The 72,089-nt window shown below is 38.5% G+C and overlaps 2 protein-coding genes across 7 annotated transcripts; one reads left to right on the top strand and one right to left on the bottom strand.

The window, feature by feature from the left end:
• The first annotated feature begins 11,376 nt into the window (after positions 1 to 11,376).
• Positions 11,377 to 24,910, top strand: LOC104217493 (small RNA degrading nuclease 5). 2 transcript variants are annotated; one of them, XM_009767765.2, is made up of 14 exons: positions 11,378 to 11,544; positions 12,497 to 12,553; positions 12,644 to 12,709; positions 14,053 to 14,186; positions 14,313 to 14,425; positions 15,682 to 15,810; positions 15,899 to 15,969; positions 16,893 to 16,952; positions 18,195 to 18,250; positions 20,362 to 20,422; positions 20,585 to 20,849; positions 22,363 to 22,550; positions 22,644 to 22,939; positions 24,587 to 24,910. In XM_009767765.2, exons 1-14 carry the CDS (start codon positions 11,443 to 11,445, stop codon positions 24,708 to 24,710), a joined length of 1,722 nt encoding a protein of 573 aa, XP_009766067.1. In that variant the 5' UTR covers positions 11,378 to 11,442; the 3' UTR covers positions 24,711 to 24,910. The 2 variants fall into 2 exon arrangements, with proteins under 2 accessions (XP_009766068.1, XP_009766067.1); XM_009767766.2 differs by lacking the exons at positions 12,497 to 12,553; positions 12,644 to 12,709 and having other exon boundaries at positions 11,377 to 11,544.
• Positions 24,911 to 26,315: 1,405 nt separating this feature from the next.
• On the bottom strand, positions 26,316 to 30,133 carry LOC104217492 (scarecrow-like protein 1). 5 transcript variants are annotated; one of them, XM_009767760.2, is made up of 4 exons: positions 29,967 to 30,133; positions 29,699 to 29,758; positions 29,496 to 29,573; positions 26,316 to 28,255 (listed from the first exon to the last, which is right to left on the bottom strand). In XM_009767760.2, the coding sequence occupies exon 4, from the start codon at positions 28,131 to 28,133 to the stop codon at positions 26,409 to 26,411; it is 1,725 nt and encodes a 574-aa protein (XP_009766062.1). In that variant the 5' UTR covers positions 28,134 to 28,255; positions 29,496 to 29,573; positions 29,699 to 29,758; positions 29,967 to 30,133; the 3' UTR covers positions 26,316 to 26,408. The 5 variants fall into 5 exon arrangements, with proteins under 5 accessions (XP_009766062.1, XP_070028211.1, XP_009766064.1 ...); XM_070172110.1 differs by lacking the exon at positions 29,967 to 30,133 and adding an exon at positions 29,883 to 29,900; XM_009767762.2 differs by lacking the exon at positions 29,699 to 29,758.
• Positions 30,134 to 72,089: the final 41,956 nt, after the last annotated feature.

The following is a 72,089-nucleotide window of genomic DNA, read 5'->3' on the forward strand; positions in this document are numbered from 1 at the left end:
CTTAAGGGCTATACTATTACAGAAAGATAGAAAGGGACTCCTCGGTCTGTGGACGCGGCAGATATACCTCAAAGTCTCTATAGAAGCGCCTCACCTCAAGGATAATAGACTGAGTGGAAGTACCTGGATCTACACAACAAAAATGTACAGAAGAGTAGCATGAGCACACCATAGCGGTGCCCAGTAAGTATCAAGACTAACCTCAGTGGAGTAGTGACGAGGAACAGTCAAGACACCTACCGATCCAATAAACTGTACAAATATAGGAACAATGGAACATGATGTATATATAAAGACTACACGAAATGGCTAACAATACTACAATCATAATAAGGGAAGAAAACAGCAAGTAACAACGAAAATACTAAGAATAATGACATAGAAGAGCGAGCGAAAACACAAACCCAAATCCTAAAGTCACAATACAATAAAGGTAAGCAATAACTCAGATCCTACGATAGTGTTCACATCAGGTCTTATCCAACAATTTCCACGAAGTACCGAATCTCGGACAAATTACAGCTCACGAGTCCCAGTACCTGAAATCTAAGACTTGGCATCCTGTGCCCCATCAACCTCATGGTCAAGCTGACAACTCACTTGCTAACTAGAGCCACACTCACATATATAACAAGTAACGAAGGTGTACATCTATACTCAGCAAAATCAGGAGGACTTCACATCCAATAGGAGTGTTTAACTATTTGTATGCTTGTGCAAGTGCTTTCACATAGTTCCTACCAACTAATAAGCGCAAGGAAAAGAACGGACAATACGTAAGATGTTTCCTCACAACTTCCACGAGATAAAGCTCATACAAGTAAGCGTACCACAACACAATATTAAACAACAAGAATGCCCCCAGGCCATCACAAATCCTCACAATCAATCCCTGACATAGCCCATCATGCCTCGCCACGTGTGCAAATAATAACATAATAAGTGTCGGCCTTGTTTCGCCACACGTGCATCATAATGTTCCCGCCTTGTCTCGCCATATGCGCAACCCACATATAAGCATATATACATATCCCGCCTTGTCACGTTGCATGTGCAATATATCAATAGTAACAATAGCACGGCAAAAACCTCGTGCAACCCCTGAACAACAATCCGCACGGCAGAGACCTCGCGCACAACACAACACAACCGTACGGCGGAGACCTCATGCACCAACACAACCAGCACAACAACAATAGTGACAGTAATACAAAATATAGCGAATGAATCCACTCCAAAACTTCAAATCACAAGGAATCGGTATAACAAGTTCACAATAAGAGCCACAGTAAGAAAAATAAAAGTCATAAAGGGAACAATTCAATGAAAAGGAAAACTAACATGTAGTGACGATCCCAAAATAAACAAATCAATACAAGGAAGACAACACGAGTCTAGTAGTCCCAAATAAAAGCAAGTCGACAAGGATATAGGTCATCTAAACTCCGTTTAAGGTTGGGAAGTTACGAGAATATTCGATAATTTCAATTAAGGGAAGGTGATCTTAGCTGCACTTAAGACTAGGCAATTATAGGGGGGATAACAATAACCCTCAATAACACAGGCAGTTATGAAAAGGTAGCATGATGATAAGAGAGACGAAGTTCTTCAGTTAAATCAAATAGGGTGACAATTAGGCAATAAGAGTAAATCATGAAGCAAAAAATTCCAACTAAGCATGTAGAGACGAAACTAATAAGCGGGAACTCTGTCATATCAAGAATAACTCCATACGTAGTGAATATAAGAATCTAAGAACCCTATAAGGCCAACTATCCATAATTAAGTCCGAGTACGCACTCGTCACCTCGCGTATACGGATTACAATTAACATAGAAGACTCAATCCTAAGGGGAAGTCCCCCACACAAGGTTAGGCAAGATACTTACCTCAAAAACGATAATTCGGTACTCTAAAATGGACTTCTCGGGCGAAAAGACCTCCGGACAGCTCAAATCCAACTATAACAACTCCAAAACATACATAAATCGAATAAGGAACTATTCCGAATAATAAAGTTTCAATCTTTACAAAAATATAAAAATCGACCCAAAAGTCGACCCCGGGCCCGCTCCTCGTAACCCATCAAATTTTACCAAATCCGATCACCCATTCCAAAATGAGTTCAACCATACAAAATTTATCCAATTCTGATACCATTTGGTCCCTCAAATCATGATTTTTCGTTTTGAAATTTTTCTTCAAAAACCAACTCTTTCCCCAACCCAAAACACAATTTAAATGATAAAAATAAAGGCAAATTCACGAAATATATTTAATTCTAGTTGAAGAATACTTACCCCATCGAATTTCGTAAAAAACCCAACAAAAATCGCCAAGAACCGAGCTCTGGAAGTCAAAATATGATGAAAATGGTGTAACCCTCGATTTTGGAATATATTCTATCTGCCCTGGTGTTTGTTCATTGCGATCGCGAGAGAAGTGATGCGATCGCATAGAAGAAAATATCTACTGGCCCAAAATGTCCTATGCGATCGCGAGCAAATCAATGCAATTGTATAGAAGAAAAATGATGCTGTCCAAATTTGTGTTATGCTATTGAGAACAAATCAATGCAATTGCATAGAAGGAAAATGTTGTTGTCCAAATTTGTGCTATGCTATTGCGGACAAATCAATGCAATCACATAGAAGAAAAATGTTGTTGTCCAAATTTGTGTTATGCTATCATGGACAAATCAATGCAATCGCATAGAAGGAAAATATGGCAGGCTAACATTGTACTACGCGATCGCATAGAAGGAAATACCAGATAGCAGAACAGCAGTTCAAACATAGGGAAAAATGACCCGTAGCCCATCCGAAACACACCCGAGGCTCCCGAGACCCCGTCTAATCACACAAACAAGTTATATAACCTAACACGTACTCGCTCGAGGTTCCAAATCACATAGAACAACACCCAAACAACGAATCAAACCAAAAATCAAACTTATGAATTTCCAAATCTTCAAATATCAAATCTCATGCTGAAACCTATCAATTCAACACGGAATAACGCCAAATTTTGCAGAAAAGTTCAAAATGACATAACGAGCTGCTCCAACTCTCGGAATCGCATTCCGACCCCGATATCACAAAAGTCAACTATGGGTCAAACTTCTCCATTTTTCCAAACTTCAACTTTTCCAACTTTCGCCGAAATGCCTCAATTTACCCTACGGACCTCCAAATCTGAATCCGGACGCGCGTCTAAATCTAAAATCACCATACGAAGCTGTTGGAATTATCAAAAATTCATTCCGGGGCTATTTACTCAAAAGTCCAATTTCGGTCAAATTCTCACCGTTCAAACTTCCAAAACTAGATTCATTCTTCCAATTTGACTCTGAATCATCCATTAACTAAATTCAACCATGCACGCAAGTCGATACTCATATTATGAAACTGTTCAAGACCGTGCACCGCCAAACGGAGCTTAAATTCTCGTTACGACCGGCCGGGTCGTTACAGGCAGTTACTCATTTACCATCGAGCTATGGGCAGTCATGCATTTACCATCGTGCTAGGGCCGATCGGGCAGTTACCACTGATCAGTTGGGCAGTCATACATCGTAAAATATGGTTAGTAGGTTCAAAGATATATATATATATATATATATATATATATAATAAGTATGCATATACGGTGGCACTTTAGAGATTCAGGTTGACTCTTATATGTCTTTAATTAATGTTGACTTATTATTATGTTTCAGTTCCGCCTTAAATACTCGGTACATTATTCGTACTAACGTCCTTTTGTTGGGGACGCTGCATTCATGCTTGCAGGTATAGATAATCAGTTTGACGAGTCCTTATAGTAGACGAGATTAGCATTCATCGAAAGATCGGTAAGACTCTACCTCATTGGAGTGCAACCAGGTCTATAAGTCATTGTGTCAGAGTTTTGTTACAAACTTGTGGGTAGGCCGGTACCCTGTCCCATTTGTTGTCAAATAATCTTAGAGGTTTTGTATACTGAGGTTTATTTTGTACAATATGACAAAGGCCTTGACGTCCCATATGTATTCATGTTTTAAGAACAATGGTTCATTAATATAGCATTTTCCCACTTATAATTATACATTATAAGTTGTGGCCATGTTAGTCCATGATAGTTATGTTATACAAGAAAAATAAATGAGTTATAGAGTGTTTCGCTCGGACAAATACGGTACCGGGTGCCAGCCACGCCTCCCCAGATTGGGGCGTGACATACCTTCTATGGCCAATGGGGTTATGAACTCTAATTCAGTAGATAAAGCAAGTTGTGCATCTTCTCCCACATTACCGTGGGAAAAACTCCACACGACCACACTTGTTTAAATTTACTGCTTGACCCTAAGCTTTCTCATAAATAGATAAAATATTTTTAGTATTAGCACATTCGATGTTTGTAGCATAGGATCATAAAAGAATTATATGCAAACAGAAGATGAGATATACTAGGAGCTCTTCTACATATTCGACTATCATGGATATCATTTGAACTTTATGCATAACAAAATAAAGCAGACAACCCTTTCGTATACAAAATAAATAGGTAAGAAGATAACGGATTACTTTACCTAAGGCTTCTCCGTGGAACAATCAGCCTTATCTCTTCCCTATTAGTTTTTTTTATAACTCATAAATTCACACATACATTATAATAAGGTCAACAAAATTCGGATCAAAATTCAACTTCAGCTTAATAGCTTTAAGAAATCTCAAGTTTATTATATCATAAACCTTGTTGATATCAATTTTCAGAGCCATCTCACCCTTGCCGCCTCGCCTTTTACATCTCATGTAATAAATTACTTCAAAAACTATTAACACATTGTCAGTAATCAACCATCCAGGCACAAAAGCTGACTGAGCTGGCGAGATAATTATTTGCAACAGAGACTTCAGCCTATTAGCAAGTACTTTAACAATAATTTTATATAAAATATTGCATAAAGAAATAGGGCACAAGTCTTCAAGATTAGAAGAATCTTATACATACGGAGACACTTAAAGTTGACACGATTTTTCATTTAGACACCTGAACTTAGGGGTATTTCTAATGAGCACGTGCATTACACGAACTTTGTTCCAATTAGACACTTTTTGCTGAGTTGGCACATAGAGTGAGTTTCACCCCATATAGGCGCAAGAGCCCAAAAACAAATTTTTTCTTCTTTTTTTGTCTTTTTTATTTCCTTCTTCTTCTTCTTGTTTATGTCCACCACCATTTCCACCATTGCCTCCTCCACTTTCCTTCTTCTTGTGATCATAATCCTTTCCTTAGCATCTGCTTCACACAACAAGAATGGCGCCCCATTTATTTGGCTGTTGCAACCTTAGAGTATTTCAACAAAAAAGGATAGGATATGGATTGGAGTATTTCAACACAATCCATTTGGCTGAAAATTTCATCGCCACCAACTGTTCCGTCACCCTCCTCTCTAACCCCATCGTCGAACCCTTCTTCTTCACCCCATTTATCTCCAGACGTCACTCATCTTCAGGAGCACCCCCTATTGATTAAAACTAAAATGATTCCGAGTTCTTCATTTCAAATTGAAACACCATTAATGGGTTCTTAAAAAGCTTGAAGGTTTAAATGAGTTACTTGATTTGATGAAAGATTATGAAATTAATGTCGGGGTTGCCTTCGGGTCGTCTTGGAGAATCTTTAGATCAAGTTATAACAAATTTGGAGGAGTTTCTCTTAAAAGTTTGGATTAAAATCTTGGTTGGAACAAGAACACACATGAAGATAGTGAAGAACACCAAGAACACACATTAAATAGATTTAACATAATTTTTCCTTCTTTTTTTTTTAACTCAAAAAGATATATGTCCTCATTTTATTCGTCATTCGACACATCAGCAACGAGTGTATTGCACACACTTTGTAAGTTTCACTGATAGTCAAAAGAGTGTCTAATTGGAACAAAGTTCGTGTAATGCACGTGCTCATTAGGAATACCCCTAAATTCAGGTGTCTAAATAAAAAATCGTGCCAACTTTAAGTGTTTCTGTATGTATTCGGCCTTTTTTGTATAAGAACGACAATTAGGAAAAGATATATTTTGTAACCAGTACATGCAAGACACCGCAATCTCATGTCCAATCAGATACCAAATTTTCCTAAAAAAGCAAGAGTCATACCATCAGACCCCGGTGACTTATCTGGATGCATCTAAAATACAGCTTTGCGAAACTCCTCACCAAAAAATATAGCCAATAACAAATTGTTATCATCACCTGAAACCCTTCTATTCACTCTGCTAACTACCGGTGCATAATCCCCAGAGCTTGGCTTACATAGATTAGAGTAATAATTGGCAATCAAAACATGAATATAATATTTCTAAGTTATTAGTGTCCACCTTCATCTTTTAATGCCTATATTTAAAATCTTCTCACATGCTCTGATGCTTGGGTATGAGAAAATTTGGTGTTCTCATCACCAAATTGTAGCAAGTAATTTTTTAGCTTTCTACTTTAAAAGAAAATTTTTCTTGTAGCAAGACATCATTAAACACATTCTTCAGTTTACTAATCACTTCAGCACTATTCGTTACACTTTCTGCGAATAATCTTAAATTGTTCATAAAATTCATTCAATTTTCTTTTTCAAATCATCATTCATCCCTTTGCTCCAATTCGAGAGGACCTGGTCATAATTGAAGACTTTATCAATAACTAAAGAAGAAAGGTCAAACTGTTTGTCATTATCTGCGTAATATTAGAATATATAATTCATGAGTTCTCAAATCGAAATTTGAATTTATCTCTTAGAAAATTATTTTGGTTCATATAGAGCATGATTGGAGAATGATCAAAATGAGTGAAAACTAAATTAAATAATTTGCAAGAAGAAAAATGGTTCAATCAACTACTATTCGCAACACACACATCAAGTCGCTCTTGAACCCATAGCATACCCACGACTTCTCTCTCAAGTAAATCGATGACTAATAATAGATAAATCATGAAGATCACAAGTCTCAAAATATCTCAAAAATTATTAATTAAATTTTGAGGATGAACCATACCCTCTTTATAACTAACAATAAAAATATCACTAAAGTCTACTACACAACATCATGGTTGCGGAGAAATAGAAGACAAATGAGCCAAAATATTCCTAGAGTCTCTTCTTCTATGTCGTTTAGGAAGACAATAGAAATCCGTTAATCTCTACTATTCTCGATCATAGGAGAAATAATAAATTTTATAAAATTATTAGAATAATTTTTATACTCACCACCTTACTAATTTTATTTACAGCAAAAGAATAAGTAATACCAATTTTATTGTGAACATCCTCAGTTTTTGTAACATCCATAAGAGTTTCAATCAATGAAACTACAACTGGCTTATTCCTTCTAACTAGCACCGTAAGAGCGCAAACTGCTCGTGGATTGCCCATACCACAATAGTTCCAACTAAAAATTATCATGGTTTGTCAGCAGGCCTGTTCTACAGGCTCCACCGTTGAACTATATATTGTTGAAGAAGTAGATGGCACTTCTACACCTGAACTTCAGAGTCTCTTGTTACTTTCTTTTAACTTCCGGCATAGACAACAACCGAGTAAAATCTCACAAGTGGGGTCTGGGAGGGTATAGTGTACGCAGACCTTACTCCTACCCCAAGGGGTAGAGAGGTTGTTTCCGATAGATCCTCGGCTCAAGCAGACGAAAAAGACAATATATCAGTACCAACAGTAGAAAGCACAGTAATAACAACAGAATCAAAAGTACCAGCAAATAGATGAAAATAGAGTCTTCAATATTTTTTCCATAAGCATTAAGCTCAACTAAAACATCATCATTAGATCTCATACCCTTTACTAACTTACCTTCATATTTTTCACGCAGGTCTTCCTTCTTGGAAAGATCTTTGCAAATTTAAAGTTATTATTTGCATCATATTCATGTAACAAACGCCTGCATCCTCTTCTTTGGAGCTGCCCTCAACTTAGACCCCTAATTTATAACGATGTTGTCCAGTGATAACACGAAATTAGTTTCCTAAGTATTGTAACCATGTTCCAAACAATCACAGATAAATCAAAACAACGACAGTCTTTCATAACAAAAACTAAAAAGTAGCAATATTTTCTCTACGCTTGGCAATATGCTTAGAACAATTCAATGGCTCTCTAATATCAATCTGGTACCCTATAAGCATAAAAATATTAGGTTTTTCAGTAACTTTTCAAGCATCATAACTAACAAAGACCCACTGAAAAGGCCAATTTGTTTAGTCACTGTCTCAGATATATAACTCACATGAAGATCATGCACTTGAATCGAGAACTCAGAATCCCTTTGTAGCATGTGTAATAACGAAAGATAATTATTGAAGGACCAGGGCGCTCCCTCAATAACATGCTGAATATCATGCTCATGGTTGAAGCAAAATAGGAAATACTAGCCTCCCAACTCCTTTATTTTCACATATCGCCCAAGTTGCCAGAGTATTTTTTATTGCTCGAACATTGATAGATTATATGTTTACAATCTGCCTACCAGGCAAAGATTATTATAATTAGTTTCCTTCGCGGCCTCTGGTTAATCCAATCCATCTAGCTCTTCAATTATACAAGAAATATCATCTATTTTAATATCCATCGCAAAGCCAAAGCAGTTACGAATAGGAAAAAAATAAAAATAACTATAGAACAAAGAAACTCATCAACTCACCCATAAGGACAAACACATCCACATCCACAAAGAGCAGACAATATCAAAGACATGCAACTTAATTCGTTTAAAAATGAAGAATCGCGGTGGCATAATGGTGAAACGAGGATGTTAATAGCAGAGAAAGTGTTGGCATCTAGGATTCTAGGTGGCGGCTCTAGGTATTAGGCAGAAGCTAGAGAGAAGTGAATCTTTAATTTAAAATGTAAATTGTTTGTGAAGGCTTACATCATGCCTTCGGAAGTGGTATGTTTGGCTTGTTTACCACTTATTTGACTTGTTATGCATACAATAACAACATACTCAGTGTGAACCCACAACTGAGGTCTGGATAGTATATAATGTATGCATATCTTACCCTTACCTCAATAGAGACAGAGAGACTATTTCCAAATTAACATGTTATATATAATAGAGGAATTAACTGTCATATTTCTTCATTGTGCATTTAGTTCAATCTGGATGGACTTCGTCCATGCCAAACGATAGAACAAATGGTCTAAAGAACAATAGCAAATATACGAATCAACCTACTAGAGCCTAGAGTGATATAAAGATTATCGTACCAACATGGATCAGTGAGCTTTTTGCACTATTCTTTATCTTAATTTTATATGAGAAATCAAATATTATTATGAGAGGTTACATCTCAACAATATCTGGTACCTGTTCCTCAGCCGAAGCAATTGGTGGCTTCGCAGGTGCTGCTCTGGCTGTAGTAGAAGCCGCACCTCGGCCTGTACCGCGGCCCCGACCTCTCGTGGCCCTAACTGGTGGTACTGATGGCCGTTCGCCTGATCCGGTCGAACGTGTCCTCACAATCTGTGAGAAAATAGAGGAGTCAAGTTTCAAGCTTCGAAAATAATGAATATGCACAACAAGAATGCAAAGAAAGTAAAGTTTCCTAACAGTTTGGTAGCCTATCGAAGACAAGTACAGACATCTCCGTACCGATCCGCAACACTCTACTAAACTTGCTCATGACTTGTGAGACTTAAGCAACCTAGTACTCAAATACCAATTTGTCACAATCCAACTCTCATGACCGAAGTCGCGACGACACCTAACACTACTTGCCAGGCAAGCCAACAATTTACATAATAACTATGCATTTGAATAAACATGGTTTAATAAGCTTAACAGCGTAAATATCATAACTATCTAATGAAAATAATAACAATAGTGCTGCAAACCATCCCAACAATCTGGTGTCGACGAGTACATGAACACTAAGTATCATAATACAAATCAAATCCTCAATACAATTGTCTGGACAATAAACAGTAATAAAGGAAATAAAAGAAAGAGAATCAAGGTCTGCGGACGATAAAGTAGGTACCTTGAAGTCTTCAAATACCGGTACCAACACGGCTCTAGCAACCACCACGTCCAAATGTACCTGGATCTGCACATGAAGTGCAGAATGTAGTATGAGTACAACCGGCTCGCGGTAATATTTCGTCCTAGTCCTGCTCAGCTTGAAACCCTTAGACTTAAGGCATGTCTTCAAATCTCCAGCCTCTCTTAATACCGTCTTGCGGAGTACAACCGACCACATGTACTCAATTAGTAACAAAACTAGCCTTGGGCTGAAAGCAGTGACGAGCTCAAAAGAAGACAGTCAGAAATCAATACTAGTGACAACACAGATATAAATAATGACATTAATGATAAATAACTTAAAGGAATTATCATAATCAGCTCGTTCACACTATATGAATTTAAACATGCTTTCAAAATATGACAATTTAAGCCCAACACTGATAAGAACATTTCATTTACCATCTAACATGAGGAATGATACATCTTTACGCCTACATATTAAATATGCATGTCAAATGAATGATTTCATACTAGTATCCCCAAGTGCTCTCACTTCATCATACTCAAGATATCTGTCTCAAATGCCCACTTTATCACACACACACAGTCACTTAGCATTGTACAGTTGTCTGGCATCAATGTCCCTTACCAAAGCACGTATATATATATATCACTGCGCATGCGCTCATGGTATGTCAGACTCCGGAGGGACGGATCCTGCCCAAGCGCTAATCAAAAGCCAATATGGCTTGCTGCGGCGTGCAGTCCGATCCAAATAATAATAAAGCCAATATGGTCTGCTGCGGCGTGCAGCCCGATCCAAATAGCACTCTCAACACAACCCTAAGACCAACCTTAGTCATCAACCTCTCAAGTCTCAAGGGTTCTCAATCTCATCTCAAGCCCTAAAAGTTTTGAAATAAGGAAGAATTTTTATAAAGAATAATGTAATCGATTTTAAAATCCTAAATATTAGGAATTGCTAGAGAGTTCAAATAGGAAAATATTTAATGACCAAATTTTAGTTGATTTTAAACTCCTAATTTATAGAAAAAATAATTGAATGACAATTTTGTCCAGTGTAAAATATGTTTATGAAGGATAAAAAAGACGAACGACATTTCGCCAAGGACCTTCGTGCTTTTAATATAGTATAAATAGATATTAAATATAGAATAGACATAGATTAGGAACGCCCTAAAACGCATTAGACATGTGTTATCATAAGTTTTTTTCTGTTATTTAATTCAGATAAAAATTTTAAGAAAAAGAAAATCATAGAAATTTTGCTCTATATAGGATCACCTTTGTAAAAAACATTTAAAAGAAAAACAAAACATTTCAAAACCTTTTTCATGAAAAATGAAAAATATGTATAAGAAGGCTCCGACCCTAACGAGGTACTCCGTCCTCCTCTCTTCACAACTAAAATGAGTTGCCAGAACAGTAAAACAGAAGAAACGGCCGACGAGCAACACAATACCAGCAAAGACCCTAAACACAAACCCTTCTTTGACGTTTACGGCCCTCAGGTTTGGAACCTTTCATGTTATATGTATATATGTGTTGTGTATTTACAAAGGTTCGACTATTATATATCATGAATGTCAATTTATTTGGCTTATATTATGAGTTAAATCCACTTGGGTCTCTTTAAAAGGTTCCAAAATTGTCAACACACATTTTTTTTGGGTTTGTTGACTAACCCACTGGTTATTAATACACTAGTTTACTGGTTTATGTATAAAACCAGAAGGGAGAAAAGAGTGAAGGAGGAAAAACTTAGACAAGGGAAGAAAACCTTTTTAGAGCTTGTGGGCTGAGTTTATCTAATTGGTTTGTATTGGCTGGAGTTTCAATTGTTTAAAAGAGGAATCGCTTTTTAAGAAATCCTTTTTTAATTTTAAAAGAGGAATCTTGGTGAGAGAAATGGAGGTCCTTGCTAATGAAAAATTAGTGCTATCAGGAGATATGTTTTTGATTGTGGATTAGATTGAAATTCGTTATAAAGGCATTAACTTTGGAAAATAACTAGTTCTGATAGAAACTCAAAATGGAGAAAAGAGACGAGACTACAAAAGTGGAAAAGAAAGTATCTTTTTTAAAACCGATAAAAGAACTATCTTTTGCGATTTGCAGACTGAGTTCATTTAAGTGGGTTGTATTATCTAGACCTTTTAAGTTGCTCACCTGAAGAAGAGGAATGTTGTTTGGAAAAATTAATATATGTGTTATTGAAAATTTGGACCACCATTACATGCTATTCCTGTTGTGAGCATCATTCTCCATTTGGTGGTTGGTAGTTAGTTTTGCTGTGTTTGTTTTGGAGACAGTGGTTATTTTGTTAAATTTTCCAAAGTAGTTGTGCCTGATCCGTTAATATATGTCATTGTGCAAGAGAAACTATAACTCGATACATGCATGTTGGTTGAACTGTGTATAAATGTCTGTGTCATTGGTATTCAAGTTTTGAGTGTGGTGCAGGGGAGGGCAGATATTGTTTTCAATCAACCGGAATCCAATTCAACTTTGAATCTTCAAGTATGTTCTATAACATACTGATCGAGGTTATTTGTTCTTATTTTACAAGAGGTTAGAAGTTGATTTATCATGCTTAATGTGATAATACAGGACGTGCAAGGTCTTGTCACATGGGTGCTTGCTGATGGGTTCATGCCGTCATGGGCTTTTATCAAAGTAATGCATTTCATTCATTTCGTGGCGTGGTTTTTCGTGCATCTCTTTATATGTATATCAGATGCACAAACATCTCACTCTTTTGTAATCCTTCAATGAAAATCTGGTGAGGACAGGTTGAGATGTCCTTACCTTGAGATTTATCATTCAACCGGAGTCCTTATCAAGGATTCATTGCTTACTGGATTATTTGAATAACCTAGCCAACAATGAATCTTTGTTAGGTGGTCTAGATTATACTGAAGAACGATAACCTTAACTGTTCATTTACATCTCCAGTCTAGATAGATGATCTAGGTTTTGCTAGTGACCTACATTATGGTATTAGACACAGATAGATTATACTGAAGAACGATAACCTTAACATAATTCTAAAGAAGTATGTTGATGATTATATAAATCAATATGGAGTATCTGATATTGTGCAATTATGTGCTGTTAGATTCACTTACTGACCCACCCGTTTGAAAAGAAATAAGTCATGTCTCCTTTACGTCTCTTCTTGACACATAGAATGAAAGAAATCGAAGATTTGTCCAAAATAGCAGGGACAATGTGAAATGAAAGATCATTTTTTATTTGTTTGTCTGGTGTAAGGAAAGAATACCATTCTGACTCAGTTGAGTCACATTGACAACTTGTAAATATCTGCTGATACGGATTTGGTGTTTATATTATAGAATTTATGGACTATCAAAAAAAGGGAAGAAAAAAAGAAAGAAATCAATTTTGGACTTATTTCCCATCTTAGGTGTTCACATTGACATATTTTGCTGTATGTAGCAAATACCTGTATGAATTCACAAAAAGACATTTGTACGCTTTCCTTCAATTAGTAATTTGCAGTCTTCGAAATTACCCTTCATTTAGTAATATGCAGTCTTAGACTCAGCTTTATTCTTTATTCTTCGATAATTCAAATATTAGTTCCTGTTTTTGACTTTTATGTTACTGTGATGAATATACAGAATCCACCATCAACACACATAGTTGCAGTATCTTAGATGTCATTGTGAGTCATTAGGAGAATGAGTTAGTTGCAAAGATTTTCTTACTTGAGTTTGAGCTCTATTTGAAACAGAATCAATGAAATTTTGATAATACTAAAAAAATGGTTATGGTTTTACTTGCTGTTGGGTCTTTTGTCATATGAGATTCGGGGTGTTGTACATCCTGAACTTTTAATATTTTGCACATTTGTCATTTGATGTGTAAGGAGATAGAATTTAGTTAATGAAGGTGCTTGTTTGGCTTTTGGATGTCTGAATCAGTTTTCTGATGAATAATATCCTCATTAGAGGCTGAATGTAGTTTCTTCTTTCCCTCTTTCTTTTTGCATGCAGAACAAGCCTTTGATCCCTAAAGTGGTTATGCTGTATGTTCCTGGCCTTGATGCCGCTCTATATTTGTCACAGTCTAAAGTGCTCAAAGGTTTCAAAGAATGCTGTGGTATTCCGAGGCCAGTTTTAGCTCTGAGGTTGCTTATACATTAATGTTCGAATAATCAATGTCTTATAACTCGTGTTACTTGTCTTTAAACTTTTTGGTACTCTGTCAATGGAAATTATGGTTTTCTTATTATTATTGGCTATTGTCATGGTAGCTGTGTATCAGATGGAAATCAGACAATAGATGCACTCCTTACGTACAAATCAAAGAGGAAAAGGAAAGAAGCTGAGCACATTTCACCAATAAACACCGAGCCTTCTGAACAAGGTCCGAGTCTGATCCAAGAAAAATTCTAGAAGTCTTTGTTGCAATTTCTTTGCTATTGTGGTTCCACTTCTGGTTAGTTTTAAGATGGTAGAGGTTCATTTGCTTGTGGGAAGGAGGCCTAGAAACGACATGCCTGGTAAAGCAGGCACAGTCTCTTCCAACTTTATATTAACAGGACTGCTCTGTTCTATGTTGTAATTTATAACCTTGTCTGCACCTTTCTAAGATCTGTTTATGTTACACTTTTTGCCCCCTATAAGTTTTAGAGAAGCTTCATGGATGGTTCCTGCTAGAATGGTTAGATTTTCTGCTGGCTGTTAAATTAGAGAACTGGGTGAATATTCTACCAAGACTTTTCAGAAATAGACAAGTTGCTTGATTTTATTTAATTTGGATTCGCTCAACTGCTCTCTGCTTTTTTTGCCTGTTTTAATTCAGACATCGAGCGCTGCTGACAACCCTAAAAACTGAATTTAACAGTTAAAGATTCTTCTGAACAGTTCTCAATTGAGCTCTTTGTGCTCTGGTTAGTCAATATGGTCTGATACTTGCCTATAGTTTCTCGTCTCCTGTGACATAGCAGGTTTGTCGAGTGATGGCATAAATCATATTGTCTAATACGCCATGCTTGTTACCACATATTCTTATTTGCAACCCTAGTGATTGAAAAAAATGCTCATAGTGACTGATTTGAGCAAACATCCTGTTTGGAGCCGCAGCAAACTTTTTCCAGATATGCAACTCAAGAGCAGGAGTTGAAAATAATGACTTTTTCTTTCCCCATCTTCAACGATGTTTAAAGGTCAAAGCATGAAGGATAGAATTACTTTAGTAGCAGTTGTAAATATCAGTAAACTGTTGAATCCTTGTCTCTTCCATGAAAAAACAAAAATGCAACCCTTTTTGCAATATATGAACTTAATAATGGTGTGCCTGGTTTTTATATACTGAAGATAGGCTATCTCCAAAGATCTGACAAGTAACAAGAAGATAACATTTGGAACTATTATATTTCATTGAGTTCTATTGCAGATATTTAGAATTATAAATCATGGAGATTTTCAAAAATAGGTCTTTGTTTGAAATGTGGATCTTTTTAAGGGGAGGGTGAGTGGTGGCACTGCCACAAATGATATGCACGCAGGAGCAGTCATAAATCAAAAAGGAACTTCTTTTCCCCCTAACACCCTCTTATGTTGTGTTTCGATAATAGCCAAGTTTCCAAGCACACCTTAATCATCCCCTTATTCATGCAGGTGCTGAGACTCCCACTATGGAGCCTCTATCTTTTGTTGACCTCAAAAAGGATATACCATTTCCCATCAGTTATTACACACTTACGGATAAGGAACTAGAAGAAAATGGATACTGTTATGACCAACCAGGTGACATGCATTCCAAGAACTTGAAATTTATTGAATTATTTCATTAAGATTATTGACAGTTTACCATGGTTTTTCATTACCCATGTAGAATTTCTTTCGACGCTCCCTGCTCCTTCAGGAACATCTCCACATGAAATTTTGGCCCTTGACTGCGAGATGGTAACTTAACAGCAATTTAACTTTATCTGTTCATCATAATCTTATGGTTTAGTATTTCTAAAGTACTTATATTGCATAAGGATGCTGTCTGCTTCTCTTCATTTCCTTACTCCGTGAAGATAAATATTTGAGAAGAGGGTGGGGATTTTATGCTTTTTGGAGCCGAGAGTCTCCTGGAAACAGCCTCTCTACCCTTCGGGGTATGGGTAAGGTCTGCGTACATATTACCCTCCCCAGACCCCACTTGTGGGATTTATACTGGGTCGTTGTTGTTGTTGTTGTAGGGTGGGGATTTTAATTATGACTAGTAGTCATGTTTTTAGATGAGATATGTTTTACACTAGTTGCTTAACTGTTACTGCATCTAGATATCTTTGACAAGTTTGGTGATGCGAGGAGACTTCGATTTATCAGTTTATGTGATTCAAAAGTGATGTATATAATATAAAATATCAGTTCTGAGGTAATGGGGATAAAAGTTGTCTTCAGATTAGTTGGACTTGAGAATCCTGAAGATGGTACAAGAAGTTAGAGTCCTCAAGATTGTACAAGAAGTATAGCCGACTTCTCTAGCAGTGTGTTCCGCTGCAAATAGCCTTTGCTTTGTACCTCGTATGGTTTGTCTCATCAATGTTATTCAATGATAGAAAGGCTCTTCCATTGCTTGCGACTGCATATACATTTTATCAAGAAGCTTCTCTGTGTTGCACGTGAAGCCAAAACAATAACTTTTGATGTATCTTCTGTAGGCAGGCTGACCGATATGTTATGCTTGCCGTTCTTAATTTTTTCTTTTCTTAACTTGTTAACTTTTCAGACTGGAGCAGGGGAAATGCTTGTTTATTATTGACTCATTGTTCTTTAAATTGGAGGCCTTGCAAACAAAGCTCATTTCATTTTACTAAGAATACCCGTCTTTGTAGTGTATTACAAGGGAAGGCTTTGAGCTTACCAGAGTGACACTAGTGGATGTTAAAGGACAGGTACTTCATCTTATTTCTTTTCTTGCTCAACTTTTTGTCCCTCGCTTGCATGACAATTAGGTGATCCATTTATTACGTTAATAGTTCCATTCTGTTTAAAGTTGTTTCCTCATCATGTAGTTTGGTCCATAGTGAGCTGTTTTCTATGTAGAAATGCCATTCATCCTGATCTTTTGACGTTTTATTGGTCTTTTTGCCTTTGTGAGAGGTGGTCCGTAATTAGTTTATGTGAACCAGCCTTGTTAGGATACTTTATTTTAATATGAACTAGCTGGCATATATGTTAGGATTACTTGTTTTTGTAGTTGACCACTATTGTGATTAGGAGTGGCAAACATGCGGGTCGGGTATGGTTCCGGTCGAACACAGGTAATGAAAAAACGGTTAAATTATCCGACCCGACCCATATTTAATACGGATAAAAAGCGGGTTAACCGGCGGATAATATGGGTAACCATATTATCCATGACTTCTTAAATATGATGACTTTTGGGAGAATTCCTAGTCTCCCAAAGCTTGAGGAACCCCCCAATTTGAGGCTTTACAAATGTAAAAGTTAAACCCATTTAGTTATCCATTAGTTATCCGTTTTCTAAATGGATAATATGGTTCTTATCCATATTTGACCTGTTTTTAAAAAATTCATTATCCAACCCATTTTATAGGGTATAATATGGGTAGTTAAAAGTTTTCTTTTAACCATTTTGCCTCCGCTAGTTGTGATCCAGGCACCTTTTTTCATTAAAAATATAACAAGTCAGCAGGTATATATTTCCCTTTATCAATCAATCAACAATCAAATACACCAAAAAAAAAAAAATACACCTCAATACCATCTAGTTGGGATCGCCTATGAATCGTCTATATCCTTCCCGCACTATTTGGGCTATCTCCAATGCTTTAATATGAATCAGAATGCATTATATGTTGGGATTGTTGATTTGTATAGCTGAAACCTGTTGTGATTTGTTAGCACATTTATATTGCCCATTGGTCCATGCATCATGTGTTAATGGATATTATTCCGTTGTATGTGTTTTACGCGAATTCGATGGTCTACCAAGTTCTTTTTGCTTCTTTTATCCCCCTGTATGGTCATCAGAAGTCTCAACTTGATGTCAAGTATACCCCCCTGGCCTGTTTCGAGAGATTTTGATCTGTGATCAGTTGTCTGATGGTCTTTCAGATGATATCAATAGGACTACTGCTTTTTCTGTTGCTAATATCATTAACCATTTGCAGGTTCTGCTGGATAAATTGGTCAAACCATCAAACAACATTGTTGACTACAATACTAGGTGCTTATGTCTGCTAACTTCTAAATTTTCAGTTGATCACACATGCTAAAATATATACTTAGTAGATTCGAGAATTAGCCACCATATTATTGTTGAAGTCTGTGTTTTGTATCAACTTCCAAATGATTTTTATTGTGTTTCTTTTTTATGGAATTTGCTTTTCAGTGGTATTCAAATGGTGTATCCATGTTAATAGGCATTCATGTATTACTGTCAGAGCTTGATTTTGTTTTTCTTTGACTCTTATTTTATCTTAATCAATCAAAAGAATGTCTCGCATGTCAAGTTTTCATGCCTGATTTAGTAAGAGTTGATTACTGTTACCATTTTGATCTTGGGGCTGCCATATAAGTTTGATTAAATCAATGAACTTTATTGTGTATTTAGTATTTTCTTGATCTCAAAAATTTGGAGTTTCATGTAATAATAAAAACTACCTCGTATAGTTCATGGAAAAGAGAACTGAAACGTTATATCTTTTTTTAATAAAGGAACCAAGCCAAGATAAATCTGAGAATAGATTAATTTTTTGCTTCTTCCTTGTCTCTTTTTTAAAATCATAACGGTGGTGTCCAGCCAACTTGTTGTGTTCACCTCGACTATTCCACCGAGTAGCTGCTACATCCCACTAGCACAGGTACCTTGGTACCTCTGCCTACCAAGGTTTACCCAAATACCAAGTATCATTTGTCTCCGTTGGGATTTGTACCTTGGCTACGGTTTGCACCCACTTCATTGACCACTCCACCATGCCCTTGTCTCTTATTTCTCTGTCTATTATCTTTTAAATTTTCCAGTCTCTCATTGCCATTAGTAAAAGAAAAGTGCTCTCTAAGACGAAAGTTAACAAGGAGGGGGAAAAGACACAGAAGGAAGAAGAATAAGAAAATGGAACCAAGAAAAAGATATTACTAAAGACTCGAGCTTCACAGCCAGGACCTAATCTCCCTCCGCAGCTTCCCCTTTTCAGTTTCGCTTGTTCTTTTAATTTTAGGGATAAAACCTTTTCCTGTTAACCATAAGCAAAAAGTTTCTTGGTATTTCCTATAAAATCATTCTATTTCTCTCTCTCTCTCTCTCTCTCTCTCTCTCTCTCTCTCTCTCTTTCTATAGTCTCTCACCTTTTTACCTTTATATTTTTGTACCAACCTTATCTCCTATGGTAAATATTCTTGAAATTCTAGACCTCCATTAATACCAACGCAACTTGCCTCAAACCACACTTTCCCAGCAAGGTATCGCAAAAATGACAGAAGGGTTATGTGGGTGGTAATTCGGGATGCATTTTTTTTGTTTTTTTGAGAAGGTAGCAAAATTGGTGTGCAGTTTGTAGGGCTATAATTTTTATCTTTCTTTTTTTGTTCTCTGTGTTTTTCCATTTTATATTGTTATGGGGTAGAGCGAGTGTAATTCCATTCTCGGCTTAGTGAGGGATAATGTGGAAACAGAACTGGATGGATGATTCAAAAGAAAGCTGTTGTTTAAGAAAAAAAGGTCAACTTTAGGAGTTTTATGGAAAAGATAGCTGTTTATTCTCACTTTCTGATTGTGTCTTGGTGTTGCTATCAGTTTCTCATAGAAAAAATAGCTTTTGATTTTATTTTCTTAAGTTCATTTTTAAAGATTGTTGCATTTTCACCCATTTCTGACGTCTAAGAGAAAGATGGGGGTGGGGAAGGGGGGAGTGCTCAGTGGGGAGGCTAACACAGCTGAAATTCAACTTGCAGTTGCTGAACTGTGCCAATTTTCTTCTGATGTAGGCGAAATAAAATTTCTTGTTTATTAGCTAAAATAGTTGCTTTATTGGTACGGTAACCTAAAATAGTTGTTAAGCACAAAATTACTTAACGATGCAGGAAAAAGAATATTTTCCCCCCAAAAAAAGAGGAAGACAAAACTAATAAACAAACCTAGGAGGTACATTCTCTTTCTTGAAGATTTTAGTCTTATCTCTAGTTTTTTTTCTGGGTGGGACGGAAGCTCATTAACTCTGAATGCAAGTCTTTAACTTGAAAGAACACCTTTAGCTTGTTTGCAGTTTAAAAATATATGCTTTCTCTTTTCATTAAGTGATATCCTTGCTTTATGTTTAGCAATCTGAACTTTTGCAGGTATAGTGGAATTACTTGTCAGATGTTGGAGGATGTGACTACCACTCTTAAAGATATCCAGGTTCATTAGTAGAGCCTTTCGTCTGCTAGCCTCTTTCTTCCATTTTAATAATTGGAAATGAAGCAATTATCATTAATACTTTCTTGCAGATTTTTTGGACTTGCATGGTGGATGATTTGCTATACATGTCCTACTTGTGTTAACTATTTTTTCTTTCTTCAGGAGGAGTTCTTGAAACTGGTTTACAAGGAGACCATTCTGGTTGGGCATTCCTTGGAAAATGATTTGTTAGCCCTGAAGATCATTCATAATTTGGTAATAGATACTGCTGTGTTGTACAAACATCCAAGAGGATCCTACAAAGCTGCTCTTCGCGTTCTGAGCAGAAAATTTCTCGGCAGGGAGATACAGGACTCGGGCAATGGGCATGACAGCATTGAAGATGCAAAAGCTACACTGGAACTAGCACTACTAAAAATAAAAAATGGTAGGCTATTTCCTTTCTAGTTTTGATAATGAAAAATGGTAGGCTATTTCCTTTTTACGCATTCTAATGCGCCACTAAATTAGTGTTATCAAAGGCGAAAAACACAAAAAAGCTCTAAGGTCCGGTGGAGCTTTAAGCGCAAATAAAGCGTGGGATTTAATGAAGAAACGTGCAAATGAAGAATAACTACAAATATATATATATGTGTAGTCCAAGACTTAATATCTATAAGCGTGAATACCAAATATATGGACAAAGAAATTGAAGAAATTTACGATAAAGTAAAATATCAATTGTTTAGTGTAGCCTCTTTAGGATTACGTTCATTGGTAAGCAAAAGTATGTCTTAGAGTCTTGATGACAACACTAAAGCACCCAACATGTTTTGAGCCTCGTTTCAGGGCTTAAGCGCTCTTTAAGCGCGCCTTTGATTACACTGCACTAAATGTTGTGCGCTCTAAACTCTTAGCGGCCCTTTTGTTTGGTATCGTGGAGGCAAGAAAGAAGGGAAGTGTGCAGGGGTAGAGCTAATTGCATGATATGTAAGTGTTTTTTTTTTCTTTTTGCCTTTTCTCCTTTAGGTTCCTCTTGGTCTATCCTCTCATTAAGTTGGGCCCAGAAATGCTCTGAACCAATGGAAGGCCATGTTTTGGCCCTATTTCTCCAGCATATTGTCCTTTCTGTTTGGATTTCAAACTTGAGAGTCTCCTCCTTTCTTCTGTTAGGGAAAATCAGAGACTTGGTGTCTGGTGCCATCTTTGGCATCACTTAAGTTACTCCTGTTGACCCACATCTGCTGTGAAGGTAACAAAAAGAAATCACCCACCCTCCCACCTTTACCTTCTTAAAACTCAATCTGCTTTAGCATCTAAGCGTCCAATTTGTCTCAATTTTTAATAATTTTAACCTCTTAACACGCTAGAAATGTTGGAAAAAGACGTGCTTGCCACGTTCAAAACTATGGGGGGACCTGGTTCTATTAAGGTGTAAAAGGGAAATTAGTGCAAGTTTTGTGCGTGTGTGTGTGTGGGGGGGGGGGTATGTATTAAGCCCTAAAACATAATCTTAACTAATTTGTATCGCCTACATAGATCTTGGATATAGGAACATAATCCTGCCCTTAGCTTTCACTATAGCATGAATGAATTGATGCTTGCTAAACACATTTGTGACCTAAATGGTCCCTCATCATATAGATCAGCAGTTTGCATGATAGTTAGTGCTGTTAGTGACTAATTGCATCAAATATAAAAAATGAGGCTGCTAGATAAATTGCAGGTAACATGTAATTTGAACTTTGTGAGTAGATTATATGAAAACGAGACATACAAGCAAGCCATTCTTGTGTTTTCTTTTTCGATATCTATTTACCTTCTCTTTTTTAACTTGTCCAAATGGAGTTATTTTTATGCTATTTTATGTTGTTTATGATGGCCCATCACCAAATCATCTCCTTTTTGCTTTTTGGATCAACGCATCCTAGACTTCATTGGGCTGTAACTTCCTGAACTAGGGCCTGATTTTGGTATACCTCAATGTCAACGATTACTGCGGCAGAAGCTTCTTTCAGTTCTGAGTGACTCTGGCAAAAAATCCTCAATCATTGATCATATTTCCATAGTGAGGAGATATGCTGCTGAATTGTCCCATACAATTCCAGTATCATCTGATGATGAAGCACTTTCAAAAGCCAACAAAGAGGTTAGTCAAAAGAATCTAATTTGCTAGATTTTCAGAAAGCAGACTGATTAGGAACCTGACAGCTCACTATACTGACATCGCTTGTCTTCATAGGTCAGAAATGATAAAGTACAGTTTATCTGGACGCAATTTGCAGAGTTATATGCATATCTCAGGAAGCAAGCAGATGACCCGGAGAAGCTAAATAAAAAGTTGGCAGAAATGATAGCATTGCTGACGTGTGAGAAAAAGTCTACTAGCAGAAGAAATGTCAAATATGATGTCACCCCTGAACTGAAGGACATTCTGAGCCACATGAATCGTAGAGTCAGGAGCATTTACTCCAATCTTCCTCTAAATGCAATGCTTATTATTTGCACTGGTCATGGAGACACTGCAATAGTTCAAAGGTAAAATCTTATTTGGCTGAATTGTTTGTTTCCAAGGAATAAATGCACAAACTCCTGTTCCTCTCTCCCTTACTTTGAACTAAGCATAATGTAAGTTATTTACTGGGTTTTAGAGATTTAGCTTTAGCTTCTATAGTCGGATGGCTGGCCTTGGTGACTGCTGATGCTCTTCAAGATTATGGAACATCGTTACTATTTTTTGATAGCTAAATGACATTTATTGACAAAAATTGAGAGTGATTCACGCATAGCAGTGTAGGGGGTAGCTTATCATAGTTTTAGCATCAATCTTTGGCTACTATGCTAAAACAATTGCTTTTTATTTATTTTGCTGATTTCTTGAACATGAGGTCATATTCCATCTCTTAGCAAGCAAGCTCACAAAATTTAGTAGCTAATGCATTAAGGCTCATATGGTTTGAGTCATTAGAGAAATAATCTTGGGTGTTTGGTTACCATTTTTGTTTCTTACATATATCATACATGCGACTTATGTGATAGTATATGCACTATTTAATGTTGAATTTAATGTGGAATAACAAAATGCAAATATTAGCAATACATGTAGTTTTTCAAAAATATTAGAAAAAATTTGAAAATAAACTTTTCGTGGTTGAAAAAGAATTCAGGATTTATTTATCTCATATGTTTAGTATACTTCATTCAACTTTCCTGTGAAAGTGTTGTTTTATTGAGAAAATAAAAAATATTTAGTTTCTAATAGTATACTTTAATTATTTCTTAACACAATGTTAAAACCAATACTAGATCGGGCAAAGTTTTTACCTAGGCCGAGATTATTATTGGAAACAAATCTGTATCCAACTTAAGACCAAAACCTTTTTTAGATATACATCATGTATCTAGAAAAGGTTTCAATATGAAGAACCAAACATCTTAGAGAATTATGATAATCCAGTAATTATTAATCATCTTAACACAATCTGTACTTTATAAACCGTGTATAACTTGTTCGCAAAACTAATGAGTTCTTACTGCACTGCGTAGACAGGTAGTTTTCTTGCCAGATTAAATGGTACCTCGCCACAGTATATGCCACCTCTCTGTTTCTAACAATTGCTAAAATCATATGAAGTAATCCTGCTAAAATTTGCCTCATAATCTCAAAACTGTTACTTTCATTTTTCTCTCTAAATTTTTTGAAGTCTTAAAGCTGTATTTTCTACCAGTAATTGTTACAGAGACCTCTTGTTTATCATCACGAAGAGAATCTTTTTCCCCCTTAGGCTAACAGTTTTTCTCTATTATATATTCTTTGTTCAAAACTTTCTGCTACCTCTTCTTAGCCTTGATTTTTTTATAAAGTTTGATAGAAGGCTTGGTTAATTACCAATTGTTTTTGACTCTGTCTATGTATGAGTAAGTGTTCCACAGCATGTCCTTTTATTATCCTTTTCCGCTACTGATCCTCTTGAGTATTGGGGGGTGGGAAGTTTGTCCAGTTTAGTGCGGAGTGATTCAAAAATCTTGTATTGGATTCTTGAATAAATGGCTAGTCATATGGAGATCGAGGAAGTATCTGATTTCCTGTCTTGTAGTTGCCAGTCGTTTTGTAGTTTCAAGGCTGATAATATGTTAGTGCTAAGCAAATCTGCTGATTTTTTTTCTTCCTTTTTGTGCATGCAGAGTGAGGAAAATCTTGTCGGAGCAGACGGATGCCTCAATGTCCCGTGAGAATATTGTTAAAGTCTTAGGAGAGTTGCAGGCACAAGCTGAAGTTGGTTTGTGCTTTGTAGGTGTCAAACATTGATCCCATCTGTTATTTTACACTATATTCTACGAATTTTATCAGGGTAGAATTGGACTAGGAAGTTGTGCAATGAAGCAACTTCCTATGAGGGAAATTTTTGAAGTAAAGGTAGTTGTAAACTTGTATATCAAAGGTGTCTTATTGCTTTTCATTGGCTATGGGGCAGTTACAGTTAATGAGGAGCTGAACCACTTGTTATAGTTGTATGGCCAACTTATTATACTTTTCTATGTTCTTGGCTATTTGTAGGTTATATGCTATCTTAAAACCTGAGTCATCTTTTACTATTATTGTTTTTGGTAAATCTCTTGGTATTGCGTCCAGTGATTTCACCTACATTCACAAGGTCAACAGCCAATAATATGGACGAACAATTGATGATTAAGGCGAAGACCTAAGTAGTGCTCCACTAAGAAACTGATAACTATTCGTTAAGTTGAGTTAGAGGACTTGGACCAAAACTAAAATCCAAGATTCATGTATCCTACCTTAAATTTTATTACAATAGTTGACTTTCAATTTCTTAAGCCAAAGTTGTAAAAGCCATTGACTAGGCGGGGTTTGTGCAAAAAAATGCAGAAATATGACACCGTAAGGGGTGGTCTGGAATTTTTGTCCTATTGTTTGCCTCATGGGCAAACCTTCAAGGTTAAATTTTTTTTGCCCCATGAGCTTTACTTTTGAATTATAACCTTGAAGGTTTGCCCATAGGGTAAGCGTGGATAAAAATTCAAGACATCCAGTTTCAAGGTCATTCTTGTAAATCACCCGGTTTGTGGCTATAAGCTTTGGTTACTAATTCCATTTTTTCAATGACAGTTAGTTAAGATCAGTTTGTACAACTTGGACTAAATCATCACATACAACCAGAGACATAAGCACTTACCTTAGACTTCAATTAGCCTCTTCATACATCAGAATTTCTCTAATTAAACAAGCTTGACCTTGAAGGGAGCCTTAACGTAACTGGTAAAGTTGCTGCCGTGTAACCAGGAGGTCACGGGTTCGAACCATGAAAATAGCCTCTTCCAAAAATACAAGGTAAGATTGCGTACAATAGACTCTAAGTTGCGTACGATAGACCCTTGTGGTTCGGCCCTTCCCCGGACCCCGCGCATAGCGGGAGCTTAGTGCACTGGACGATCCTTTTTTTAAACAAGCTCGACCTTGAAAAAAGGAGTGGCAGGCTAAAAAGCTCTTGAGCATTTTAACTTGACCACTAAAGAAGGGATATGCTGGTTGGGATAACTGCTATTTACCTGGCCAAAACAGGTGAAGTGGCTGCAGTATTTGACCCATTTGGTCTAATATGGCGTGAAACCACCAGTAACTAAGGTAAACAACATAGTAAAAGCACCAATTTTTGCGGTACAAGAAAGAAGGGAATTAAGGAAACCCCAAATTTTCCTCAAATTTCTTGGTTGTATGCAGGAACTAGATGTAAGACTCAGCATGAAGTTGCTCTTGTCCTAGCTCAAAATACTCACTCACTTTCGAGATGCTCATAAAAAAATGGTGAAAGGGAAGAAAATCAGTTTATTCCTAACTTCTCATCAAACCTATATTAGCAGATATTGTTAATTTTCATCATCAATAGCCTCAAAGTATATAATGTCATGCATTCTGATCATAAACACTGAATATTATCACAAAGTCAGATGTCATTACAAGTTTATATGAGAAAAGCATACTTTGTAACTATTTCCAAGCTGAAGCAACAATCAAGCTCTTGTCTTCCCACCCAAAATGGAGTGCACCTGCTTCCTCCTTTGCTTTGTACCTTTCACTATATTGCTTGATAAGATTCTTGATCGAGTCGTAGACGTTTGGACTAATTGGGGATGGAGTGAAACCAGCCATCATCATCCTAGCTCTCCATTTTCCTGCAACTTCATAACGCTCTATTCTCTCCTCTCCCTCACAGGCAACAATGTTTATAATATCACGCGCAAGACATTGCCGTTCTACATTAACCCTCTCTTGGCTATCTCTTGAAAGAGTTGCATCGAGAGACTCGAATACAGCAGAATAGTAGTTGTAGACTTCTGCAACCCTTTGTAGAAATGGGGTGGTGTTAGTGTTCATGTCTTGTTCAACAACTGTTACCAGCTTCGGATTTAAGCTCTTCACCATCCGCAGAAGCTGGTCTCTCTGGTTGACCGTTGATACACTTTCATCAGGCATGTGATGAAGCTGGAATGCAAAGTTCACGATAAGAGCTTCGCCAGGATGACAGTTTAACATTGCCGGGGTGACTAATGCAGTGTTTGAAGCCACCGCTTGGAATTCAAAAGGTATCTTAAAATCTTTAGCCAGCTCTTCAAGCCTCAGTCCAATGACATTAAGGCCTCCAATAGCACGTTGAACAGATTCAGGGTCGTCTACCCCGGTTAACCTCAAATGGGGCGGCTTACCAGGCATACTTGCCAACGTCTGCAATAAAGTGTAATATTGACTTCCCTGGTTAATGTCAAAATCTATGATGTGAACTCTTTTCTCATCTTTAAAAGCCTCTAAGATTGCACCATTTGCCGCCATAAAACCAAACCTGAAATACGGACATACTTCAAAGAGGACCTGCATAGCAGAGAGCCTCTCAGAAAAGAGCGCTTCTTTACATTTTAGAGCTTTATAAAGACCTTTGCCAGATGTGGCCATTCGGGCTGCAAGAGCCTCAACCATGTAAGCTGCAGTTCTTTCAAGAGGTTCACCCTGGATAGAGACCATTTGCCTCAGCTCATTAATCATCGACGATGCTTGTTCAATGTTTCCATCTTGAATAGCAGCAGCACAACTAAAAAGCATCTGCTTTGGAGTTTGTGGAGCAGTTACAGATATTTCCTTGTAGCTACTGCTGCTACTGATATTAGAATCTGCGGACGTAGACTCCTTAGGAGAGTCATGAAGCAACACAGTTCCGATTTGGCTAAACCATTCATCATCTATGTCCATACACTGCCCACGAGCAAATACGTCATCCCCATCAACTTCGTTATCGTCAAAAAGTACCCTCTCAAGTTCTTGTAGCTTCAGTGTCACCCTTCCGTCATTGTATTGTAATGAATCTGGCCTTTGACTGACAATGTCTTCACAATCATAACTAAGCTGGCACGCATCATAGTCTCTTGATGGGTGGAAAGAAGACGAATGCCTCTGGTGAAATGGATTCCCGGAGACTTCTGAAGGTGATGTGTTTAGAAGTTCTTCTGAAGGTGATGTGTTTAGAAGTTCTTCTGAAGGTGAAGGAGAGTCGAGCAAATACTTGGGATCATAACTGTCTGTGCTGCTAGACTCGGTTGCATACATAATTCCATGTGCATTTTTGGTGAACATGGATGTTGACAAGCCAGAGTTGTCCTTGTGATCATTTGGAAAGTAGAGTTTCCCATTTCCAATAGTTCTAACAGATCTAACTAAAGACATGGTTCACTTCTTATTCTTATTCTCAAAATAAAGTTGCTTGAATTTTGCCCTTACAAAAACTGCTACTCAATTGCGGGATCCTTGTAGCTGAATCTCGTATATGGGAAATGTTCTCGCAGCTACTGAAACATCAAACAGAGACACAGTCCAATTAGACAACAGAAAACCAATAGTGTAAAAGAAGACAATATTAAAAGACAGCTAACGGGAGAATCTCAAATAGAAGAAATATGCATTGTTTTTAAAATAATCCTTGTGCACTGGATATCAAGTCAGGGAACAGAAGATTCAAAATTTGAGATAAAATGCAGCAGATTCAACAGCAGAAAATGATTTTAATGATAAGAATATGTACTCTCCTCCCTATTGCTATTTGAAATCCTTGAGCTTTGAAATTAGTAACTAAACCTATGATACCAAGGGAATTCAATGATAGCAAGTCATCTCTACCAACATGCAACGGCATCAACTCCCAAATCACTAAAACTTTTCAAGCTTAAGAAGAATTCTTTACGAAGAAATACTACTATTATCAAGGACTTTCAATCATCCAAAAGGAGTATACTTTGTGCCAGACTCCAGCAAAAGCTAGGTCTTACTTTTGTTAAGTTAGAAGTTTCCTTAATCTACTACACTTGAAGAATGATACTGGATTTACATGTCCAACGTTCACCCAAGGGCGAAGCCACACTTTGGTTAGGGTGGTCAATTGACCACCCTTTGTCCGAAAATTAATATGCAATATATAGGTAAAATATCAGGTTTTAAAGGTACATAACATATATTGAACACTCTTTGTCGGAAATTTTGTTTAGTTCTTTCAAGTTTGAACACCCTTGAGGAAATTCTTGGCTTCGCCACTGCGTTCACCAACAAAAAAAAAGGAATAGAAAATCAAAGAGGATATCTAATATTAACCAGTTCTTGCTATTTGTCATTTGAGACAAGGTATACACAAGTTGGAAGCAAGAAGGCTTGAGCCTCATAGAGACTTGACAAAATACCAAAAAGAACATAAACACCAACAAGAATAAAGAAAATATTCCAAAACCCTTTGATTTCAAAAGATCTATTCTCCTCCTTAGCATGAATATTGGTAATAACAAGAAAAATACAGGTATAAGTATCAACTCTAACTTGTCAAAATCAATTAAGGGAAGCAGCATGATCCACACACACAATTATTTTACAGAAGCTTGTATCCAGATAAGGGTACTAGATACAATTAAGGGTACTACATTTATAAGCAACCAAGCTGAAGAAAATATTCAGAGCCAGCCACCAAATTCAGAACCAAAATTCTAAGGAAAAATAGAGAAAACAAAAACAGTATTAAGACAAAGAAGCCAAGCCAAAATTTACCTGTCCAGTTGAACTCAGAAAGGGAAGATCTTTAGATGTCTCAGTATAACAGTAGAGAGAAAAATCAACAGCAGCAATCTGCAAAATTCATATGTGAACAGATACAAATTAATGTCAGAATTATCTTTGAAGGAAAGCAAAACCCTTTTAGGCTTTGACCATGATACAGAATTAAACAAAAGAGCAAGTAAACAGACACATACCCTTTTTTAGGTATCTTTCCAATAAATATATCTTTAGTAAATTAGTAGGTACAAATCCAGCTGCAAGCAGTTATTAATCAATTTCCATGAGATGAAGAAACTTTCAAAACTAACTAAAAGTTTTAGTCTTTGGTGCCAAAAATTCAACCTTTATGGAAAAAAGATCAAAGTTTCAAGACTTTACCAATAAAATTTAAAGAAAGATGCCAAGAGAATTGAAACTAATCAAATCTTATGGAACTCAAGAAAAAGGAATGAGAGCACTTACACCCTTTGATTTTTTATACTTGCAAAGAAGCTTCCTAAAATCCAAAAAAATCAACCCCTTTTACTTTTTCTTGTTCCACTTATTTCTCATGACTATAGTATTTGTATTTGTATTTGTTTGTCTGCATGTTTATACCAATTTGTCTGACTCTACAAGAACAAGTTGTTTGACAAGAGAAGTTTGTGTAAGGGTAAGCAGAATGATCCATGCCTGTTTTCATTTTGTCCCCACATACAAACTCAATCTTAGCCGTCGAATCAAAATCTTGTGGACTATATTTCATTGTTACATGTGAGATGAGCATGGATAACACGTGCACGAGATGATGTTTTCATTTTTTGTTTATTGTTTCATTTTTTGTTTCATTGTTTCCTTTGTTTTGGCAATGGGAGCTTGGAGAAGTAGGGAGGACGCAAACACTATGTGGTTGACGACGACTGACTGTATAAGGAAGGCGGCGAGAGAGGTGTTAGGGATATCTTCGGGCCGCACCGGTGGCCACAAAGGAGACTGGTGGTGGAGTGCAGTTGTCCAAGGTAAAGTGGAAGCGAAGAAGGCGGCGTACCTGCGGTTCGTAGGGAGAACTGGAGAGGAGGAGAAGAGAGCGAAGTGAGAGATATAAGGTAGCTAGGAAGGAGGCGAAGATGGCAGTAATAGAGGCTAAGACGACAACTTTTGCTCGTCTGTATGAGGAACTAGGGAACAAAAGAGGAGAGAAGAAGTTATTCCGACTCGCTAAGGTGAGAGAGAGGACGGCTCGGGATCTGGACCAAGTGAGGTGCATAAAAGATGATGACGATAAAGTTTTGATGGGGGATGACCAGATTAAGAGGAGATGGCAGACCTACTTTCGTAAACTTCTGAATGAAGAAGGGGATCAGGATATTGTGCTCGGTGAATTGAGGAATGCCGACAACCCCCATGAATTAAGTTATTGTAGGGACATTGAGGTCGATGAGGTCATGGAGGCAATGCGTAAGATGAGGAGGGACAGAGCTACCGGGCCAGACGAAATTCCGGTTGAGCTTTGGAGGTGTGTGGGTAGAGTAGGCTTGGAATGGCTAACTAGGTTGTTTAATGTTATATTCAAGACTAATAGGATGCCTGAAGAGTGGAGGTGGAGTACAATGGTTCCGCTGTATAAGAACAAAGGCGATATCCAAAGCTGTAACAACTATAGGGGTATCAAATTACTGAGTCATACCATGAAAGTCTGGGAGAGAGTGGTAGAAATGATAATGCGAAGGACAATGTCTATTTCAGATAACCAGTTCGGGTTCATGCCGGGGCGATCTACCACAGAAGCTATTCACCTTATTAGGAGGATGGTGGAACAATACAGGGATAAGAAGAAGGATCTCCACATGGTGTTTATCGATCTAGAGAAAGCGTACGACAGGGTTCATAGGGAGGTCTTATGGAGATGACTAGAGGTTAAAGGGGTCATGGTTGCCTACATTAGGGTGATTAAAGACATGTATGATGGAGCTAAGACTCGGGTTAGGAAAGTAGGAGGCGACTCCGACCATTCTCCGGTTGTTACGGGGTTACACCAAGGGTCTGCGTTCAGCCCTTTCCTATTTGCCCTGGTGATGAATGCCATAACACATTATATTCAAGGGGAGGTGCCATGGTGCATGCTATTTGCTGATGACATAGTCCTAATTGACGAGACATGACGCGGCGTCAATGAGAGGCTAGAGGTTTGGAGATATGCCCTTAAGTCTAAAGGTTTCAGGTTGAGCAGGACGAAGATGGAATACCTCGAGTGCAAATTTGGGGCCGAGCCGACGGAAGCAGGAATGGAAGTGAGGCTTGACTCTCAAGTCATCCCTAAGAGGGGTAGTTTCAAGTACCTTGGGTCATTTATTCAGGGGATCGGGGAGATCGACGAGAATGTCACACACCGTATAGGGGCGGGGTGGATGAAGTGGAGGTTAGCGACGGGAGTCTTGTGTGACAAGAAAGTGCCACTGTTACTAAAAGGTAAGTTTTATAGAGCAGTGGTTAGGCCTGCTATGTTGTATGGGTTCGAGTGTTGGCAAGTTAAGAACTCACACATCCAGAAGATGAAAGTAGCAGAGATGAGGATGCTAAGATGGATGTGCGGGCATACAAGGATGGATAAGATTAGAAATGAAGATATTCGAGAGAAGGTGGGCGTGGCCCCCATAGAGGATAAGATGCGGGAAATAAGACTCAGATGGTTCGGGCACGTTCAGAGGAGGAGCACTGATGCACCAGTGAGGAGGTATGAGCGACTGGCTGTGGTGGGCACGAGGAGAGGTAGAGGGAGACCTAAGAAGTATTGGGGAGAGGTGATCAGGCAGGACATGACACGACTTAGGATTACTGAGGACATGGCCCTTGACAGGGAATTGTGGAGGTCGAGCATTAAGGTTGTAGGTTAGGGGGAAGTTGTGAATATTTCTACAGTGCACTAGAGTGAGACTAGCCAGTTAGGAGTTAGTCTTAGGATGCTACTGATCAGCTACTGATGCATGGCTTTATCTGTTGGATATTAGTATACCTTCCATCCTTTTCGTATTTCCTATATTTCTTATGTTGCTGTTATTTTGTTATTTTATGTTATGTATTTTATGTTATTTTATTATGAGTCTATCGATAGTACTAATATATTGTCTCTTGTTGCTCTCTTGAGCCGAGGGTCTCCTGGAAACAGCCTCTCTGCCCCTCGGGGTAGGGGTAAGGTCTGCGTACATATTACCCTTCCCAGTCCCCACTTGTGAGATTATACTGGGATATTGTTGTTGTTGTTTTGGTCTTATTTTGCTATGGTTGGTGACGTTGGGATGCATTATTAATGCTACTAGTTTCTTTGTAATATTAATAATAATAATAATAATATTTAAATTGTAACCTTCTATTGTAGTGTTAGATTGTTATTGGTTTGTCCTCCCAAGGGGGTTTCTTCTTTCCTTCACCTTACATTTAGAGCCCATTTGGATTAGCTGATTTGAATTAGCTTATAAGCATTAGGGGCTGAAAAATATTTTTAAATGCTGAACTGATTTAATAAATAAGCAGTTATGTGTTTGGATACAAGTGCTAAAATTGATAATAAGCTGTTGAATATTTGATTAAAAAGTGTTGATAAGCTCTTTTTCTGTTAAAATGATTTAAATAACCTTAGAACTATTTACACTTATAAGGGCGTAATTTTTTCAAAATTTTAGATTCCAGATCGATTCAAATACAAAATATTTTATTTTTCATTTTATTTCAAATACAATTTCTTAGATAAGATAACTTTTATGATAAATATAATTTATTTTATGATAAGCATATAATCATAAGTTATAATAATTAATAAATTGACAAAAGCTTCTTAGTAAAAAATAAACCTAAATAGGATAAAATATTTGAAGAGAAATAAACGTTGCCTTCATCACCACAACACTTAGAAAGCAATACACTAAAAATTTGATATATCCTCATTTGTTACATATAGTTCAAAAATTAATACACAATTACATTGATACAAATATGCAACGGAATAGAGAATTTATTTATCTTAATTAGTCAATGAGAATTGCAGACTTGAAGAGACGGAAGGATTAGGTTAAAAAAAAAATACTTGAAGCAATGATTATCGATGTAGAATTTTTATTCTAAAAAGAAATATTTTAAGGATAAAATAGTAAAACTTTTGGTCAAACTTAAAGTGCTTATAAGCTAAAAATTCATAAACTGAGGGTGACCAGCTTATGACTTTTGGCTTATTTTTGACTTATAAGCACTTGGCTTATAAGCACTTTTAAGTTTACCAAATGCGTAGATAAGCCGAAAAGTGCTTATAAGCTAGTTTGACCAGCTTATAAGCTTAGCCAAACACCCTCTTATTCAAACAACTTGCTCATATTTCGTTGTGTGTGCTTTGCATAAAGTAAAGGCTTTAAGCTCCACTCCTTCGACTAATTATTTGCAACGGATCTCAAGTTATTTGTTGCACTTTAAAAATACGGTTCTTTTCACCTTTCTCTCATGGTACTTGTACGCTATCGGTTATTGAAGAATACTTAGGCTTAGAGAGTGGTCCCCCTTCTCGCGTAAAAGTGATCAGAATTCGAATACACCACGTTTTACTGGTTAAGTATCAAAAGCTTTAGGGAATAGGATCTCTTTCTACGTCTACTGATGCTTTTGAAAAAAGCTTGAGAGGTTGTGATACTAAAGAGTCCTATTATTCTCCTTGGGTTATGAAATAATTCAATAGCTCCGGGCTCCCTCACTACATTCCAAGGCAAGATCCAATCAGTTAATCTCCCCTTTCCTCTAATAAAGTAGATCTCATCTGCTAACTTTAACTCAACTCTGAGGGAATAATGAAAAGCAAAATCTTCCTCTACTTGAAAGCCATTGCTGATCTGATCTTTTCTTTCCTTACGTGAGCGAGACAAAGTTTTCTTAGTCTTTCATTTTTTCAGTGATATCTATAAGAAGGAATACCTGTCTCAAGGTAAACAGAAGTTCCCGACTCAACAGAAATGATACCGATGTAAGGTAATTCAATTTTTTAATTTGTGGCAGAGAGTTTTAGAATTCTCTCGGTTATTAAGGTCACTGCCTAATACTAAGTCCGCATATCTGTACTTATTAGTAGGAAGAAGCCCTTCAATTCAAAACAATCAATTAGGATTGATGCCATCTGGCTTCTTCTGACTATTGAAAATGGAAGTTCAAACTTTGAAGCTCATTTTCCAGCATTCCTTTCAATTCTTTCAACCAATTTGGCAACTTTCAGCTATACAAAGTTAGGTGATTTATAGGGTCGACATTCATCTTGATTCATTGGTGAAATCATAAAATGTGGTGAATCTGTGTCGAATCTTAAGTAGCTCAATTCCGATCTTCATTGGTTTGAGACGGCCCTCTGTTCAAGTACTCATTCTTCTACTCGAGCCGCAACAGAGCCTTTTTGATCTCATTCGTATTCTAAGGAATTCTAAAGTACTTTTACATATTGCACCAGTACTGGAAATGATTGGACTATTCCATACTGAGACAATATAAACTCTTCAACAAATCTTCCTTTCACAAGCTGGAGACGTATCGACCTATATTCCTACAATGTGATCCACATTACTGATGGACAAATCTATTTGGAAACGAAGCTCTTTTATCGTGAAATTAGACATGCGATTAACATCGGTTTATCTATCAGTCGCATCGGGTGTGCTGCTCAGTTGAAAATTATGAAATAAGTTTGTGGTAGTTCAAAACTAAAATTGGCACAATATTGCGAAGTGGGCGCCCTTGCTCAATTTGGATCAGACCTTGATGCTGTGACTCAGGCATTACTCAATAGAGGTGCAAGGCTGACAGAAGTACCGAAACAACAATAATATGCGCCACTGCCAATTGAAAAATAAATTCTAGTAATTTATGCAGCTGTCAATGGATTCTGTGATCGAATTCCTCTAGACAAAATTCCTCAATATGAGAGAGTCATTTCAAATAGTGTCAAACCAGAATTACTACCATCGTTGCTGAAGAATGGGTTATTAGATAGGCGATTCCCCAGCTCCTAAATAGGTGCTGGATGAAAGCTCTAAGCCCGTATGACAATTTCAGATATTTTCTCTTACTCCCTCTTCTATCTTATCCTTTCTAGTCGAAATTTTCTTGTGAAAGTGGTACATGCCCATAAGCTACGATACAAATAGAGTAAACCGATAGATCAAAGAATCACAAACCTTGTTGCCACCTAATCGATGAATCTTGTCCCCCTTTTGGGGCTTCTACTCCTCCACCGAAGAGCCGTTTTTGCGAGAAGCAAGGGATGTCATGAATGGTGGGAGGTCACAAAGAATTGGCCTGCACCCGGTTAGCACTCACAAAGTGCCCCATGGAGTGATACTCCTCCAATAACGCATTGATCTTTTCGGCCATGTGCCTTTCCATTTATCAGCAATACCAAATTAGCAATACCTACAACATCTCCCTTATAATTATGCCTTATTAAGGGTAAGACAATCCCTTTTTTTATTATTTGGTTCATGATATAGAAGTATTATTTTATCGGGTGTGAGTCGGGCGTGAGAGGGTTTATTCTCCCCTATCACCGACCTGTACATTCTTTCAATGCACCATTTAAGGCCAAAAAACATGGCTTTTGCTTCTGCCCAGTTGCTGGTTCCAGTACCCAAGGGAGTAGAGTAAGCTATAATAAAAGCACTCATACTATCTTTGATAATACCACCACCTTCACAAATACTATTTCTATAGCTACCATCACTATTAAGCTTGACAAAAAGCAGTGGGAGCTGTTGTGATAGGGGTACCGCCCTTTCATTCCTTAAGAATACTATTAGTCGATTATTTGGCCCGATTGAAATAACCTAGGAAAGGTTATCATCCTACATAACCAACTTCTCATACTAAGAGAGCATACAAAGATATTGAGTCTGCCATCACTTAGATTAAGGGCGATAGGGAGATTTTGCCCTTTAAGTGACAAGGGGTGAGCCGCTCCAAGCGAAAAGCGATAGTAAATCCCGAACTTTCCCACGCTCATCCAAACCGTCCTAAAAAGGTGATCGAAAATCGAAGCCCTTTCTTCCAATCCAAGCCGGCGAAGCCGCTCTGAAAAAGATTAAATACAAGCAAAATCTCCAGTAACATCTGAAGGGAATATTACTAATGGAACATGTAGGAATAATAGGTCTTATTCTTTTTTGTTGACCCTCATTTCAATTGATTGAATGTGAAATTATATGAATTGAATGGGGCTTTAGCTTCGACAATCATATCCTCCCTCCAGCAAATAAGGTGGAGTGGAAGAGAAAGACTTAAGTCGAGTCAAGTAAAAATAATCAAACTGCTTCCTTCGCGGCTTTTTGACTCGTTTGGCCTCAGGTAGACTTCAAGAGCTCTTGCTAGTGAATAATTGAAAGTCGTCGTTCGTTAGACAAGGCCCACGTGCTGTGCATCCCTGGTGTTCTGCTCGTAGAGTCAACAACTATAGACCGAGACTACACTATCGAACAAGGAAGCTTGAGCCCTTAAAATGCGTTGTGAAGAGAGATCGAAGACGAAGATTTTCTGACGTAGTGCGAGCACTGAATGGAAAAGACAAATAAAGGAATAATCCATCGACGGGCATAGCTCAAGGGGCACCAATCTTCCCTGGCAAAGATCTATCTGCGCGAAGTCTACTCTCTTCTTGAAAGAGATTCTATAGCACCGAAGTCGTTCAAAGAGCCCTTGTTTCTATTTTATGCGCGTGAACTATTGATTCTATGCCATCAAAGCATGTTAGCGACAGAAATGCAAGTACATACAACTGCGGTAATGCCACATCATTGATAAAGAACCTTGCCATCCCTAGCTTTGTCCCCTGCTTAAAGTTCATTGGCATATTCCCCTTCCCGAGTGATCGAAGATTCAAGTACTGAGCAAATATTGAAACGTCCATTCATGTGAGTTATACTACATCGACGAGGGCAAGACATTTATCAATTAAATAGATTTTTATTATGTAACCATAAGTAAATGAAATTTTCATATTAATTTAAAAATTTAAAGCAATATTTCATTAATATTATTATTTTAACAAATAAAAGTCTTTTGAAATTTTAAACTTTGATGTACTATTTTTCTCCCAACAAACTTTTCAAGTAAACATATCTCAAGTACTCCCTTTATTTAATAGGTAATTCAAATTCATTTTATAGTCTAAACAAATTTTTATTTTTTTAGGAGGGGAAAGGGAAGTCATTTTAAGACAGAATTACCTATCAAGAGGTTTTCGGGAAAGAAAATTAAAAAGGGCAAAATAGACATTAAATAGACTCAGTTTGAAGTGGTTAAACGCGTGGTGAGCACTAAAGAGTTGATGCATTAAGCCTGAACGAAATTTCCCTTTTCAACCAATTGCATTTAATAACATATAGGACCCTCATTAGTGTATTTGTTTTCCGACCAAGTGTGAAATGAATCTTCGTGTATTTTATCCTCCACAAGAACATTCTAATTTAGTAGTAATTTTTAAGCATTAGAAGTCACGGTCATCCATTTGCTTTACCTTATCCACAATAAGGTTTTCAAAATGCAGATTGACATATTAATCAGATAAAGTAACAAAGTCATTTCTTATACGTGTGATTCTGATAATGGACGAAGCAAATGTCGCACTCGTATATAAAACTTGGAAACTCTTTGCAATTGGATAACATTAACAAGCCAAAGGGACAGCGATAACCCCAAAATCCACTTCAAATTCAACTTAGAAAATTTTAAAATCTTTGAAATGCTAACTTTCCATAATAAGCACCGAAACGCTTTCGGTCAACCCGAAACGCTTTCGGTCAGAACATACGCCCAAGTCCAAAATTATCATACAACCCTATTGAAACCTTCAAATCCTGATTCCGAGGTCGTTTACTCAAATGTCAAAACTTGGTCAACTCTTCCAACTTAAAGCTTCCGAATTGTGATGACCCAAAAGGTCATCACTTGATTTAAAAGTCAATTCTGTGTTCTGGAGCCTTAAAAAATCTCCTTTTATCTCACCTCGATTTGCATGCGCGATCCGGGCGTATATCCGGAACGCTTTTATGTGAAAATTTGATAAAATGTTAATTTTGCCTTTAAAATTGAATTTAAGTTGACTTCAGTCAACATTTTGGGTAAACGGATCCGGACCCGTAATTTGACGGTCCTGGAGAGTCCATAGAAAAATATGGGACTTGTGCGTATGCCCAGAATTGAATTCCGAGATCCAAAACCCGAGAAATAAATTTTTGAAGAAAATTATTCAACTGAAATTATAAGAGTTTTAAAAATTTAAAGATGTTTGAATTGGATGGTATCGGGCCCGTATTTTGATTCCGGAGCCCGGTACAAGTCTTATATGATATTTAAGTGGTGCCTGTAAAATTTGATAAGAAACGAAATTCATATGACGTGAATCAGACTCTCGGTTGTGAAAAATTTGAACTTAAGAGTTATTGAGATTTTTCTTTGATTTTGATGCTAAACTCGTAGTTCGAGGCATTATTTTGACGATTTGATCGCACGAGTAAGTCCGTATGATATTTTTAGGGTTGTGTGCATGTTTGGTTTGGAGCCCCGAGGGCTCGGGTGAGTTTCAGATAGGCCACGGGATGTTTTTCCACTTAGAAAAGTTGCAGGTTTTGCTGTATCTGCTGTCTGATGCACCATGCTTCGCGATCGTGTAGTCACTCTCGTGATCGCGAAAGGGAAACTGGGATGGGGATGGATTGTTCTATGCGAACGCAAAGATAGGGTCGTGAACGCGGAGCACTGGGGGGCTGCTCTACGCGAACGCGACCTATGTCCCACAAACGTGTATAGTAAATAGGGTTGGGCTGGGATTCATCACTTCTTCTACGCGAACGTGCATCTTGGTCCGCGAACGCGAAGGTCAGGGGGGATTACCCTTCGCGTACGCGTGAAAGAATTCGCAATCGCATAAGCCTGAGGGAGGCGACCCTTCGCGAACACGACAGGCCCTTTGCGACGCGAAGAAGGCCTGCCCAGTCTTCTTAAAACAGTAGCAAAATCGGGAATTAGCCCACATTTTCATATTTTCAAAACTAGATAGCATTGAGGCGATTTTCAAGAAGCAAGTTCTTCCCCAAAGTATTGGTATATGATTCTAAACCTTTTTCTTTCGATTTTCCTTTGCATTTCATCAATCTTCATCCAAAATTCTAGGGTTTTTATGGTAGAAATTGGGAATTTGGGTAGAGTTAGGGCTTTTTGAATAATTGGAATTTAGACCTCGTTTTGGGGTTAGATTTCGAAACTAATTGCATATTCGGGCTCGTGGGTAAATGTGTGATCAGATTTTGGTCCGAACCTCGAGTTTTGACCAAGCGGGTCCGGGCTCGTTTTTTGACTTTTGGGAAAAATGATAGAAAACCTACAATTAAGCATTGAGTATGAATTCTTTAGCATTTATTGATGTTGATAAGTTAATATTGACTAGATACAATTGAATTGGAAGTGGAATCAAAAGAAAAGGCGGTGTTTGAGGCTTGAGGTTGGCCGTGGAAGTTCGAGGTAAGTGTTTGGTCTAACCTTAGCTTGAGGGAATAGGTATTGTGCCTTATTTGCTATGTGCTGGTGTAGTGTACGACGTATAGGTGTGGTGACGAGTAGCTATACGTTGGTGTCAAGCATGCCCGTGAGTCTTAAATTGTGATCGTTGTGTTTCTTAATAATTATTACAAATGCCTAAATTGTTGATTATCCATGTTCAGCAAGACTTATGATTATCTTCTTGGTATTTGTTTATTGTTGAGCGTTGGTTCCAGTTGAGGTTTATTTGTGAAGTTAATTGTTGGTGCAAGTTTGGTTATAGCTGATTCCCTTGCCGGGACGTATTTAATTCTTATTGTTGATTCCCTTTCCAGGATGTATTTATTCTTATTATTGCTTCCCTTCCCGGGATGTTGTTGTTGCTATTGTTTGGGTAAGGAAAGAGAGATAAAGCACGAAGGGTGATACCGTGCACATTCATACTTATGCATATGGTGAGGAAAAAGTGATGAAGCACGAAGGGTGATGCCGGGTACATTTACACTAATATTGATGCTTATGGTGAGGAAGAGAGATAAAACACGAAGGGTGATGCCGTGCACATTTCTAATATTTACATGGTGAAGAAGAGATATAAAGCACAAAGGGTGATGCCGTGCACATTTTCATTATTGATTGCATTAGTGAGGATTGAGAGTAAAAGCACGAAGGGTGATGCCGTGCACTTATTGCCTGTATGTTATGATTTCTTGTTGTTATCGGTTCAAGTGCCTTAATTGTCTTATTCCGTTATTACTGTGATTCTGTATGTTGGTATTTCCCCCATAGCATGTTACCCTCCCCCGTTACTTTTGAATTGCTTCTATTACTATTATTTTGCTAGATACTGTTTAACTACAGGTTATGTTGTTTGCTGTATCCTAGCCTCGTCACTAATTCGCCGAGGTTAGGCTCGACACTTACTCAGTACATGGGGTCGGTTGTACTGATACTAAAATCTATACTCTTTTGTGCAGATCCCGGTACTGGAGCATATGTACCTTAGCTAGGGGTTGCTGCCTTCAGTCCATCGGAGACCTGAGGTAGTCCTACAGGCGTCCGTAGGCCTTGGCGTCCCCTTCCTATCTTGTTTCTTTCTGTTCTTTCTATTTCAGAGACAGACATTTTTGTTCAGACCCTATTTGTAGTTTTTCTTAGATAGTCCGTGAGATTGTGACATCAGTTCTGGGTAGTTTATGTTTATGGATTCGTACTGGTATTATCTTAATTGTTAAATTTAGTTATTCTGTATTATTATTTATGCTGTTTATAAAATGTTAACTTGCAATTGTTAAGAGATAAAAAAATGGTAAATTAATCAGAATAGTTGGCTTGTCTAGCTTTCACTAGTAGGCGCCATCACGACTCCCGAGGGTGGGAAATCCGGGTTGTGACAAGTTGGTATCAGAGCTCTAGGTTGCTTAGGTCTCACAATTCATGGACAAGCTTAGTAGGGTCTGGGGGATCGGTACGGAGACGTCTGTGCTTATCCCCCAGAGGCTACGGAGTTTAGGAATGACTTCACATCTATTCTTTTTTATCGTGCAATTTGGTTTCTCAATGCTAATTGAACTTCTACTCTGTTCGTTCGCAGATGGAGAAGACACGTGCTTCTTCATCCACTGATCAGTAGCCCAATAGCTTCTACGAGAGGCAGAGGACGGCGCTGGGGCCGTGCTAGGGGCCGAGGCAGGAGCAGAGCTCAGCCCTGAGCAACAAAACCAACGGCAGAGCCTCAGGTAGAGTTTGATGATGAGGTTCCGGCCCAGACAGTTCTAGTGGGCCCAGCTCAGATCTCAGAGGGGTTCATTGCTACCCCAGTACTCCAGGATGCTCTGGTCTGTCTAGTGGGCCTTATGGAGAGTGTCACCCAGGTAGGCTTACTTCCTACAGCACCATCCGTCTCTCAGGCTGGGGGAGGAGCACAGACTCCCGCTGCCCGCACTCCGGAGCAGATGGCTCCCCAGTTTCAGACTCCAGCAGCTCAGCCAGTTGGAGTAGTTCAGCCGGGTGTAGTAGCTCAGACTGGTGATGTAGCATCTATGTCTACTAATGCTTTGTGGAGGTTAGACAGGTTCACTAAGCTGTTCACTACTACTTATGATGTTATATCTTCAGAGGATCCCTAGGATTATTTGGACAACTGTCATGATGTTCTTCGAAACATGGGGATAGTGGAGACTAATGGAGTCGACTTTGCTGCTTTCTGTCTATCAGGTTCCGCTAAGAAATGGTGGAGAGATTATTGTTTGGCCAGGCCAGCTGGATCACCAGCTCTTACTTGGCACTAGTTATCACAGCTATTTCTCGAGACTTTTCTTCCCGTCACTCAGAGAGAGGAGTACCGCAGGTGATTCGAGCATCTCCAGTAGGGTTCTATGACTGTCACCCAGTACGAGATGAAGTTTATTGATTTGGCTTGTCATGCTCTTCTGATGCTCCCCACCGAGAGAGAGAGGGTGAGGAGGTTTATTGAGGGACTCGCTCAACCTATTTGACTGCAGATGGCTAAGGAGACAGGTAGCGAGATTTCTTTCCAGGATGCGGCCAATGTGGCCAGGCGGGTTGAGATGGTTTTAGTTCAGGGGAGCGTACAGGGGTTTGATAAGAGGCATTGTCATTTTGGCAGATTCAGTGGTGCCTTGTGTGGAGTCCCGGATTATTTTGGTAGAGTCCAACCTCCTAGGCCATTTCAGTCAGCACTTCAGGCTTCTCACGGTGCTCCAGGTGGCCTTGGTTCTTATATGCGGTATTCTGATCAGTTGCCCTACAGTGCACCTCCGCTCCAGCATTTTCAGGGTGGTTATCTAGGCCGTCAGGGTCAGTTTCAGGGTCAACAGTCTCAGCAGCCGAAGTCTTGCTATACTTGCTGCGATACGAGGCACATTGCTAGGTTTTGCCTTTGAGCCTCGAGCAGTTCTCTGCACCAGGGTTCTCGTGCTATGGTTCCAGCACCGGGTGTTCCACCGCCCGTTCATCCAGCTAGAGGTAGGGGTAGATGTGTTAAAGGTGGAGGTCAGGCCGCTAGAGGTGGAGGCCAGGAAGCTAGAGGTGGAGGCCAGCTAGCAGGAGGCCGTCCTAGAGATGCAGTTCAGAGTGGTGGGGCCCAACCCCGATATTATGCTATTCCAGCCAGACCTGAGGCTAAGGCCTCCGATGCAGTTATCACAGTACGGTTTCAGTGTGCAGTAGAGATGCCTCAGTTCTATTTTATCTAGGGTCCACATATTCTTATGTATCATCTTATTTTGCCCCTTTTCTGGTTGTGCCTCATAATTCTTTGAGTGCTCCTGTATATGTGTCTACACTGGTGGGTGATTCTACTGTGGTAGATCGTGTTTATCATGCATGCATGGTCGTTATTGGGGGTCTTGATTCCCATGTATATCTCCTATTTCTCGATATGGTAGATTTTGATATCATTATAGGGATGGATTGGTTATCCCCTTATCATGCAATATTGGGCTGTCATGCCAAGACCATGACCTTAGCATTACCGGGGTTGGCTCGTTTGGAGTGGAGAGGGACTCCTGGTCATTCTTCCAGTAGGGTTATCTCATATATGAAGGCTCGGCGTATGGTTGATAAGGGATGTTTGGCCTATTTGGCGTGTGTTCGTGATTCTAGTACTGAGGTTCCTTCTATGGATTCTGTGCCCGTTGTTCGTGAGTTTTCAGAGGTATTTCCTTTAGACCTATCGGGGATGCCACCCGATAGGGACATTGACTTTTGCATTGATTTGGCTCCGGGCACTTAGCCCATTTCTATTTCGCCATATCGTATGGCCCCGCCAGAATTGAAAGAATTAAAAGAACAGTTGCAGGACTTGCTGGATAAAGGCTTTATTAGATCGAGTGTCTCGCCTTGGGGTGCACCAGTGTTGTTTGTTAAGAAGAAGGATGGGTCGATGAGGATGTGTATAGATTATCGGCAGGTGAACAAAGTCACCATCAAGAACAAGTATCCATTGCAGAGGATTGATGATTTTTTTGATCAACTTCAGGGTGCCACGGTATTTTTGAAGATTGATTTGAGATATGGCTACCATCAGTTCAGGATTAGGGCATCTGATGTCCCTAAGATAGATTTTCGCACTCGGTACATGCATTATGAGTTCTTAGTGATGTCATTCGGGTTGACAAATGCCCCAACAACTTTCATGGATTTGATGAACCGAGTGTTCAAGCCTTATTTGGATTCCTTCATGATTGTCTTCATTGATGATATTTTGATCTATTCTCGTAGCCAGGAGAAACACGAGCAACATCTTCGAGTCCTTCTTCAGACTCTAAGGGATAGTCAATTATATGCTAAGTTTTCGAAATAAGAGTTTTGGTTGAGTTCAGTTGCATTCTTGGGTCATGTTGTATCACAGAGGGTATTCAGGTGGATCCTAAGAAGATTGCGGCAGTCAAGGACTGGACTAGACCCACATCAGCCACAAATATCCAGAGTTTCTTGGGTTTGGCGGGCTATTACCGTCAGTTTGTGTAGGGGATTTCATCTATTGCAGCCCCGATAAACAGGTTGACCCAGAAGGGTGCCCAGTTCAAGTGGTCGGACGAGTGTGAGACGAGCTTTCAGAAGCTCAAAACAGCTTTGACTACGGCACCAGTGTTGGTTTTGCCCACTGGTTCAGAGCCATATACAGTATATTATGATGCATCTCGTGTTGGACTTGGTGCGGTATTGATGCAAAATGGAAAGGTTATTGCATATGCTTCGCGGAAATTGAAGATTTACGAGAAGAATTATCCAGTTTATGATTTGGAGCTAGCAGCCATTGTTTACGCGCTGAAGATTTGGAGGCATTATTTATATGGCGTGTCATGTGAGGTGTTCATGGATCACAAGAGTTTGCAATACTTGTTCAAACAGAAGGAACTAAATTTGAGGTAGAGAAGGTGGTTGGAGCTATTAAAAGACTATGATATTACCATCTTGTATCATCTAGGGAAGGCCAATGTAGTGGCTGATGCTTTGAGTAGGAAGTCAGCCAATATGGGCAGCCTTGCGTATATTCCAGTCGGGGAGAGACCACTTGCTTTGGATGTTCAACCTTAGCCAATCAGTTCGTGAGGTTGGATATTTCTGAGCCCAACCATGTGTTAGCTTGCATAGTCGCTCATTCTTCCTTATTTGAGCGTATCAGAGATCGGCAATATGATGACCCTCATTTGCTTTTCCTTACATACACACTGCGATACAGAGGTGCCAAGAAGGTTACAGTTGGAGATGACAGGGTTTTGAGGATGCAGGGTACGTATTTGTGTGCCTAATGTGGATGGACTTCGTGAGTTGATTCTAGAGGAGGCCCATAGTTCCCGATATTCTATTCATATGGGCGCCACTAAGATGTACCAGGACTTGCGACAACATTATTGGTGGAGGAGGATGAAGAAGGATATTGTTGTGTATGTAGCTCGGTATTTGAATTGTCAGCAAGTAAAGTACGAGCATCAAAGACTTGGTGGTTTGTTTCAGAAGATTGAGATTCCTGAGTGGAAGTGGGAGCATATCACTATGGACTTTGTTGTTGGACTTCCATGGACTCAGAGGAAGTTCAATGCAGTATAGGTTATTGTGGATAGGCTGACCAAGTCAGCGCATTTCATTCCTGTAGCAGTTTTCTATTCTTCTGAGTGGTTGGTAGAGATTTATATTCGGGAGATTGTTCGTCTTCATGGTGTGCCCGTGTCTATCATTTCTGACCGGGGTACGCAGTTTACCTCGCATTTTTGGAGGGCAATATAGCGTGAGTTGGGTACGAAGGTCGAGTTGAGCACAACATTTCATCCTCAGACGGACGAACAGCCTGAGCGTACTATTTAGATTTTGGAGGATATGCTCCGAGCATGTGTTATTGACTTTAGAGGTTCTTGGGATCAGTAGTTTGCCTAAAACAACAACTACTAGTCGAGCATTCAGATGGCTCTCTATGAGGCATTATATGATAGGAGGTATCGGTCGCCGGTTGGGTGGTTTGAGCCGTGAGAGGCTCGGTTGTTGGGTACAGACTTAGTCCAGGATGCCTTGGATAAGGTTAAGATCATTCAGGATAGACTTCGTACAATTCAGTCCAGGCAAAAGATTTATGTCGACTGTAAGGTTCGCGATGTGGCATTCATGGTCGGGGAGTGGGTGTTGCTTTGGGTGTCGCCCATGAAGGGCGTGATGAGATTTGGGAAGAGGAGCAAGCTAAGCCCTAGGTTCATTGGTCCTTTTGATATTCTTGATCGAGATTTGATTGGACCCGGACCCGTGATTTGACAGTCCCGAAGGGTCTATAAAAAAATATGGGACTTGGGCGTATGCCCGAAATTGAATTCCGAGGTCCCAAGCCCGAGAAATAAATTTTTGAAGAAAATTATTTAACTGAAATTATAAGAGTTTTAAAAATTTAAAGATATTTGAATTGGATTGTATCAGTCCCGTATTTTTGTTCCGGAGCCCGGTACAGGTCTTATATGGTATTTAAGTTGTGCCTATAAAATTTGGTAAGAAACAGAATTCATATGACATGAATCGGACTCTCAGTTGTGAAAAATTTAAACTTAAGAGTTATTGAGATTTTTCTTTGATTTTGATACTAAACACGTAGTTCAAGGTGTTATTTTGTCGATTTGATTGCACGAGTAAGCCCGTATGATATTTTTAGGGTTATGTGCATGTTTGGTTTGGAGCCCCGAGGGCTCGGGTGAGTTTCGGATAGGCCACAGGATGTTTTTCCACTTAGAAAAATTGCAAGTTTTGCTGTATCTGGTGTCTGATGCACCATGCTTCGCGATCGCGTAGTCACTCTCGCGATCACGAAAGGGAAACTGGGATGGGTATGGATTGTTCTATGCGAACGCAAATACATGATCGCGAAGGCGGAGCACTGGGGGGCTGCTCTACGCGAACGCGACTTATGTCCCGCTAACGCGTATAGTAAATAGGGGTGGGCTGGGGATTCATCACTTCTTCTACGCGAACGCGTATCTTGGTCCGCGAATGCGAAGGTCAGGGGGGATTACCCTTCGCGTACGTATGGAATAATTCGCAATCGCATAAGCCTGAGGGAGGCGGCCCTTCGCGAACGCGGCAGGCCATTTGCGAACGCAAAGAAGGCCTGCCCAGTCTTCTTAAAACAGTAGCAAAATTGGGAATTAGCCCACATTTTCCTATTTTCAAAACTAGAGAGCATTGAGGCGATTTTCAAGAAGCAAGTTCTTCCCCAAAGTATTGGTATATGATTCTAAACCTTTTTCTTTCGATTTTCCTTTGCATTTCATCAATCTTCATCCAAAAATCTAGGGTTTTTATGGTAGAAACTGGGAATTTGGGTAGAGTTAGGGCTTTTTAAATAATTGGAATTTAGACCTCGTTTTGGGGTCGGATTTCAAAACTAGATTCATATTCAGGCTCGTGGGTGAATGGGTGATCGGATTTTGGTCCGAACCTCGAGTTTTGACCAAGCGGGCCCGAGGTCAATTTTTGACTTTTTGAGGAAAATGATAGAAAACCTACAATTAAGCATTGGGTATGAATTATTTAGCATTTAGTGATGTTGATAAGTTAATATTGACTAGATACAATTGAATTGGAAGTGAAATCAAAAGGAAAGGCGGCGTTTGAGGCTTGAGTTTGGCCGTGGAAGTTCGAGGTAAGTGTTTGGTCTAACCTTAGCTTGAGGGAATAGGTATTGTGCCTTATTTGCTATGTGCTAGTGTAGTGTACGACGTATAGGTGTGGTGAAGAATATCTATACGTTGGTGTCAAGCATGCCCTTGAGTCTTAAATTACAATCGTTGTGTTTCTTAATAATTACTACAAATACCTAAATTGTTGATTATCCATGTTGAGCAAGACTTATGATTATCTTCTTGGTATTTGTTTATTGTTGAGCAATGACTCCAGTTGAGGTTCATTTGTGAAGTTAATTGTTGGTACTAGTTTGGTTATAGCTGATTCCCTTGCCGGGACATATTTAATTATTATTGTTGATTTCCTTACCGGGATGTATTTATTTTTTTTATTGCTTCCCTTGCCGGGATATTGTTGTTGCTATTGTTTGGGTGAGGAAAGAGAGATAAAGCATGAAGGGTGATACCGTGTACATTCGTATTTATGCATATGGTGAGGAAAGAGTGATAAAGCACGAAGGGTGGTGTCGTGTACATTTACATTAATATTGATGCATATGGTGAGGAAGAGAGATAAAGCACGAAGGGTGATGCCATGCACATTTCTAATATTTATATGGTAAGGAAGAGAGATAAAGCACGAAGGGTGATGCCATGCACATTTTCATTATTGATTGCATTGGTGAGGATTGAGAGTAAAAGCACGAAGGGTGATGTCATGCACTTATTGTCTGTTTGTTATGATTTTTTATTGTTATCGGTTCAAGTGCCTTAATTGTCTTATTCCGTTATTACTGTGATTTTTTATATTGGTATTTCCCCCATAGCATGTTACCCACTTCCCCGTTACGTTTGAATTACTTCTATTACTGTTATTCTGCTAGATACTGTATAACTGCAGGTTATGTTATTTGTTGTGTCCTAGCCTCGTCACTACTTCGCCGAGGTTAGGCTCGACACTTACTCAGTACATGGGGTCAGTTGTACTAATACTATACTCTACACTCTTTTGTGCAGATCCCGGTACTGGAGCATACAGACCTTAGCTAGAGGTTGCTGCCTTCATTCCATCGGAGACCCAAGGTAGTCCTGTAGGCGTCTGCAGACCTTGGCGTCCCCTTCCTATCTTGTTTCTTTCTGTTCTTTCTATTTCAGAGACAGACATGTATTTTCTTTGTTCAGACCCTATTTGTAGTTTTTCTTAGATAGTCCGTGAGATTGTGACACCAGTTCTAGGTGGTTTATGTTTATGGATTCGTATTGGTATTAGCTTAATTGTTAAATTTCGTTCTTCCACATTATTATTTCTACTGTTTATAATATGTTATCTTGCAATTGTTAAGAGATAAAAAGAAAAAAAAAAGGGTAAATTAATCGGAATAGTTAGCTTGCCTAACTTTCATTAGTAGGCACCATCACGACTCCCGAGGGTGGGAAATTCGGGTCGTGATATGAATTGAGAATTTTCCTTCCCAAATCAACTTCGAACTTTCGAAATTCAAATCCGACTACATGTGCAAGCCATAATACATGAAGTGAAGCTACTCAAGGTGACAAACAGCTGAACGAAATGTTAGAGCTCAAAACGACCGGTTGGATCGTTACAAAAGCAGGTAGCTTTTCACATACATATTACCCCGCTACAAGTTGTAGTAATAGAATGTATTAAATTTTTTCTTTATTTTTAGTCTCAATATAACCAACTGCTTTCGCGAATACTTTATAAACTCAATAAGTTTCTTTGAGACTTACTATGACACAATACCTTATTGATAATCAATTTTATTTCTCCAAAATAGTATAATTGGCTCTTCCAGACCTCTCAATTAATTCTGTGCTTCCACATATTCATCAACATCTATATGGTGAATATCTCTTTCAAGGAGAAAGTTATACCATTACGATCATGGTCAAAGTCATTATATGCAAAATATGTTGCTTCCATTACTTTTGCTCTGTAATAATTATATTGCCATAATATTTTGGGATAATCACAATAGGTATGTGATCAATGACCATTCATGCCATAATAATGAAAGTATTTTCTTATTTCATCTCAAGCCTCCTTCTAGAGGTGGGTGTGATATATCCACTACTACTGGCACGTTCACATTCTTCCAGGAATGAATATTCATTCATAAATCACATGTTGTCACATTCACATCATGAATGGACCATAATCATCTATTTGTGCTTTACAAAATCTCATGTCAAATTGATGACAAACATTACTTTCACAGAGTGAAGAATTATTTTGAGAATCCTTATTGTTCTCATTACCATAATGATGACAATTATAATTTTATCTGTTTCTACGTCCACATCCATTGATACCTTCATTAATAATTTTGTCTTCTTTCAGACTTATCACATACAACTACCACATTCTTTTAAGAGGACGAGCATAAAACAAATTCAATGGGATGAGTTTCCACTTCTTGTGCTCACAATCATACATGAATTTTATCATGGCAATGCATAGAAATTTTACCACTTCGGGTGGTTATAATTTCTTACAAACTTTAGTAAAGTTATAATCAAAATTTATTGTCTTTGCTTGATTATAGAATTTCAAGAATTTAAAAGAGAAAAATAAGGTAAAATACATACCTTAAACCCAGAATTTATTCTTGAAGAAAGTTCATAGAACAATTGACAATCCTTATGCTCAATATTATGTATAAGTTGAGCACCATGCACATATCCCAAAGCCTGACGACCAAAGCATATGCAAAGTATAGTTATACCAATGCATTCACGCGAGAGTCTCATGCAAATTCCTATATCATCTATCCACGGGTAGTTTAGTTTCTCAAACATTAGACAACTAATTAATAATATATCTACAAATTAAAACAACCGCCATCTACTTAATTGGTTAGAGTCTCGTGCTGCTAACGTGTTATAAAACAATAAAAGAAGAAAAAGAGTATTGTAGAGAAAAGTAGAGAGAAAATTCTTATTAATTAAGGATGAATTACAATGAAATACAACCCTTCTATTTATAGGAAAAAAATGATTTAGCCACAAAATATCAAAATCTAAAATCTCTCTAAAAGATGAACAATTATTGTAAATAAAATACTATTTATAACAAATTATAAGTATTTATATTGGATTAGTACGAGTGCGAGTAAGTAATTCTATATTGGATCAGTGCTGCCGCATTTTTATGTGATAGATCGTGAATGCCCGCGGTTTCTTCTTACTTCAGTTATGCCCCACAACAAAATTGAATTCTGATTTCCTTTTCATATTCGATTGTAAATAAGAAAGCAAAAGGATATATATTTTCCAAGAGACGGTGGCCTCCACAAAGTTTTTATGAAGATGGAATTTTACAACCATGTAAAAATGAATCTTATTCCTGCTATAAATATAGCATATAATTCCTACTTACCAATCCTTTATTTTAGGACGGAAAAAAGAAAAACAGAGAGAATCTTTAATTAAACCAAAATGACATTTTTGCATTGAACTTCAATCTCATCATAGGCTACATGCTTTCACCTATTATTAATATTATTTAACCATAATAAATTAGTAAAATTTTGTTAACTTCCATTGTTACGTCGATATAAATTTCTTGAGGGCACTGAATATCCCTAGCGGCAATCTAAAGAGAGTTTCAAAGAATAAAATTAAAAGCTTACCTTCACCATAGACCAAATAGTTTTTAAGTCATATATATGTGTGTATATATATATATATATATATATATATATATATATATATATATATATATATATATATATTTCGTTAAATACATACTTCATCTTGCCATTGTTTAGATCAATCAGTTGAAACTTAGAAGTGTTTTTTCTTATGCATTTCTATTCTTGCTCATTAATTTTAAATTTTCAATGCTCCCCTAATTATGCCTAAAATGTCTCGCCATTATAGTCAACATTGTTTATTAATTGTCGTTTACGTGTTCCAGATGATAATTAGTGATACTATTAACAATATGAAGTTTCCTTTGTGACTAATATATTCTCTTTCTATTAAGTAGACAGTGGAGAGAAACATATATAACGTAAGAGAACGAACAAAACAAAAGAGCACCAAAATTGTGAGCTGGAGACATTATTATGATTTATAACCTTGACATTGGTTTTTCGTTCTCTCTCTTTTTGGTTTCTTTTGCTTTTTTATATATCTTTTTTTTAAAGTCATAAGAGTAATCCTCGTCTCTTTTAAGTAATATTCAGTTTACAAAGATTTAATGCAAACTTTTCGTTCGTTTATTGCATAGTTAACAGTAAAAAATTATCACCATGCAACTAACATTAGGAAGTAACTGTGTGTAAGGGAATTTATCCATCAATTTATTTCCGCGTTTTTTTTTAATATCTCCGCGTTATTCATCAAATTGATAGGTAAATTTTATTACAATCATGACATTAGATTCCGTAAGAGAGTAGCAACAAAAAGAAAAGAACGGTCCTACTAATTGTAATTTTCCACCTTAAAAATAATTATTGATAATAGCTGAGTACCATTGATACAACTCCATTGTATCTATTTTTATTGAGATTAATACATCTGAATTAGAATACACATATGAATATTAGGATATACATATGACTATAAGGCATTCGAATGTGAATACATATCTGAATTAATATTAAGAATTTAAGATGTTGCATTAAGATCTTAATACTAAATAATTAAGGTTATCTGTTTTCTCAATATCTGAATATATAAAATGTATCTTTATTTATTTATTAATTAATAAATATAAAATTCAATTAAATATTAATAATTCTACAGTTATATTAATAAAATATTTCAATTTTTTTATGATAATTAGTGATGGTGATAACTAACGGTGATAGTTATATGGTTAGTGTGTCGTAACAGAGAGAAGTCCATTCATATAGAAAGGGATCGCTTCAACAAACAAAGGCTTCCAATTGCATTGAATGTGAGAAGCATGGGCATGAGTAGGAGTGGTAAACGGTTGGGTCGGATTGGATATGGTCCGGATCGAAAACGTGTAATGAAAAAACGGATAAATTATTCGACCTGAACCATATTTAATACGGATAAAAACGGATTAACCGGCGGATAATATGGGTAACCATATTATCCATGACTTCTTAAAATATGATCACTTTTGGGAGAATTCCTAGTCTCCCAAACTTGAGGAACCCCCTATTTGAGGCTTTACAAATGTAAAAGTTAAACTCATTGGTTAACCATTTTCTAAATGGATAATATGGTTCTTATCTATATTTGACCCGTTTTTAAAAAATTCATTATCCAACATTTTTTAGTGGATAATATGAGTGATTAACTGTTTTCTTTTAATTATTTTGTCACTCTTAGGCATGAGGCATTGCCTAAACAATGGTGAAATATCTTTGTGATTCCACGTCAAATAATCTAACTCTTCCTGGCACATTGGATTATAAAGAAAATGCCACTCAATGAATAAAGTTCCAATTGTCAAGGTAACATTATTCAGGTAATGATGATATGATACGCTTTAGTAATATATGTTTTTGTACTTTTCCATATCACCCCTAAAAGTTCACCCTTCTATAGATGCGGATTAATAAGGACGTCCCAAGGTAACAAGGCTTTACCAACAGGAGACCTTTGGTACATAATTATAGGTAAATTGCTCCTCAGTAAAACCAACCAACAGAGTCTCCCGGTGACTACTGATGGACCCATCGCATAGCTAACAATTTGATATCTGACACAATCCATTCAGAATATTATCTATATTGACGAATATTTCTAGATATATTATTAAATAATAATAATAATAATAATATTTATATCGAACGCTTTCCATTGGTCTAGTAAATATATTAAGAAATAATAATTTGATATTACCGATGGACCCTCTCAGAAAATTTAAAATATTTCACAAAATGAATTATTATTTTTAATATACGACAAACTGTCTTTGCAATTTACAAATCTGGATTGACAAATGAGCAATATTTTCGCAGGAGTCTATCGGTAAGTCCCTAGGTATTTTTGATATTTTTCTTGATAGGTAGTGCCTATTTTTAGTTGCACAACTACAATCAGAAGATTCAATAAAAACCGCAATCCAACCACAAAAATTATACTAATTTAACAATAATAGAACTTCATGAACTATTCAAACATCAAAATTATCCCATCAAACATAAAAATAATCCAACCATACTTCATAATTATCCAATCAAACCTAAACAAAATGCAACCAAAATTTAAAATCATAATAAAAGAGCATGTAATATTCAAAAATCAACATCCAACATCCAAAAAAGAGTCCAACCAAACTTCAAAACGATTCAAAACGAGCATGTACTGTTGACCATTTAACGTCTATGTCACGATCCAAAATTCACTAGTCGTGATGGCGCCTAACCTAACCCGCTAAGTAAACCAACTAATAGCTATCTAATTCCAATAATATTAATAAGACAATTAAACAAAGAAATTTTTCTGAATCTTATATACTTTCCAAGGACCGGTAGAACAAATCATGAGCTTCTAAGAACAGAGTTTACAAAGCCGGTATGAAGTATTACATCATCTGTCTGAAAAGTACATAAACAGAGTTTTATGAATCTAGGGCTACCATGGACAAGAGGCAGCTACAACAGGGATGCGGGTACACCTTCAAATCCAGCTCCCATCAAACACATCAACAACAGCAGCCAACATCTGCACTCAAGGTGCAGAAGTGTAGTGTGAGTATAACCGACCCCATGCACTCAATAAGTAACAAAACTAACCTTAGGTTGAAAGTAGTGACGAGCTGGAATATAGGTCGGGTCCAACGCCAATAACCAACAGCCGTTCATAACAATGTAAAGCAAATAAAAAAGAAGTAACTTTGAATTTAAACTGCTTAGCTTTTTCATAGTTCCAAAAATAGTTCTGCTTTTCAAGTATATCAGTGGAAACCCAAATCCTTTACCGAAATCGTCAAAAAATATGAGATAGTTTGAAAACTGTAATATTTTTAAAATCCTTTCCACAATAAATAAGATGTTTCATTTTCTTTCCAGATAGCATGTGTAAAATATCTCTCTATGCTCATATATGTGTGAGAAGTCATGAATGATGTGATACTGTACAACATGAGAAAAAATGCATCTCTATGCCTGTATGTCATGTGTGCATGTCAATGCCACGTATCTCAGAGATGAATCATGTACTCACACTCTCAGAGTACTCAATCTCACTGTATCACACTTTCTGCTCATCATGCCCAATCACACAGTACCGTATAAGGTCAATCCGGCTCAGGGAAGATCCATCCCGGAATATATATATCAATTGACCAACAGTCACTCGGTACTGAGTAGGGCCAATCCAGCCCATGGAGAATATCCACCTCCACGTATATAATGCTTCGAACAAGATCCATGTCCAGGAAAGATCCACCCCTTAATAAAATCAACCACGCTCACTGGGGGTGTGTACAGACTCCAGAGAGGATCCTACGCCCAAGCACTATTATAAAATCAATATAATCGCTCAGGCGTGCAACCCGATCCCATAACTATCACTCATAATCAGGCTCTTGGCCTTACTCAGTCATCAATCTCTCCAGTCTCACTCACGGACACACAATCTCATAAAACTAGCTCGACAACAATGATAAGATGTGTCAATAAATAACAATTGAGACTGAGATATGATATGAATGCATGAATATGACTGAGTACGAAATATTAATGAAATCAGTAAAATGACAGCAAGAAACGATCACTATAGGTCCCAACAGTATCAGCATAAAGCCTAAACATGATATCTTTCATGATTGACATCTCAATTACTTTATCCCATGGTAAAAATACGGATATCAACAAAATAGGGCTACTATACTGTGCCATGGAAACAACGGAGTCACAATTAACATGGTGCACGTCCACACGCCCGTCACCTAGCATGTGCGTCACCTCAATACCAATCACATAACATATATTTCGTGGTTTCATACCCTTAGCACTAAGTTTAAAAGAGTTACTTACAAGCCAATACCAATATAGAGCAAGCCAAGCGATGCGCCAAAAATGCCATCATGCACGTAGCGACCTCTGAACGACTTAAAACTAGCCAAAAAGAACTCAAATACAACAAATAAAGTCCAAGGAAACAATTCCAATTGATAAAGATCGAATCCTTAATCAAAACCCAAAACCGGCCAAAAACCACACCCAGACCCGCGCCTCAGAATTCGACAAAACTCATAAAATCCGACAACCCATTCAATTATGAGTCCAACCATACCAGTTTCACTCAATTCCGACTCCAAATTGATGTTCAAAACTCAAAAATTCATATTATGAAACTTTAGGTTAAAACCCCCGATTTCCTCTTTAAAATTCACAATCCAATTACCAAAAAAGAAGATACATTCATGGAATATAACCAAAACCGAGTAGGGAACACTAAACCCATTATACCGGTTTAGCCTGAGTCAGGTTAGAGGCATCTGAGGAGGAGCAGATGAGAGTTGAGAGGTTCAAGAAGTAAGATCCTCCTACTTTCAGTGGCATGCCTGGCGAGGATGCATAACATTTTCTAGAGAAGTGCCGCCATATTCTTCGCACCATGGGTATTGCGGAGGGGAGCAGAGTTGCTTTTACTATATTTCAGCTGTCAAGAGTAGTGTTCCGGTGGTGGCAGACTTACGAGGAGGTAAGCCAGCTGATGCAGCCCCACACATATGGGATCCATTTTTAGAGATGTTCTTGAGAGAGTTTGTTCCCTAGACCCTTCGTGATGTATGGCGCACAGAGTTTAAGCAGTTGCATTAGGGGGCCATGTCAGTGCTAGAGTATGTTATCAGATTCAGTGGGTTTGTCATGCCCTAAACCTGAAGAGGCGTGGCCGGCACCAGGTGCCATACTCGTGCCGAGCGTACCACTCTGTAACTGGGAAATCTGGAGGGGTAACCCTCAACTTAGGCCGATTAGGCCATTTTCTGAGTCATCTGAAATAACGCCTATCTCATCTGTGGGGTAAACATGCCCAAAAGCTGATATATATAACTGTGCAGTCCGACCAAGCTGCCATGAACATCTACAGATATATAAAATAACAGGATCATCTACAAGCCTTTAGAGATAACTAAACTGTACCATGGTCGGGACAGTGCATCGACCTACCCATCAAACTTGTATATATAAAATGGACTCCAAGGTCTAGACCTGGTAACTTCAAGGAAGTGGAGCTTACCAACCAAGACGATGTTTGACTCTATCTATTATGAGGGTATATCCAACTATCAAAGGACCTGCAGGCATGAAATGCAGCATCCCAGCAAAAAGGACGTTAGTACGAAATAATGTACCTAGTACTTAAGGCAACGGAATAATTGAAAGCTGAAACTGAACGGATAATATAATAACTGAAAGTAATTGAGAGTCAAAGATAATATGAAGATATGCTTACCTACTAATACCGACTCAACTCTCTCAATATAGTAATCAAAATAACTATCCGGCCCTGTAAGGCTCGGTATGTGTAACTGTTCTACCGTAGTAGGCTCGCTCATAGGAACTCGACCATACTAGGTCCTATATCTCGGCCATTCTGGGCTCAATCATAAGCGCTCGACCACAGTAGGCTCGTTATATAACTTACCATCTGATCAAAGATTGCCCAATAGGGGCCTGCCCATCGATTATAACTAGATGGTTGTGAAAATACTGTAATACTATATATATATATACACCCCCTCTGCTCTCTCGACTGGAAGAAGATAATACTTAATCGAATATAAAATCTCGATGGGGGAATACTGTAACTTATGAAACTAGGATAATGTACATAAATTCAGGAATACAAACTTCTCTTTATGCCTCGTTATCAAACTCATGTAGTTATGGGATCATGCCAAAACGAAGGAAAGGTTTAGCCTTAACATACCTTAACCTCTTTGAGTCCTTAATAGCTTCCAAGCAACTCTTCAAACAAATCAACTCAGTCTACCATAGCATAAGAAGATTCAAAATAAGTGCCGAGTAAAGGCTAAATCTGTAACTTAAGCTAGTATAGAGCAATTTTGGCAGCATCTCCCTTGTAATAAGGGCCTACTCCAATACCATATGCGAACAACGATAACCAGAGCAATAAAATAAGAACAACATCAACAATAGGGTACAAAATATTTCATTAACAAGTCATCAACATATCACGACGAGCGGCAAGTTCAGATTGAATCCCTTCCGCACCCTTCAACCCCATTATCACCCCTTATAGACTTCTTACATTAACTTAACATCATAATTAACATGATAATGAAGTCATTCATAAATGGTTCCATCCTTATACCATATATTTATAACAAAGGAAACAATCCATAACTCCAACTATCTTCAATTAGCAACTTTAGTCACTAGTTCATATCTAATCCATCCATTTAACTTATTCAACATCAAGATAACCTTAAGCACATGCAAGAACACAATAAAAATACCTCCTAAGTAGCTTCAAGTCTAAATCCAAGTTATATTTATCTTACAACAACCCTCAATGGCAATACAACACCATAGAAGTGACTTAAGCTAATCCAAGTATTATCTTGTAGTTTATCATCCTAACAACTTAACCAACATACAAACAAGATTAAGCATGATTAGTAGTCTGTTATACTCACCTTATCCAATAGCTACAACTTGAAATTTTAGCCAAACACAGCTCACAACTATCCTCAATGACAACACAACCTCAAAGATGTGTTGTTCTTTATTAGAACTAATTTTTGATGTTAAAATATGGTGTAATCCATTTGCAAGACTTGAAATAACCTAGGGTTGATATAAAAACCTTAGTAAAGTATTTTACAGAACTTAAACCACTTAAAACAACTTCCTACACGAGTTGGAACCACCCAAAAATCAGCAACAACAAAAAAAACAAGAAACTTACTAGCGCGACGGGATTCCCAACACTTGATTTGTGTTGTTTGCCCTTTCTTTGGGTCTTGTATCATGATAAAACCTTGAGAGAGAATTTTTAAGTGTCTAGGATCTGAAGATACTAAAAAATAATAAGTTAAAACGGGTTTGAGGCATTTTATATATCAATACATCTCAACTGCCATTGTGGGTACCATAGAGAGCGGCTTGGCGCAATCTTGCAAAAACACAAATATCTCTCTACTCCGAAGTTGATCAACAAAAGGTTTAATTGGTTTATAAACTAGACTCATAGATCTTTAATTTGGTAGGTATAACCCCATAATTCGAAGTAAATTGGGAGAAAATCGCATCTACAGTTGACCTAATTTTCAGCATATTTATGAATGTAACTTATGATGACCTTTGCCAACTTTTGCTCCAGAACTTGCTTGACTTAAAACTGTCACGACCCTAAATTCGGACTCGGTCGTGATGGCGCCCCTCGTGAAGACAAGTCCAGTCGACACAACTCCCAATTTATTTTAACAATTATAATAACATCATTTAAGTCATTAACATGCTAATAATCCCAAATAAAAGTGAAATAGTACAATTTGCGGAAAAACCAACACAGCCCGACATCGGGGTGTCACCAGTCATGAGCATCTAATATAAGTCTAAGAGTATGGAAACGAGTACTACATAGTCTGTTACAGAATCTAGTACAAGGGGAAAATAAATATAAGAGAGAGAAACACTGGGCTGCGAACTCCGAGCAGCTACCTAGTGAACTCCAAATAGCCCGCTGGAAGCAATCAACCCTCGCTAGCAGGACCCGAGGCTCCTGTATCTGCACACAAGGTGCATGGAGTAATATGATCACTTCGACTTAGTGAGTAATAAAAGTAAAAGCAGTTGAGAGATAAGAAAGCACGTAAAACACAGCAAGATGCTATAAAGAGGCAGTATAAAATCAATACAAAGCAACAAAACAGTGAAAACTTGTAAAAAACACCTCAGTTCAGTAAATACCTCTTTAAAACATCTTTTAACAGTGAAACAGGTGAATGAAAAACAGCGAGAAAAGATAAACACTTAAAATCCGCCCCTCGGGCACAAGGTCAACAGAATCAGCACCTCGAGCAATAACCTGGAACAACACTAGCCCCTCGGGCTATATCACATATCATATTGGGTACCCGCGCTCACTGGGGGTGTACAGACTCCGGGAGGGGCCCCTTACAGCCCAAACACAATATCAAGCCATTTCGTGGCATAATCAATAGGCTATCGACCTCATATCAAGCCACCTCTTTATAGCATCTTGTGCATGGAGTAATATGATCACTTCGACTCAGTGAGTAATAAAAGTAAAAGCAGTTGAGAGATAAGAAAGCACGTAAAACACAGCAAGATGCTATAAAGAGGCAGTATAAAATCAATACAAAGCAACAAAACAGTGAAAACTTGTAAAAAACACCTCAGTTCAGTAAATACATCTTTAAAACATCTTTTAACAGTGAAACAGGTGAATGAAAAGCAGCGAGAAAAGATAAACACTTAAAATCCACCCCTCGGGCACAAGGTCAACAGAATCAGCCCCTCGAGCAATAACCTGGAACAACACTAGCCCCTCGGGCTATATCACATATCACATTGGGTACCCGCGCTCACTGGGGGTGTACAGACTCCGGGAGGGGCCCCTTACAGCCCAAACACAATATCAAGCCATTTCGTGGCATAATCAATAGGCTATCGACCTCATATCAAGCCACCTTGTGGCGTACAACTCAGGCCCTCGGCCTCGTTATCGTAATCAGTACAACACTGCTGCGGCGTGCAGCCCGATCCCATAATGATCCTCACAACACAGGCCCTCGGCCCTACTCAGTCAAAAATCTTTAAAAGCCACTCGAGCATAGTAAAATATGATTCTTATCCCCAAAATATCATTTAAGATGTCAAAACAGAGTAAACATAGTTGAGTTATAAAAACAGTAAAATATAGCATGACTGAGTACAAGTATAAAGTCAAAACAGTGAGAAAATAGTAGTAAAAATCCCCTAAGGTCCAAAACAGTTGGCATGAGGCCCAAATATGGCATTCAGCCAAAAATATGATGATAGCAAATAGTTTTCAATCAAATACATAGTAAAACAGGCATTCAGGACAGACTAAGTCATAGTCCCCAACGATGCATGATCCCATGCTCGTCATCTAGCGTGTGCGTCACCTCAACATGTCACAATGATGTGAAGTCCAGGGTTTCATACCCTCAGGACAACATTTACAATCATTACTCGCCTCAATCCGGTCCAAACTCTAGCCCGCGATGCCTTTGCCTCTCGAATCGGCCTCCGGATGCTCCAAATCTATCCAAAATCAGTGCATAACCATCAAAATATACTAAGGGAGCAAAGCCCACTTGAAAGAAATCAAATTACAACACGAATCCCAAAATTAACAAAAACCCAACCCCCGGGCCCACGTCTCGAAATTCGATAAAAGTACATCAATAGACTCCTTATCTCCCCACGAGTTTATTCATATCAAAAGTCCCAAAATCCAACCACAAATGGCCTCTCAAATCCTCAAGTCAAGGTCTCCAATACCAAGCCCTAATCCCCAATTTTTAATCCTTAATTTCCATTAATTTCAAGCCAAATAAGTGAAATAATGCCATAGGATCGATTATTAGGTTCAAAAATCTTACCTCCAGACATTATCCCTTGAATCACTCTTCAAAATAGCTCCCCCAAGCTCAAACCTGAATAGAAATGGTGAAGAACAACTCAAAAATCGCAAAAGGGGACTTTATATACTTTCTGGCCCAGCAAAACCGTACCTGCGGACCCGCATCTGCGGTCCCAGGTACGCACCTGCGAAAATAACTTAAATCCTCAGGACCGCACTTGCGGTCACTCTCCCGCACCTGCGCCATCGTAGATGCATTCATAAGTCTGCTTCTGCGGCTCCACCTGATCTCCCTCTTGGCCGCATCTGCGGTTGTCTTTCACCTGCGGCCTCCCAACCGTAGATGCGGTTATGACAACAGTCTTAGGCTTCAGCTGCACAAACCCAATTCAAATCTTCCGTCAACCATCCGAAATCACCCCAAGGCCTCCAACACCTCAACCAAAAGTACAAACACATCATATACCACTACTCAAACTTGTACCAATCTTCAAAATACCTCAAACAATATCGAATCAACCAAATCACATCGAAATCAAGCCTAAGATTCCAAAATCTTCCGAATTCTGCTTTTGATCAAAAAGTCTATCAAACCACGTCTGAATGACCTGAAATTTTGCACACACATCCCAAATGACATAACGGACCTATGACAACTCCCAAAATTCCATTCCGACCCCTATATCAAAATCTCATCTATCAACCAGAAAATGCCAAAATTTCAACTTTGCCAATTCAAGCCTAAATCCATTCCGGGCCTCCAAAACCCATTCCGATCACGCTCCTAAGTCCCAAATCATCTCCCAAAGCTATCTGAACCATCAGAATGCACATTCGAGCCCTATTTCACATAAGTCAATATCATGTTGACTTTTTTCCAACTTAAACTCACTAAAAGAGACTAAGTTTCTCAAACCTTGCCAAAACCTTTCCGAACCCAACCCAACCAACCCGATAACACATAATACTGATAAACAGAGCAATAAAAAGCGGAAATAGGGGAAATGGAGTGGTAACTCATGAGACGACTGGCCGGATCATCACAAAACATAACATACGACTATCATATGACTAAAATAAATCATAAAATAACCTCCTTATCTTTTTAAGCACCCTAGTCTTATCACAAAAGTACACGTTATAACATTCCCAACTTGTCGACATTCGACGATACTTATTTTCTTTAATTTGTTTAACTTCTTAGACTTTCAACCCTCTTAGTACTTGTTATCCATGATCTTAAAGATTTTTAATCTCCAAGGTAATATGATTAACTTACTTTATGTACTCTTAAAGATGATCTCAATTCTGAGCATACATCAATTGACTTAAGAATACTCTTTTGTATGAAGATATGGGGTTTAATGGTGTGAATATAGCCTCAGAATGGAAATCCGATGGTTCCGTTAGCTCCGTTGGGTGATTTTGGGCTTAGGGGTGTGTTCGTATTGTGTTTTGGAAGTCCGTAGCTAAATTAGGCTTGAAATGCCGAAAATTGAATTTTTGAAGTTTCTGGTTCAATAGTGAGATTTTGATCTAAGGTTTGGAATGGAATTTCGGAAGTTGGAGTAGCTCCATAGTGTTTAATGTGATGTGTGTGCAAAATTTTCGGTCATTCGGATGAGGTTTGATAGACCTTTTGATCGAAAGCTTATTTTTAGAGTTTTTGGAATTCTTAGGCTTGAATCCGATGAAAAATAGGTGTTTTGATGTTGTTTTGAGCGTTACGAAGGTTGAAACAAGTTTTAATGATGTTTTAAGATTGGTTGGTAGGTTTGGTTGAGGTCCCGGGGGCCTCGAGTGTGTTTCAGGTGGTCAATCGGACCATTTCAAGTTGTGAAAAACTACAGAAAACTGTTGTTGGGTTTTGCAAAAAAATGGCCTTCGCGTTCACGAGCAGGCCTTTGTGTTCGCGAAGGGTTAGCAGGTGAGGCTGAGGATTTAGCCTTCGTGTTCGCGAGGGAGTCTCCGTGTTCGCGAAGGGGCTAGGGGCTTGTGCATCGCGTTCGCAAGGTGATGCCGCGTTCGCGTAGAGGAAAGTTGGGCGGCTGGGTTGAGGTTGATTTGTCCTTCGCGTTCGCGGAGGGGACGTCGCGATCGCGATGAAGGAATTTTAGTCAAAGTAAATTTTTGCTTCGCGAACGCGAGGCATTGACCGCGTTCGCGAAGAATGATTTGATGCCTAGGAAGAATGTTTAAATAGACATTTGGTCCGCGATTTTAGGGTTATCTTCCACAATTTTTGGGCGATTTTGAAGCTTTTTGAAGGGGATTGAAGAGGGATTTAAGGGGAATCACTTGGAGGTAATATTTTGACTTCATAACTCGTTTATATGTGATTAAAGACCTAATTGGTGGTGAGAAATTTGGGAAAAATGGGTAATTAGGGCTTGAGATTAAGAGACCTTAACATGGGTATTTGAGGGGTTAATTGAACTCCGATTTCAGTGTTCTTGTTATGTATAGACTCGTGAGAGTACGAGTTTTCTGAAAATATAAATTTTACCCGATTCCGAGATGTGGGACCGAGGGTCGTTTTGGTCATTTTACCTAATTTCGCGAATTAGCTTAGAATTTCTTTGTATAATCAATTACTTGAAGTGTTATTTACATTATGCAATTGAATTGAATAGATTTGGGCCATTTGGAGTCGAGTACTCGTGGCAAGAGCGTGCCTTCGGTTTGATTTTGAACCGGTTCGAGGTAAGTGGCTTGTCTAACCTTGTGTGGGGGAACTTCCTCTTAGGATTGGTATATTTGGTAATTGAAATGCCTTGTACGTGGGGTGACAAGTGCGTACTTGTGCTAATTGTTGGAAATCCGGTTTTCATTAAGTAATCACTAATATGTTTCCTTTCCTGTTTTTATTACTTGCACTATTAAGCCTGTTGTTAGCTTAGGAAAGCATGCCTAAGTGACTTAATTGCTTTATTTGCTCAACCTGCCTACCTGAATTCTGTGCAGCATGCTAGGCTAGAATTATTTGTTGCCTTAATATGAAATTTTGCCATTTCTGTATATTTTCCTGTTGCTACTATGTATTTATTTTGGGACTACAGATGTGGGATTCCGGTAGCTCCCCCTTGTCTGTTTATTTTGGTACTATAGATGTGGGACTCCGGTAGCTCCCCCTTGTTTGTTTATTTTGGGACTACGGATATGGAATTCCGGTAGATCCCCCCGCACAGTTATATGGAACTACGGGAATGCATCCAGTAGATTCCTCCAGTACTAGGTATTTACATTTGGGACTACGGAACGGGATTTCGGTAGATCCCCGCACACTATGAGTTGCACTACGGGATGGGATCCCGGGAAATCCATTGGATATGTACATATGGGACTACAGGACAGTATCCTGGGAAATCCCCGGTTTTTATTTTGGTGCTAAGTCACATTTCTTTCCGCGTTTTGCCTTGTCTCTGTAATAGTTGTTGTTGCCCTTTTTATATCCTGTGTTACTTTTACCGCTGTATTTATTTATACTTTTCTATTCTACGCTGTCAAACTTTATATTTTATTTAACCTCAGTAGGGCCCTGACCTTCCTCGTCACTACCCGACTGAGGTTAGGCTTGACACTTATTGAGTACCGCTGTGGTGTACTCATGCCCCTTCTGCACATGTTTTTCATGTGCAGATTCAGGTACTGCGACTCAGTCCTATCACCTTTGAGGCGAGGCGACTGCTCTAGCGACTTCGAGGTATATCTACCGCATCCGCAGATCGAGGAGTCCCTTTCTATTCTAGCTTTTAAACATTTGTCCTTTTGTATTTCTTTTCCTTGTTAGATATTCTGGAGTTAGAGTACTGTGTAGTGATCCTTAGCTTGTGATTCATGGGTTTCTAGGTCTTGGAGATATGTATTGGTTTCTGAGAGTTAAATATTGTGTATGCCGAGTGGCAATTTTAAACACTATCTTATTACTCTAATTCTGTTTTAAATTGTTTTACTTCCACAAATTGGTTTATTTTCCGCAATTTAGGCTTACCTAGTCATAAGGACTAGGTGCCGTCATGATGTTTCTCGGAGGGCGAACCGGGGTCGTGACACCAAGCTGATGTTTGCCTCTATCTGCTGGGAGGGCTGTCCAACTGTCAATTAGGACCTGCAGGCATGAAATGCAGCATCCTAGTAAAATGGATGTCAGTACGAAATAATGTATCGAGTACGTAAGGCAACAGAATAACTGAAAGCTAAAACTGAACTGATAATATAATAACTGAAAGTAATTAGGAGTCAAAGATAATCTGAAGATATGCTTACCTACTGATACTGACTCAACTCTCTCAATATAGTAAGTAAAATAGCTGTCCGTCCTTATAAGGCTCGGTATGTGTAACTACTCTGCCATAGTAGGCTCGCCCATAGGTGCTCGGCCATACTAGTCTATGTATCTTGGCCATTCTGGGCTCGCTCATAGGCGCTCGACCATAGTAGGCTTGGTATATAACTTACCATCTGATCAGAGGTTGCCTAATAGGGGCCTGCCTTTGATTATAGCTCGATGGTGGTGAAAATATTGTAATACTATATATCTATATCTATATCTATATATATATATATATATATATAGAGAGAGAGAGAGAGAGAGAGATATAATACTATATATATATATACCCTCTATTCTCTTGACTGAAAGAAAACAATACTTAACTGAATATAAAGTCCCGATAAGGGGGAATACTGTAACTTATGAAATTAGGATAATATACATAAGTTTAGGAATACGTGTCACACCTCCTTTTTCCGCACCCGAGGGGGCGCAGGGGAGTTTTTTCCAATTAAAGGACAATCGAAATGGGATTTATTTATTTATTTCAGAGTCGCCACTTGGGAGATTTAGGGTGTCCCAAGTCACCAATTTTAATTCCCGAATCGAGGAAAATAATGACTCTATATTACAGTCTGCGTACCAGAAATCCGGATAAGGAATTCTGTTAACCCGGGAGAAGGTGTTAGGCATTCCCGAGTTCCGTGGTTCTAGCACGGTCGCTCAACTATTATATTCGGCTTGATTATCTGATTTTATACAAGTGTGAACTTATGTGCAAAATTTAACTTTTAACCGCTTTTATCATTTACTGTGTTTATCAAGAATTGCAACGTTGTGAAAATGTATCTCGAACCGCGTTACAATCAATGTACCCGTGGTTGTCAACACACTTTGACTCCGTTGAGATTTGGATTTGGGTCACATCAATGTGCACCCGAGTTTAAGAAGGTAAGATTTATTAAGGCGCGTCCTAAAGAGTCTAACGTATTGTTATTTTAGGAGTGTTGTGAGATTTGCTAAACAACCTGTCCTGGAACTAAGCGCTTCGATACTATACATTTAACAAGAGCCCCGTATCTGCGCATTTCGTTTATTTCCGTCGAGGCTCATCTCGTTCTTATTTTAAAAGGATATCCTATAGCAACTACGTTTCTTGTCATGTTTGTCCCTATCAATTGAAAACAGTAGATAGTCCTAATTAATTACATGCTTGCAAGTTGTTTGTAACAACATTTAGAAATGCTTAAAAATCCGAAACGAGGCTGCATGCACAGTAAGCCGAACAAATAATCATGGGCCCAAATCCAGCCCACGCATGATTGGCCGGACCTGGGCCGCTGCTTGTTCGATGCGAGCCTGCTGGGTCTGTTTTGACCCGGGCTCGACCCTTGTGGGGTTGAGATTGTAAACCGTGTTCTTTATCTAAAAAAACAGGGTTTTAACAGTTATATATGGAATATTTATTGGAAAGGAAAGAAATTAATTTACAGTGTACGATTTTCATGCTTGGCATACATTACATGCTTATACTACACCATTGCACTAAATCTGAGATACAACCTATTGCCTTGGGCATACTCTTATCACCATCCTATATACACAATCTAACATTCAACTACCATTCATTGACAGTTATTAGGCCTGAAGGCTATCTCCAGCATCCAAATCAAGCATAAAATTTTCTACATTACATGATATTTAAGGTAATAAACTATATATATATAAAAAACATTCTTCAGGTCTTTCATTTACATTCATGCTCAAATTTCCAGCTACATCTGACAGTGTATTGGGTGTGTACCTGGTATAGAAAGGAAAGGAAGAAAGGGAGTAATCAGTTGAGTAGTGTGCCACAAACAACAGCAGCAGCAGACACACAGCAACAACACAGCAACAACCAACAACCACAAGTGTTTTCTACAGTCCACAGACAACCAGCAGTATTTCCCAGAACAAAAGAACCAACAGATAGTTGTGTACCAAACGAGCAAATCCCAGGAAAGAGTGATGAAATAAACAGCAATAACAGGGTATTCAATGCAGCAACACTACCAATTCAACAAACAGAAACAGCTCAGTCAGTGCTAAAGAAACAGAACTTGGCCAAGACAGCTTGACCAATATGAACTCTTAGATGGCTCTCAGACAGTGTTTGGTTACAATGTTTTACTGAAACTCTCTTCTGTTTTCAGTCCTTTTCTTTAAACTCGCAAAACCTTTCTCAAGACTAAAAATTCCAGCCTCAAGACTCCAAAAATTTCCCCTCCTCTAATCGAAGGTCTGCCTCTTTTATAGCCTAACCTTAATACTTTAACAGTCTGTTTTGACAACTCAAAATTCCCCCTCCCCGTTGTTTTTCCACTCACTTATTTTAAATAACAAAACTCCCATGAAATCCCTGTCAGCCCCTCTCTCTTTTTTTGTTAAAGTGTCCTAGTCCCTTGTTTATTTAACCCAAAGTATGGGCAGCAGGAATATAATCTGACAACACATGCTGTCCAATTATTTTAATTCCCTAAAGCTAACCATACACATGCTGCCCAGACTGTCTAAACCAAATGCACATGGCATCGTATTTTAAAATCCAAGTCTGAGCTGCCATTATAACCCTCCCCCTAGATGTTCTTTAATTCAATTTGAACAAGCTCAATTGGCAATTCAATTCAGTTCCTAATGGGATTCAAATACGATCACAGCAGAAATAAACAACACGAATCAAGTTGTTACCATTAACGACTGAAACTAATTGACGACATATATCGACTCGACTATATTAATCGTAACACATAACAATCAATCGTTCATATAAACAACACGTATATAGTCCCAGATAACTTCAGACAACTTTGTTCAACACTGGGAACCTATATGAATTAAACTCTTTTGACGACTAATCTAATTGACGAACATGTATATCATAGAGTATAATCAGAGCACACATAGAAAATCAAACGACCAAATAAAAGGTCTTTGACAGAGACGGGAGAAATTAAGAAAATATCACACAATAACAAACAGGCACAACAAAGCATGCTAACCATTCAATCAAAACTAAAACAAAGAGAAAGAAAACTTACTGAAAGAGTTTAAACCAAACTGTCCAAATCCGACTTAGCTTTGACTCTTTTGAGGCCGAACAAATTTTAACCAGGGTGTTCTCACATGAGAACTCCTTGGTTAAGATCCATTAAACCTCAAACCTTTGTTAAGACCGACCGGATTCCAAGGCTATTAGTGTTATAGGTTTCGGATCTCCAGATCTGATTTTTTAGGAGTTGTGTGTAGATTCGGACCAAAACAAGTTTGGTTTGGTCACGAGGAAGGTCAGGGGAATGTCTGGTATGAAGATGGGGTGGTTTGGCATAGGTCCGGGTTCGACTCAAATCTTCAAATGAAGATTCGAGACGAAGGAAGGTGATTCGAGGCAAGAGGGTAACAGATCCATGTTCAGGAGAGTGAGAGGGTCTTAGGGTGTTCAGGAGGTGGTCACTGGCGTTCGTGCCGCCAGCTTTAATGGCGAGGGAGACTAGGGCGGCTTGCTAGGGTTTGGGGTTTCAGTGTTTGAGCTTGGGGACGATGAAGGGGGGGGGGGGGGAGGGTTCGGATAGGGGGCGTGGGGTGAAGGGTCGAGTTTATATATGGGGAGGCTGATTGGATCTGAGCCGTTAGATCAGATGATCTCAACGGCTTGGATCTGAGGATGAGAAATGAGACGGGGTCGTTTGGTAGTTAAACGGGGTCGTTTGGTTTAAGTGAAGGGTTGGGTCAGACCGGTTATTGGGTCGGGTTTAAAAATGGGTTGCTGAAAGAGATCCTGAGCCGTTGGATTGGCCTGGACGGACGGCTCAGATTGATTTGCCTGAAACGGTATCGTTTCAGGAGGTGCCTGGGCAGGCCTGGACTTGGACTGGGTCTGAGTGCTGGTTTGGGCCTGTTTTATTTCATTTCTTTTGGGCCCAAACCGGTTTTCCTTCACTCTTTTACTTTTTTTTCTTTTAAACAAAAATGAGATAATAGTAAAATAGTGAAATTAAAATCAACAACACTGTAACATTTCCACATAATTATCACAAAAGTATTTAAGTAAGTTAAATCACAACCTAGAACGAACGACGCATATATATTTATATTTTGAATTTTCTTTTAACGACACATATCTTTTTATATTTTGTTTGATAATGACTAAATGCGAAATGGACAGACCCATAAATGACTAACAACACATGTCACGGAAAACTCGAAAAATTGTACAGCGAAATCATTTGTCACTATTTTTATTTTCTTTTGGAGCGATTGCTCGTAAAGCAAAAATCACGTGCTTACAGCTGCCCCTCTTTGCCCGAAGACACGAAGGGTTTTCGCGCAAAGATAAAGCGAGCGATTTTTGCCCGTCCGAATACTCCGTGTGAAGCATTTTTTGAAAAAGATTTGACCGAACCTTTGCTTCAGAGGTTTCCTACATATCCTGGGCTGAACAGGAATCAGGTCAATGTAGTTCGGGAAATTTTGGTAGCTGGGACTACCGTGTGACTGTAGTGCTTGCTGTTGTTGTGCTCTGTTGCATACTGCTGTAGGATGCTACCGCTCACTGATCTCCTTGTTACATTGATCTTGAAAGGAAAAACAAGAAGTTAAGCTAGAGTATGAGATCTCATCTATCTCCAACTTGTTCTTGTTGTCTTGCTTTCTTGTCGGCTAACGCTTTCCTCTGACGCCTTTATTTTGTGATCTTGGAGATGATGCTGGTCCTTCACCTTTTCTGAATGTCAGTTCTCATCACTTTGCTTGATTTGCTGGGAACATGGCTTTCTTCTTTAAATCTTTCAATGGTTTCTTCAGTGGTATGGCTTTTCATCAGAATTGTTATGTTGGGCATGCCATAGCGTTCTCAAACTGCTTCTTCTGAGACGTGTTCCTTCTTTCTTTTGAATGTGCGCTTGCTTTTGCAGCCTTCTGCTTCTTGGCGCTGGGGATTTTATTGTTTTTCCTGCTTGGGGCTCTCTATTGTAACCTCCCGTCTTCAGGTGGGGTTACTGATTCCAAAATTTCGAGCTAAATGTATTCCCGCATTATACTGGTGGGCGACCTAGAACTTAAATGTATTCCCGCATTATACTGGTGGGCGACCTAGAACTTAAATGTATTCCCGCATTATACTGGTGGGCGACCTAGAACTGAAAAGTATTCCCGCATTATACTGGTGGGCGACCTAGAACTTAAATGTATTCCCGCATTATACTGGTGGGCGACCTAGAACTGAAATGTATTCCCGCATTATACTGGTGGGCGACCTAGAACTTAAATGTATTCCCGCATTATACTGGTGGGCGACCTAGAACTTAAATGTACTCCCGCATTATACTGGTGGGCGACCTAGAACTTAAATGTATTCCCGCATTATACTGGTGGGCGACCTAGAACTTAAATGTATTCCCGCATTATACTGGTGGGCGACCTAGAACTTAAATGTATTCCCGCATTATACTGGTGGGCGACCTAGAACTTAAAGTATTCCCGCATTATACTGGTGGGCGACCTAGAACTTAAAGTATTCCCGCATTATACTGGTGGGCGACCTAGAACTTAAAAGTATTCCCGCATTATACTGGTGGGCGACCTAGAACTTAAATGTATTCCCGCATTATACTGGTGGGCGACCTAGAACTGAAATGTATTCCCGCATTATACTGGTGGGCGACCTAGAACTTAAATGTATTCCTGCATTATACTGGTGGGCGACCTAGAACTGAAATGTATTCCCGCATTATACTGGTGGGCGACCTAGAACTTAAATGTATTCCCGCATTATACTGGTGGGCGACCTAGAACTTAAATGTACTCCCGCATTATACTGGTGGACGACCTAGAACTTAAATGTATTCCCGCATTATACTGGTGGGCGACCTAGAACTTAAATGTATTCCCGCATTATACTGGTGGGCGACCTAGAACTTAAATGTATTCCCGCATTATACTGGTGGGCGACCTAGAACTTAAAGTATTCCCGCATTATACTGGTGGGCGACCTAGAACTTAAAGTATTCCCGCATTATACTGGTGGGCGACCTAGAACTTAAAGTATTCGAAATTGTTTCCCCGTTCTTCCGAGAAAATTTTCGACGATTGGCAGAAAATTTTCTGCCCCGGTTTTTGGTGACTCCCATGGCGTTGCATCTTGCTGCCATCATTAATCCTTTGTTTTCCTGCAGCAGACAAAAGGATTAATTAGTTTTCATCGTGGTGGTAGAGGGTGCCTTTCTGGCGGATGATTTTTCCTTTCTTCTCTTTCCTTGCTCTATGTCCCATAATTGACTAGTGGGCGGCGTTGCCTGCCGGGGGGTCTCTAGCCTGCTGGGGATTGGCTTTCAATTAATCCCCTCTTCTGCTTTCTCTTTAAGCACATACTGTGGGAGTCTGCTTTTAACTCCTGAAACCACTCCCTTTATGAGCTTACTTCCTCCGATAGTGTCGGGTATGATCACTGCATTGCCTGGGACCGGCCTTTAGGACTGTTTGTATTATCCTGCATTTGATGAATTCCCCTCCGGTTTCTGGTAGTAAGCTTTGAAAAATTCTTTCAAGACACTTTTTAGA

The sequence above is a fragment of the Nicotiana sylvestris genome, chromosome 4 (genome assembly GCF_000393655.2).
Source record: "Nicotiana sylvestris chromosome 4, ASM39365v2, whole genome shotgun sequence".
Lineage (NCBI taxonomy): Eukaryota > Viridiplantae > Streptophyta > Magnoliopsida > Solanales > Solanaceae > Nicotiana > Nicotiana sylvestris.

Coding starts and splice junctions, on each gene's coding strand:
- LOC104217493 (XM_009767765.2), top strand. CDS start 11,443: ATGAGTTGCCAGAACAGTAAAACAGAAGAAACGGCCGACGAGCAACAC. Junction 12,554..12,643: donor ATTCAACTTTGAATCTTCAA/GTATGTTCTATA, acceptor GTGATAATACAG/GACGTGCAAGGTCTTGTCAC. Junction 12,710..14,052: donor CGTCATGGGCTTTTATCAAA/GTAATGCATTTC, acceptor TTTTGCATGCAG/AACAAGCCTTTGATCCCTAA.
- LOC104217492 (XM_009767762.2), bottom strand. CDS start 28,133: ATGTCTTTAGTTAGATCTGTTAGAACTATTGGAAATGGGAAACTCTAC.